Source organism: Triturus cristatus, chromosome 5_1, assembly GCF_964204655.1.
Source record: "Triturus cristatus chromosome 5_1, aTriCri1.1, whole genome shotgun sequence".
Classification (NCBI taxonomy): domain Eukaryota; kingdom Metazoa; phylum Chordata; class Amphibia; order Caudata; family Salamandridae; genus Triturus; species Triturus cristatus.
In genome coordinates, this window is record NC_140587.1 from 192198323 (window position 1) to 192270411 (window position 72089).

The window sequence follows — 72089 nt, forward strand, 5'->3', positions numbered from 1 at the left end:
ACGACCAATAAAAGTTTTCTGCAGGTTCACTTTTGACGTCATGGACCATAATGCTAATGGTAGGGCATTGTGCTATTTTAACTATGTTTCTGAGCATATCTTCACTATCTTATTCTTAATGGTACCATTGTCTATTTTGCTGGGTGACAGGCGCAATGAAAATGCTGATCTACTCCTGGGCCGTGCAAAATGCCTGCACATAACATGTATCCCACGGTCACAACTGATTCACTTCAGTACCCCAAAGCAAATGAGAAAGCCTCTAGTAATTACTTGGCTATTGTAATGCATCTTCATTAGGGGTACGCCTCCACCCATCCTGAAACCATGCACACAATGACTAAGATAGATAAGAAATCTTTACTTTTAGGCATCTGAATACAATCTATCTGGATGTGCACGAAGAGGCCCCAAAGAGGCGGGGTAGCAGCGGAGGTGACCTTAGTCCCTTTTCCAATACTGTGTGACAGGCAGATGGCACAGGACTGGCAAAAACCATTGACTATGTAAGAAAAGGACGGATATACATGGAGGCATGGCATGCTATCCTTACTACATGGGCTGTTCCGTGATACAACCTGGTGAGGTTGGGAAGTAGAAAATTTGATGCAACCGCAGAACCAGTGCTTTCTCTCCATACTCCCTGAAGATCTCTTTTTACATTTCTGCTTGATCTAGAGCTTTTTTTCATTTTCAGATTGTTCTTCTGCAATTAAAACAAGCCCTTTAATGTTGGTAAGGAAATAAATCCGTTTCCATAACATACATGGCAACATCAGCAGTATTAGACAATGCACCAATTTAAAAAGCCGAATCGGCTAGGGCATTGCCCCTTGATACATCATCATGAGGGTGGTGGTGTGCAGCACACTTTATCACTGCTACCTTTTCTGGCATTGTAGAGCATTTAAAGTTTCTGGCTGAAGTTAGGAAATCCCTCTGCATCCAAACGGGCTCAAAGTTGTGCGTTCCTCCAAATGCATACTTTGAATCTGCGTATACAGTAACACTCCATTCTTTGGCTAGTATACATGCTTGAGTGAGAGCAATACATTCTGCAACTAGTGCTGATTTCACAGTTGGTGGAAGACAATGACCCACACTTTGATATGCATAGAATAAAGCATAGCCAGCAATCAGGAAACCTTCTTCATTTGAGAGACACAATGCATTCACAAAATATCTTAAATCACAGTCAATGATTGGTACATCAGTATGAAATCTTAATTGTTAAATTAGGCCAACATCATTTGCCAAGAGTGAGCACAATACTGGAAAGGTAAAATGTTGGCTCACGGACTCAAGGCAAGATGAATATGTGGAAGAGTTTGTCATGAATCTGAGGAAGTTAAACTAGAGCTGCAAATTTGGAGGTACAACAGAGGAAAGGATTAGAGACCAGTTTGTATTGATGTGTAATAGTGAAGAATGAAAGATGAACTGCTGTTAGAAGAAGTGCTCATAGTGGCAAAGCAAGTTGAACCCATGTTGAAATTCGTGGAGGAATTTAGCATAGGAAAAGACAAGGTAAATAAAGATAGTGTGACTGAAGTGTGCGTAGTATAATGTAAGGATTCACAGAGGAAAGTTGTAATTGAATTTAGGGAAACATGTTTTCAATGTGTAGCAGTAGGTCCTAGAGCTACTGGTAAGTCATGCGCACAATGCTTGTGTGGGCAAGGGTCACTTTAGTAAATGTTGCAAGACTAAAAGGAAGAAAAGGCCCAAGAATAAGATGTCAGAAGGGTGTCAAGGCGTAGTGTTGCGAATAAAATGGGTGACTACGAGATATCCAACAGAGGTAGTAAAAATTGATGGAGCACAAATATCAATGAAATTTGACTCATGTTCACAAATTAACATAATCTCACAAGACATTGGAAAGATGTTTTTCTGAGGCGAGAGCTTTGATGGAGATGGATATCAGACCTTGACAGTATAGTGGATTCTTAATCAGGGCGATGGGATATTTTGGGGCAGTCATTGGAGTGAGAAGCAAGGTTGCACAGGGGAAGGTGGATGTGTCACATGAGGGTGATGACTTGTCAAGGTGGGTTCATCAAGGAGAATTGGGTATACGCCTCAATCCCAACATGGTCCAATAGGTTAAGGCGGAGGAGGTTAAATTGGGAGGTGACAAATTTATTAACAAATTTCAAGATTTGTTTTAGAACAAACTACGCAAACTAGTGGGATATAAACAGAGGATCAAGGTGTGAGATACAGGCATTCCTGTGGTGGCAAAAGTGAGATGCATTCCCTTGAGCATTTGTGTAAAATGGGGGTGATTTAGCCAGTGGAAGCAACAAAGTGGGTGGGGCTTTTGTTGGGCCACGTAAAGGGAATGGAGACATTCACCTGTGTGTTGATTTGTGTGGACTTAATAAGGAGGTAATAATGGAAAAGGTCCCATTGCCAAACAATTTTAAATAATTGCAACATTTACTAAAGCTAAGGTATTCGCTACACTCAATCTTGTTTCCGCTTACCATCAAATTAATCTTCATGACTCTTCACATGATTTCACGGCTTTTGTGATACCCATGGAAGTTTATCGATTTAAGAGAATGCCTTTTGGCCTGATAGTTTTTAACGGGTAATGATGATGATTTTTGAAAGTCAAGTCCAGAGTAAAACGTAATAAGCATGACATTTCGATTTTTGGCTGCACAGTTACAGAACACAATTAAAGAGTTAGAGAGGCACTGAATAGATTGCGAAAAGCTGAATTAGCATTGAAGGTAGGAAAGTGTGTGTTTGGAGGGAGTGAGGATAACTACCTGTGGTAAAAAATGTCATGCAATGGTATCTTTCTGCGTTAGGAATTGGTGAACAATAAGCCCATCAAAGAGCCATCATCCAAAGAAGAGTAGTCACTATTTCTTGGGATGGTTGAGTACTACAGCAATTTCGTAAAAGATTTTGCTGAAACACCTACGAAGTGTATCCAGTCGTACCATTTGCTCATCTGTTCCTTTTTCAGCATTTTGGAGCAAGGCAGAGAGCATACAAACCCCTCTGCCATTCTTGCTGCGGATGCCGAATGTGCTGCCGGCTCCATCTCCACCAAGCACCAATAATTTCAGTCATGTCACTCCAGCCTGAACTTGCTGCTTTAAAAACAACCAATCTGTGCCTTGCTGTCATGCTGTTTTTACGAGTACACAGAATGAGAGCAAAGCAAGAACCCAGCGGTCTAAAGAAGACTGGGGCAGCTGTGCTGCATTTTCCTCTAGCTCATTAGCAGTACAGTTCAGAAACCTATTTGCAGATGTCTGGTTGGCCACAGTAACAGACTTGCCCAACCTGACATGTGCACCAGGCTTTAGCTGTTGACTACCAATCAGCAGGATTGGCCACACCCTGCCCTACACAGACACAGGTAGACAGACAAAACACGCAGCAGCTGCAACATATTATTATGGCATTTGATGTGGCACTTTGAATTGGCAGTGGGTGGGAGTGCAACAGAGGTGGTGCGTCAAAGCCCCCACACCCTCAAATGAAGAAACCGCCACTTGCAGCCAAATAAATAAAAAATAACTAACTCATAAAAACACCAGTACTCCATATAATACCTAAGCCACTCTAATACCAGTATTCAATATAATACCCAGGAAATTACACAAGTCAAAATGAAGAAAGTCCAGTTATCAGCAAGAAACATCCATGAATTTAAATGATTTAAAATTTAGCGTTCAAGTTCACACAATCTTGCCCAAAACAAGATGACAGCCGTTGATGCAAAACAAATGCTTGAAGAACTTGGCCGGTGAATGATGGCTTCCAAAAATGTCACACGCAGAACTCACTCTGCACAATCACTGTAGTTCATAGGGAAACAATTGGATGGCAGCCCAAAGAAAGATGGCTGTCAAAAGACAGTGCAAATAGATGTTATCCCTCGAAATAAGTGCATGCACACGTAGCTCCAATTCTATGTCAAGACCGGAGGCTCCGATTATGCTTCTCATTTCTTTGCTTTATTATTATAGCAGCCAATAAAAAACGATCTTTTTTATTCCAAAACTACAAATCCCATGAATCTCATGTACCACAGTACCATAGAGACTATCACTATATATAGTCTAGCTGAAGCAAACACCTCCTCTTTCTTTGCTGCTCCGCAGCCAGTTAAGTGCCTCTCCCTTACTACTTTTCTTATGACTGTGGTGTATGGGACTTGGGGCACTGCTTACGTTGATTGCCTTTTTATGTCTATATATTTAGTTTATATTGCGCTGGAGCCGAAGCGGTTTGCCTGCTTGCTAGCGTTCGCTTGCATTGCTTCAATGTATGGTTTAGTCACTGGCGCTCCTTTGCGGTAGGGCTTCGCGCTGTCTGCTTACCGGCGAGTCGTTCGTGTGTGCAGCAACCTTGGGAGTGCTTTGGCCTCCCCGGCCGGGCGCTCGGCGCCCGTGGCCTTTTCAGAGTGGAGCGGGAGTGCATGGGGGCCTGAGGACGGCGCGTCTGTGCTCGTGCGTGACCTCTTTCTGCTTTCACGGGCGGCCATTACCGTGCATGCACGGCGGCCATTTTCCGACTGGATTTGATCGGAGTTTTCGTTTCAGAGCGGGAAACGCTCATTATTCAAAATAAAAAGCCCGTATTTTTGCCCCATTGACGCCCGATGCTTGTTTTTGGCTGAGGGCTGGATAATAATGGCATAGGCTCTGCCTAGAGAGGTTGGCACGCCCCCCCTCCACTATTTACCATCATTTTTTGAGGCTTGATTGCTGGCCTGCCTGGGGTTGTTCCTCTCCCCCTTATTTGCTCCTGCCTTCGCACCATCGTTGTGCTCTAAACGTGACAGCTTCGGCTTACACCGTGGCTGATTATTCATACGAGTAGGAGTATTTTGATTCGGAGCCTTCGGGTTTGTTTGAGCAAGACCTCGTTGAGGCCCTAGATGCTGGAGTGCAGCATTCAGTAAGCTCAGCGCTTGTGAGGGCGATTGCACCCCTTAAGTGGCATCTTAATAATTATGCGCTGCTGCAGGGTTGGCTCCCAGCCGCAAATACCCGCCCCAAGCCAACGGGTAAGAAGAATATTAATCCTCACTCAGAGGATTTTGCTCGGCTATCCAGGGCCCTAGAGAATGACTACACTTATTTGGCACAAACTGAGCAAACTGAGTCTTCCCACGAAGACAAGGGGGATTCCTCGGCTGACGGCGATTCCGATCAGGAGGAATTCGCTCAACCTGCTAAAAAGACTAGGAAGGAGCATCATGTGGAGCCCACTCCACCGCCTAAACATCTGACCTTCGACCCGACGGATATCATTCATCCAAATTCTACGGCATGGATGCCCTTGCAAGAAGTGGCGGACCATCTCTAGTCGAATCTCCGATGCCCTCTCGCCAAGGACGTCAGGGCGTGCCTCATGTCTGAGTGCCCGAGACCTGACCTGGCAGCTCGAGTGGTGGAGACCCCAGAGGTAGACCCGACCATGCTGACCTATCTTAAAAAATACTCTAAGGACCCGAAGAAGGGCATTGACGCACCTGGCGGTCATGCCAAGATAAACTTCTGGACCTTTCAGGGCCTTTGGCCAAAATCCTCGAGATGGGTCTCCAGGCAAAGGAGTCCGGGTCTCCAGTGGATCCCGACGACCTCATTGGTTGGGCGCAGCGTGCTGTGTGCCTGTTGGGCAATGCCAACTGCGCCATGTCTAGCGAAAGGAGGAGGTCTATCCTCCTGAAGCTAGACCCTAAACTGGCGGAGTTATCTTCCACGGGAGCAGGTCCAGTAGCCCAGCGTCTCCTTTTCGGGCAGCCCTTTCTGAAAGAGCTCACCAAATTCGTGGCTACTTTCAGCGGCCTGGATAAGGCACAGGAATCGCTACGACGGGCCTTCCGACGGGTTTTTGCCAGGGCCGGACGAAATCGAGGGCGGTCATTCGGCCGAGGTCATTCCCAAGGCCCCCCGCGTGGTCAGCAGCACCACAGAGGAGCATATCAGGATAACTCTTCCGTAAGCTCTAATTTCTACCCCTCCAGACGAGCGCGGAACCGCTTCCGCAGAGGCAGATTTGGTGGCAACCAGGGAAACCACCAAGATTCCGGATCAGCAGGTGAGACTTATCCTTTGTTCAGAGGTGAAGTTGGGGGGTCGCATTCAGTATTTCCTGCAAGCTTGGCAAATCCTCTCGCAGGATCCCTGAATCCTGGAAACGGTACAGGATTACAAATTGGAAATGTACAACACCCCCATCCAGCGGGCCTCTCCCCCTCCCATCCATTTTTCCCATCTTGATTAGAGTTTTATCTCGGACGAAATACAATCCCTCTTACAGAAGGGGGCAATTGTCAAGTCTCAATTCCATCCTCGAGGTTTTCTCAGCAATGTGTTCCTTGATGAGAAGAAAGAGGGCGGGTCCAGGTTGGTTCTCAACCTCAAAGAATTCAATGGCTGGATCGTTTACCGCCATTTCAAAATGGAAGGTGTCCACCTACTGCGCGACCTGTTGCAGGAAGGCGATTGGATGGTCGGGCTGGACCTGAAGGACGCCTAGTTGTCCGTGCCCATTTACGCCCCTCATCGCCGTTTTCTTCAGTTCCTCTGGCAGGGCGTCTATTACGAGTACGCGGTTCTTCCCTTCGGACTTTCGTCAGCACCATGGTGCTTCACGAAACTCCTTCGGCCAGTAATGGAGTCATTGCACTCGCGCAGGTTGAGGATGATTGTTTATCCGGACGACATCATTATCATGGCGCAATGTCCGCGTTTAGTGGCGACACATCTGGAATGGTCCATTCACCTGCTTCAAACCCTGGGTTTCATTGTGAACTCTCAGAAGTCTGTTCTGGTGCCCACGCAAGCTATAGAGTTTCTGGGCTTTCAAGTGGACTCGCAGCTGCCAACTCCTGTTGCCCGCGATCAAGATCAGAACGATGAAGAAAGAATTGAGATCGATAGTGAGCAAGCAGACTGTGTCCTTGAGATCCATAGCTCGGATAGTGGGCTTGTTGGACTCCTCGATTCAGGCCATTTTTCCAGGCCCTCTTCACTGCGTGCTCTCCAACGCTTAAAGATTTAACATCTCCGCAAAGGCCTCAGCTATGCCGAACAGGTTCCTCTTTCAGAGGAAGCGAGGTTGGAAATGTTGTGGTGGCTCGACCACATGGAGTCGTGGAATGGCAGAGCCATTTTCGGGTTCAAACCGGAGGTAGTGATCGAATCGGACACCAGTCGCTGGGGCTGGGGAGCCCGCTGCGGCCCAATCTCGACGGGGGTGCGTTGGTCTCCGGAGGAGCTTTCCCTGCATATCAATTGCCTAGAGTTGTTGGCGGGATTGTTCGCAATTCGCAGCCTCTCCCCGCAGAAGACGATTTGTTGCATTCTTCTAAGAATGGACAATATATCGGCGGTCCGGTATGTGAACAAACTTGGGGGTACACGATCTCGCATCCTGGCAGAAATTGCCAAGGATTTTTGGCATTATTGCCTTCAGTACAATCTGTCAGTAGTGGCGGAGTTCCTCCCGGGCTGGAAGAACGAAGTGGCCGATTGGCATTCCCCTTACCTACGGGACTACAGCGATTGGCGATTACACCCTCGAGTCTTCCGAATGCTGAACCTCTTATGGGGACCTTGCCAGTTGGACTTGTACACGTCACGGCTGAACAAGCAACTTCCGGATTTTTACAGCTGGCGCCCGGATCCGGAGGCTCTGGCCTCGGATGCGCTTCTTCAGACCTGGCCACCAGTCCTTTGTTATGCTTTCCCGCCATTTGTCATGATATCCAGGGTCCTGGCTCAGGCCAGATGCCAACGGAGGGAGATGGTGTTGGTTACACCGTTGTGGAGAGCCCAAGCTTGGTTCCCGATAGCCCTGGAAATGTCTTGTGCTGTACCAATTCTCCTTCCCCAGAAGTGGAACCTGTTGCTGGACCCTCTCAGACGTGAGTCCCGTGCTCTCCATGCCACTGGAATCAAGCTATCCTGGCTGAAGAGGGGTGAAGCCCTGAAACCGGTCCTAGGATGCTTTGTTTCCAGTCCAGGGAGGACCTGGCTTGGCAGTTGGGGCTGAACTGTTCCCATGAGGCACAGGGTCAAGACTGATTTGCATATGGCTGGGTTCAAACTGGTTTCAACAAGCAAGAACTGGCACCACGTAGCATAATTTTCAAGTAATCTGGACTGGGTGGAGGAAAAATAAGTTTATCAAAAACCTCCAATATCCATTAAATCATATGATATAACCCCATCCAGTTGGGTTCAAACTGGAACGGCATGGTGAGCAAAAAAATGATGGTTTTAGGCCCAGATCTCTGTACTGGGGTGAATGTATGACATTGTTCTGCATTCTGTCCATCAAATGTTGTTGTTGCCCCTCTCAAGGCCCCTCGTCCATTAGTGGATGCAGGTCAGCTACCTCTTGTAGCGTGGCGAGTTTCAGGAACAGGTGGCAGGTCCCAGGTCTTTCGACAGACGCTTCGCTTTTGTCAAGCAAGCATGGTCAGATAATACCCATAAGCGGTATTCATCAGCTTGGAACAAGTGGTGTAGCTGGTGTGGTCAACGGGACGTTCATCCCACTACAGCTAATGTCTCCATGGTCATGAATTTCCTGGCTTCTTTGGCATCATCGGGTTTTGCGTATAGGACAGTAAACAATTTCAGGTCTGCTATTTCAGCTGGGCATGCCCCGTTAGAAAGCAAGCCGGTGGGAGAACACCCTCTGGTGTGTAAATTACTAAGGGGCATTCGGATGGTCAGGCCTCCGTGTCCAAAGTACTCCTTTTTGTGGGACGTTACGGTGGTGCTTCGCGTTTTGGATCCTTGGCCACCTAACGACCAACTGTCACGGAAACAGCTTTCAGCCAAACTGGCGATGCTATTATGTCTGATCTCTTGCAAGAGAGTTTCTGATATTCGAGCTATGGATCTCGCAGGTCATCGTTTTTCCCCAGAAGGGGTGACTTTTACTATTTCCAGACGTACCAAAAGCAATTCCACTTCAGTGTCTTACCTGGCTTTTCCGGATAATCTCAATCTATGTGTGGTACAATGTGTCAAAGCATGCGAGGTGAGTACAGCTAATTTCCGTTCTGACATGCAAGGTCAACCGTTTATTGCATTGAAGAAACCCTTTCGCCCAGTGTCTTCAGCTACTTTGGCGAGGTAGGTGCGTTGGCTCATGAATGAAGCAGGCATTGATGTGTCTCAGTTCGGTGCTCATTCTGTTCGTGGCGCAATGGCGTCTAAGTCTTTTTCCTTAGGTGTAAGCCTATCCGACATCATGAACACTGTGGATTGGTCAAATGAATCTCCTTTTAAATCGTTCTATTACAAACCTATAGTAGATGTTGCATCAGTGGTGGTGGCTAAGCTTTAAACAAGCATAATCGGAGCCTCCGGTCCTGACATAGAATTAAAAATTTGCGAACATTTGTGATAAGAATTTTCAATTCTATTAAGGACAACGGAGGCGAGGATTATCCCACCCAGAATTTATGTGGTTACATAACTGTATATGTAAATCAATTTACTATGGCATTTTGACTGCATTATATTTGCTTCCCTTTTTTCTCTTTCCCCCCCCTTTTGTGGTAACATTTGAGGTTGGAACATGATTTGGGGATTACCGTTATTACGGAACTTTATCTTTGTTTCAGATTCCAGTGGCAAGTGAAAAGTGCCTTCTATTCAGGATATCGTTGCGAATGTTTTTTCCCTTCACGATGTGAAGCTCGTTCGCCTGCGTTGGACGTCAGGAACTCATTCTTCAGAGCCGAAGTTCGCCTGTTGGTTCTCGGATGTTTGGTTTACACTGACAGATGTTCGCGATCTCAGTTCAAGACGGAGTAGTTTTGTTTAAAGTATTGGACTTAACAGCTAACAGTCACGCAAAGAAAGAGGAGGTTTTTGCCTCAGCTAGACTCTATATAGTGATAGCCTCTATGGTACTGTGGTACATGAGATTCATGGGATTTGTAGTTTTGAAATAAAAAAGATGGTTTTTTTATTGGCAGCTATTCTAATAAAGCAATGAAATGAGAAGCATAATCCTCACCTCCGTTGTCCTTAATAGAATTGAAAATTCTTGTCACGAATGTTCGCAAATTTTTAACTGTCCAGGCTGTGTTAGAAGAAGCATGCGATGCGCACAGGAGGCCACTGATCAGCTGCACTTGCAGTGAGCACAGCATGAGGCGTGTGGAGCGCACACAGTCACCAATAAGTATAGTGGCAAAGCCAGAAAAGTAATAATGCATGAAGTGGCACAAAGGCAATAAAGTGACTGCACCTAACTAATCCATCATCAAGGAAATTGTTCCATTTCATTGGGTATTTGCCTGTAGCACGACCCTTCAGTATGAAATGTTGGCACAGGAGGTAAACAAAAACAAATAGGTTGTAGCTGTTTAGGTCCAAGAAGAGTTCTTCCACTCATTGCCAAAATGTGGTAAATGAGGCAGGAGAGGAGAGATCTTAAATTGGATTTCTTAAACAGAAACGCCAACAGGACACCAGTCAGCTTCTTCAATCTCTCCAACTGCCCACCTGGTCCATGTCCTCAGCATTATACGATGTAGAACACAGAACCCGGGGCACATGCTGAGGATAAAGTCTCTCAGGTCCAGCAGGCAGGAAAATAGAAACTTTCAAAAAGTGTAATTTCTAAAATAGAAATTTAAAATCCAACTTTATCATTAAGTTGGATTTTAAATTACTAATATAATGAGTACTTGAATCATTTTCTAGCTATTCCCAAACAAACTTAAAGCATTATAAGCCGTTATAATGTAACCCAGAGTTTCCTTTTGAGAGAGCCAACCCAGTTACAGTGAAAAACGAATTTGGAGGTTTTTCACTGCCAGGTCATCTAAAACATTAAACATGCATGCCTTACTCTGTAAATGCCATGCACTCTAACTTGGGGTAGTTAGAGCCTACCTTTGCGGTGACTCATAATGAATCAAAGGAAAGTAAAAGTTTTTTTGCCAAGTCAAAATGGTGGTTTAAAACTGCCTACCCAGGCTGCAGGGTAGTCCTGGGCCCATATGGCACAATGAGTGTGGCAGCCCACTAATAACATTTAATTTACAGGCCCTGTGTACATGTAGGACCATATGCTAGTGACTTATAAGTAAATTAAATGTGCAATTCGTATATGACAATTTTATCATCGTTAAAGGAAGAGCACAAGCACTTTATCACTGATTACAAAGCTTACAGTGTGCAGAGTCCTATGTCCTCCAAACACTGGCTCGGCTGAAAAAAGACTGGGAGAAAACCACACAAAAGATTGTAATTTCCAAAAATATGGTATAAAGACTGATAGCTATACAAATAGGCATACAGCAAGTAATACTAAAATACAGTATCCCAAAATGTAGGCCAATACACTTCTATGAAATAATGTGTTCTACAAATGTTTTTTTTTCACCAAACTTGAAGGCAAAATTTAAAAACGATTGGGCTTAAACTATTGTAGCCTATTTAACTAAGACCTAGATATATCAAGCATGCTAATGATACAAAGTCTAGTACATGTGACAAAAACCTTTGACTGACATAGTTGGATCTTAGGACATTTTCCCAACATGTGTCAAACCAGTACAACAATGCAGGCATCTCAGAGAATTCAATGTCACATTACAGGATATAATGGATTTGAAATAGCATCTCACAGTGTTATAGTTTCAGGTTCGTGAGCCTGATAGATGTAGCATCTTGCAAATTAGAAATAATTGAACCCTTTTGGCTCCTGATAGACTCTGTACAACTGTGACGTAATTGTTAGAGCAGAATGCATCGAGGACTGGTTTAGAATGTTAAATTCACAGTTACATGCAGACGAATAAAGACGTGTAATACTAAGCTCTGTGTTGTGGAGTAGTCATTGGTGGGTACCCAGGCTGGGGAGGATGCTACAACTAGCGACGAGGATGGGCTAAGTAACCCTAGAAACGACAGTGCTCTCCTTGCTGTGGTCCAAGCAAACTGCTTGTGAGGGGCACGTGTGTTACAGTCGAAGTACAGAGCCAACGTTTAACACAAATGGAGTCAAAGCACAACTCCAGCTGCTGTAGAAACGATGAATACAACAAAAGTATTGCAAAGAAATCTACATATCAGTGACCGAGATTCCGGTAGTCAGACCATAGATAAAGGTACCGTGCTGCTACATAAGATACAGTCATACGTAATCTGGAGTGTTAACGCTGATGGCAGAGACAACCAGGTTTTCAAAGAGCTGTTATTGCTAATCACAAATTGCAAGATAACGTTACAGTTAGAAAGTGGTGAAGACAAAGATCGCGAAAGAGATGCCAAAGAAGAAAAAAGGTTTTTACTCACCAGAACCTGAGTAAAATGAGCCAGCATGCACTCAATGCCAGGTGCTGCAGCCCAGGCAAAGCACAGCGGTTGTGCTTACCAGGCTGATGACAAGCCGATGCGACTGAAGATATCTTCGAAACTGTGGAAGGCAGAGAACATGGAGGTGAAAACTGAGGTCATCTTTACAAAAGTCATCAAGGATGATCCAGAGGCCAGCACATCTGAAGGCTTTGGAGATAGCTCACATGAACACATTCAAGATGAACAGCTGAAGGAGCTGGAGAGAGCTCCACCCTCAATGTCAGCCACTTCCAGAAATAGCTACAATTCTGCCGCTTTCCTGAAACCACCAACGCTGTTCGACAACACCAAAAAGCTGAATATTGGCAATAGATGAACTGCTTGGATAGAAACATTTGATGCTTTCATTGATGAACTTAAAGAGACTGATAACAAAAAGTATCTAAAAAATCTTGCTGGTGATGGTGTGAAAGAAGTCATAAAGAAAATGCTGCGAACTGGCGAAGTATTCACAAATCTTTAGATTAAAGAAGTACTGAATCTCAAGTTTAATCCAATGCCCAATGTTGACTACAAACGATACATCGTCAACCAAGAACATCAGAAAGTTTGTGAAACCATTGATGAATTTATGCATGTCAGATTCATTCAGATGATGAATGCTGAGAGAAACTCTTATTCTGGAGGGTGTGTTAATGGCTGCAAGAGCATAAGAGCATACTGATAGGCAAGTTTCTGACATGGAGGTCAGACGCTCCCAGAATGAATCTGTCATGAATGTGAAAAGTAAGCCAAAACAAAAGACTGAAGGACACAAAGTGATGTCTACACATAAAAAGAAGTTGTGTTTTTAGATGTGGATTTTCGTTTCCACATTAATATATATGTCACTCTTAGACAGAAATGTAAAGGCTGTGGGAAGGTGAACCATGTGACAGTTTACAGAGCAAAGAAAAAAGTAAGTTAGTCACTGCACAAAGACAAGAAGACCAGCAACGCCCAACTTTCCGAGTTCATCAAAGCCAACGACGTCCTGGGCACCCCTCAATCTGACTTCTGAAACAACCACAGCAGAGACTGCCCTCCTCGCCGCCACATCCGCACCCTGCTAGACCTAGGCGAGTCACCAGCCCTCATCCTCCTGGACCTCTCGGCAACCTTCTATACCGTCCTTCACCGCACCCTATGCACAAGACTTAGTGACGCCAGCATCCGCGAAAAAGCCCTGGAATGTATCCACTCCTTCCTCATCGGCCAAACACAGAGAGTCAGACTACCTCCGTTCCTCTTGGAACCCACAGAGATCAGATGCGGAGTGCCTCAGGGCTCCTTCCTGAGTCACACTCTTTTTAACATCTACATGGCCCCACTCGCAGCTATCGTCTGGAATCACAGACTCAACATCGTCTCCTATGCCGAAGACACCCAGCTGACTATCTCCCTCACCAACGAACCCTCATTTGCCAAGAACAACTTTCACAACAGAATGAAGGCTGTTGCCACTTGAATGAAGAACAGCTGCCTCAAACTCAATTCAGAGAATACCAAAGGCCTCATCATGGGCTCCACCCCCTCTGCCTTGGATGTCTCCTGGTGGCCCCCAGTCCTTGCAACCCCCTCACAGCAACAGACCATGCACGGAACTTCAGCAGCATCCCTCAGACCTCCATGGGCTCCCAGTCAACAAAAGAATCACCTTCAAGCTCCTCATGCATGCCTACAAACGAGGGACCTGAGTACCTCAACCACCGCCTTGCATTCCACACACTCACTAGAGATCTCTGCTCCGCCCAACTGGCCCTGGCTACTGTCACACATATCGGCATGACCACAGCCGGAGGAAGATCCTTCTCCTATCTCACCGCAAAGACCTGGAACACACTACCTCTATAACTCAGGCAATCACCGTCACTGCCTCACTTCAGAAAGGAACTCAAGACCTGGATCTTTGACTAAACCACAGCACCCTGTTGGACCAGTAGTTACCACCCCCAGCACCTTGAGACCCTTACGGCTGAGTGGTCACGCTTTACAAGACATCTGATTGATTGATTGATTGATTGATGGGTTTAACTACTTGTGAAGATAAACGTTAGTCAAAGAAAAACATGCCAAAGCACCAAAGTCATTCAAACATTGTCTGAAGATTGCACTGAAAGTAAATGGTTGTTCGATACCTTTCATTATCAACTGTGGTGCATCGATAAACATTATTCTTGAGGAGAAATACAATGAATTATCTCCATTGCCGCAACTCACACCATTTAAAACCAAAGTGCATACATGGGCTGCATCGACCCCCTTAAAAAGCCAAGGTTCATTTGTAGCGACAATGAAACATAAGAAAATGAAGGTGCACACACCCATCTATGCGCTTCAAGGCACGTCATCAAGTGCCCCTCTACTCAGTTTTAGCACAGCCCCTAATATGGGACAGATTTCTGTGAATTACAACATGGATGCTCACCACAAAATAGTAAGTCAGTTCCCTTCATAATTTCATGGTATAGGAAGTTGCATAATAATGAGGATGTCCTTCATGTTGCATATACGAATTGCTTTTAATATGCAAGAAGCTGTTGAGAAACAACTTGAATTGTTACTTAAACATGATATTATTAAGTGTTCAACTGGGCCAAATCCAGTGGTTCCACCCGTGGTCGTAGCCCCTAAAAAGGACAGCAAAGGAGCTGTACTCATATGCGTTGAGATGCATCAGGCAAACAAGGCAGCTGAACAAAAACGACATCTATGTCCACACATTGCTGACATAATAATGCAACTAAACAGCGCCAAGGTCTTATCTCGCCTTGATTTAAATAAAGGATATCATCAGTTGGAACTCAAAGAAGGTTTCAGGTATATTACAACCTTTTCTACACATATTTGTCTGTATCAATGCAAAAGACTAACTTTTGATGTGTAATCCGCTGCAGAATTGTTTCAAGATGTCATTCAACATATACAGCCTGTCATAAATGCGTTCAATTACAATGATGACGTATTGGTTTTTTAAGCTACACATAAAGAAAACGATAAAGCTCATAGACAAGCATGTTGTTTGCTTGCTGAAGTAGGTTTCACTTGCATGCAGGCAAGTGTGAGTTCAATAAGACAAAGTTAAACTTCTTTGACCATATCTTTTCAGAGGGGAGTATGACACCATATCCTGCTTAAGTACAAGCACTGTCAAATGCTGATTAAGTTGCAGGGCATATACTCTGGGTAAAACATTAACACAAACAGACATTTAGTGTGCAAACCTGTATTAAAAATCACAATGAACACTCAGGAGTTTTGTGTTCTTCTTTTGTTGTGTGTAGATTTAGATTCCGTATATAGGTTTCCCGATTTATGCCCTTATATAGGTACAATTCATATTGCCCCTATTTAGGCATAGAAAATCCAGCCCTTATTTATGCATTGTCCATGCTAACCAAATACAGGCATGGTCTCCTACATCCATTAATCCACGTCACAACGAGTTCTTGGAAAACCAGACTCTTAAGCCTTTAGGAATTTCCCTTGCTTGGATATTGATTTCTCCAAGAACTCATTTATTATGCATGAACATCTATTCCTTAGGGGTTCATTCATGATGTTCCGATGCCCGACTTTTACGTCAATACAGGCATTCCTAAACACCTTCAAGGTATAAATATACCTGCACTTGCCCTGGCAAACCACGGTTCCGATACGGTCCAGTTCGACTGCCTACTTGCGGTTCGCCACTGCGAGTTCGGAAGGAGAGCGAGTTCCCGCCTGATGCACTGACCAGACGCTGTCATCCTCCTCGCAGAGAATCCAGCTCCAGTGTTTCTGACTCCCCTTGCAGGGTGTTAGATATCGAGTCCTGGAAAGAGATTCCAACCTCACACATTCTAAGGTATAGTGCAGACTAGAACTTAGAAACTTTTGGCAATTCTTGGCAAAACTAAAACTATAGCTAGCTATACTTTAGAAAACAGCACCTACTTCTTACCTCGTACTACACTTAGGTTAGGTACACTGGAGTAGAACTACTTAGAAGCATCAGATGAGTATTCACATTTTAGCCTGTGTTATTTATGTATGTATTTTAAGAATATATGTCATAGCTACAAACCATGCTATTGCAGTATTATGTTATCTTACTGCTAACCCTGTACATATTGTACTAGGCATCCTGTCTTATGATTGTAGCAGTTCATACCTCTTGCATGAGAAATAAGACTGTTCAATAAACCCCTTTTTATTGAAACGCCTGTCTCTCTATTTCTGTGCAATTCTGTAGGAACGAAGCATGCACGATTGACTGAGTGAAACTGTTATCTATTGTTTCCACGGTTCTGAGATTGATCCGACTCCAAGGGAAGAAACAAAGTTGTCATGTTTATGCAGTTGTCAGAAACTAATCCCTTCTTGTATATTCGAGAAGTTTCTAGTGACCTCTGAGTTAGCTGACACACACAAGTAATTAAGTGTAATGTACTCGATAGAGACATACTGACCGCAGTCCTATGTCAAAACTATAGTGTATATTATTCCAATGCGCAGAGCCTATCAGGGATATAGGAACTACACTACATGGTGCCCAACGGTTTGGTAAGGCACTAATTTAACGCTAGATACTGAAGTAACTAAGCTGTGCTTTTCTCAGAGACCCCTACTCATAATACTCCATAAGACGTCTGTAGTGGGTAGGGATAATATCCGCCATAGCTGAGTAGGACAAAAATGCTATGTATTAGCTGTTTGGTTTGTTCAACAGTGTTCCAAAATATTGTGCACCTTATCTTTGTTCCCTTGAAACTTGCTCTGAAACTTTCATTAAACAATGACCGAAAACGGCACACACACCGATACTGGTGGAGCTGTACCCGACGAAGTCGCAGCAGCTTTTGATTATACAGGTTTTGATGAAACCGATGAAAATGCGAAAATCATCGCTCCAAATTTAAGGAAACCCATCACTCTAAAACTTATAAAACATGGCCTAACACCAAGAGGTGGTAGGGCAGTTTTTGTGATAGAGGCACATGAATCTCACCAGACAGAGGTATTCTATTCATGGATAGTATTCCCAGAATCAAATCCAGTAACTAAAACTTTTCACTTCTGCAAAGAAGATGAACCATCTGAGGAATATATTCCTTTCGAGGAAATTGAAATTCCACTCACAAACCAGGAGCATGATCTCTAGTTTAAAGGTGCCCTAAAACAGTACAATCACATAACCAGGCTCGGTCCACTAGGTAGACCAGGAGCAACATGGCTGATTTTAGCCGGCTTCATACCTAATCCTGACATTGAAGCAATGTCGGATAAGAAATTACTTAATCTAATACAAGAATCGATAGAATTACACAGTTAAACCACAACTGTATGAAAGTCCTAAAAAGGCCTTTACTAAAAACACTCCTACCGCTTCTAAAAAGAAGCGGGAAAATAACAAACAACATTCAAAAGAAAAAGATTCTCAATCTCGAGGTGGGTCTCCTCAAAAGGAGCCCTCTGAAAGGAGGTATAACCTCAGGAATAGGGATAATTTGAGAAAACCTGACAGGTATCAAGATACAGATAGACGTTCCTCTCGTACCTTTCAGATATCATCACAGACATCCGAAAGAAGAGGACGGTCAGAGAACAAAGATGAACGCGTTAAGTCCAAAGACGATCAACACGTTCAGAAAAACAAACCAAAACCTAAATTCTCTAAACCGAAAGTAGCAGGTCTGAAGATCAGACGTGCCGAGGATTCTGAGAACACAACTCAAGAATGGAGAATGGGCTCAGACAATGTTGGACAGCACAGCAGAAGTTACAGTAGCTCGCCAGAACCTGAAGGGGCTTCTGGAGACAGTGGACTTGAATGAGGACTTTCAAGTTGGAACGGCAGATACCAGAATTAGTTCTCTACTTAGGCTATATGAAATAACACTCCGGATGGAGGGAGCCATACCAAGAAAAGTGAAAGCACTCTTTTGGGAGCAACTTTCAAAGGGTTATGATATACTTCTAACAGAACAAGACTGGCCACCAGAATTTGTCAGGGAGTGCCCACATGACGAAGACATCATTATGCCAGCCTTCTCCAACGATGTTCCAGTACACTTAAAATATACTTATGCCAGGAAATGGGCAGTGGCCTGGCCCCAGCATTATAGAAGAATCATGTTAGGATGGGATGAGGACTCACCTAATCACAAAACCCAGTTAAAAAATCAACCAACTGCACAAAGGCAGTACCCAGTTAAGCAAGAAGCTAAAAAACAAATCAGGGAGATCTTGGATCAACTTGAATACCAAGGGGTGATTGAAACATGCACCTCATCAATGAACAACCCTTTGTTTCCTGTTTCCAAATCAGACAATACATATCATCTAGTTTTGGATTACAAACACCTAAACTCTTGTTGTAAAACGTTTACAGTGCAAAATGCACACAGTACAGCATTAAAGAATAACATTGTGCGTAAAAAGTACAAAACCACATTAGACATTTCAAATGGTTTCTTTTGTCAAAATATTGCATCTGAAAGTAGATATTTGACCGCTTTCTCAATAATGGGGACGCAGGGTCAATTTTGTCGACTCCCACAGGGGTTCAAAAACAGCCTCCAAAAAATTGGACACCACATTTTTTTCCGAGACAAGATGACTACCAATGATGATAAAAGTGGGCAGAACTGGTGAGTACCAACCAGTGAGCTCGTTTGGTGGTGCGCACGTGAGGGGTGATCTTGTCTCTTCACAATTGTTTGGAGAATTCTCTTGAACTCTTCTGAATCTTTCTGCACTTTTTACAATTTCTTTTGTATGGTGATGTAAAAAAAAGTGGTGACTGCAATCTGTAAAAGCAGTTTTAGTTTCAAATGAAGGTATAAGAATGGTTGGTGACTACCTCATTATGGAAAAGAGAGGAGTATATGACATTTACATTTTATGAATCCTCACCTCCGTTTGAAATTGTTTGGTTTTAAAAAAAAGGTGCCTTGTAAACCAGGTCTCCATGTTTACTCGATTACCCTCTTACAGACAACCAGTACCTGTCCTAGCAATCCACGGATCAAGAACAGTACTTTTGCCGCCCCTTGCTGGTAAAAAGGAGAAAAAAAATTGTGTCCATCAACCTGATCAAACCGATACTAAGCAGTAGGCCAATGTAGCAGACGCACACCTCTGGCTACAATCCAAGAGGTTCAAACTGAAAGACTCATCACCTTTGAAGATTCTGCAGTGAAAAATGAAGGACTAAGCAACAAAGCTATGGAACTTGTCCCTCTTGAGACCCAAATAACAGTTCGTCCTGATACACATGTCTACAACAAAGTAACAAGTGATCAACTGGTTCCAGCGAATTCAACGAATCCTGATGCAATTCCAACCATTGACAGAACTGCCTCTGGCTATTTCATGAACTTTGATATGTGTTCTGAGGATTCCAGCGAACCTGAAATGACACCAGCACAAAGAACTTTCAAAGAACAAGCAACAGACTTTTTTCATCTCCTGAAAAAGACTTATCTGGTTTCACCATGGATTGAACTATGGATTGTTTTGGGAATATTCTTCTTTCTACTTTGGTTAGCTCTGGTAATAACTCTTATGCTGATAAATGGAAGATATATTCAAATGGACACAGCAAGTAAAAGAGTGAACTTACTTCTCCAGCCACACTAATCATCCCATCGTGAAGCAAGAGACTTGTCAGCAGTGAACATCACAGCCGTTCCTATACCAGATGGTATAGTTTGGGACACAAATGAATATCACACACACTAGCCCTATTGTTGAACTAGGGAAGGGAACTAGAGGCACAGGGCCTAGGGACTAGCCAGCCTCCTATACGACATGTAAACACAAATGGGGCTGTCCCTAGTTGAGATTCCTACAGATTCCTACAGGGTCTCTAGAGATGCATGTCCAATGGGGGCATCTCACAAAAAGTGAAGGACTGGCCTCACACACCACCTGGTGTCATGCTTCATCATAAGCTGTCCTCACCCTCTAAAAACTCTGTTTGATAGAGGGTGGGCATACACCTGAAGACAGGGATGCACTTCTAAAACTAAGTGGTGGCCCGTGATTTAGTGAAAAGTGATCTATAAACCATTACATTTGTCAACAAACCAATTTAATCAAAGGGCAAATGTATGGTATTGAAAGAGGTGGACGGTGTAATGGGAACTCATTATCCCTTCACCGTAAGAAGAAAATGGTCGACATGTTTCTGCTTTGAGGTCCCCGAAGGGTACATAGCATTCGTCAGGACCAAAGGATGTGAAATGGGCTCCGCCTTTTTACACTCTGTATATAAAGGAACAACCACTAAGGGACCGGGGGTTGTGAGGATAAAAACTCCCTGTGTAGTGTAGTACTAAAATGTGAGAGTATCTGTAGGAAAAAGGAAACAAAAGCATAAACATACCGAAGGGGTAAGTTTAATCGTTGCAGAATTAGCTTTTCATACATCACCATACTTAAGCCGCGCATGGTGGTATCTAAGTGAAACACGTGTCATTTATACGTGTCATCACTAGAAAAACAAAAAAACATGGAATCATGGCCTGTTGTCTGTAACTCAGGCCCAAGAATGGGAGAAAAAACAACATCCATACTGTCATTTGAAAGGTGCATTCTTTCTTGGGAGCGGTGGAAATCGATCTTATGCGTCAACAAACGCTTCTTCATTCATTCAAGACATTCATACTCTTACTGTCATCTTCAGCGCTTCCAGCCCTCTCATCTATAGTCGTCCGCTTCGCCTCCCCGCCGGTGAATACTGCTGTGACGGGAGCGGGTTTTTATACTACTGTGCGCTGACTGATTGGCCGACAATTAACAGGCAATTGGTAAAACCTGCGTGAGAGCCGGTGTACAGCCGGCGAAGTGCCTGGTTGCCTGTTTTAGGGCGTGATCAAAGGGGTCAATGGCTTCCTGAGCGGGAGTGCCTATGATGTACATGTAGCTACACCGCTCTCCTCCCGTGATCGGGAGAACGTGTGGTTTGGCATGCGCGCTAGTGCAAAAGAGCGCGTGTGTCTAGCGGCTCTATCAAAAAGGCGCATGCGCATACGTGTGGTTTTATTGAACCAATATTACACGAATTCTGAAAGGTTGCTCTAAGTGGCAAAGTGTTTTAAGACAAAATTATATGTAAAATACATATATTAGTTACGAGCACACGGGTTACATAGTAAGATGCACCGCAGGGTTCTTTATGTTATTTCATTTGGTGGCTACAAGTCCAAAGACAGGACATTAGTCGCTGGTGTTTCTATGGCTATTTTAACACATGATGCCCTACTTGTGACATAGGTACATCATATGTTTGACCGAGTGGATGTCAACTATAAGACAATAGAGTGGTGTTTGTTTATGTTAAATCCTGTCTTTCTGGCATGTTCGCCTGTTTTACAAAGGAGTCTGATTCAAGTTTGAACGTTGCATTGATCTTGCTAGTAGTGATCATCATTAGGATACGATCCTGTCACTAGGTCACCCTGTCAGTTTCTAGTAATATATTTGGACTCATCGAGCTAGTTGTAGCCATGGGATTTTGTTGTTAAGCCCTGTGTCCCATGAGTCTAACCGATACACCCAGCGCTGTTCTGTGACGTGTAGTTGTCTGCTGGTGTCTGTTTTCTGCTTCTTCATCACCTTCAGGATCACCCAGTGGAGGTCTGATTCAGTATGATTTGTCTCCCAAAAATGTTTAGTCAATCTGGTGTTAGATTTTTTACACCGAATTGTGCTGCGATGTTCGTTAACCCGTGTTTTCACTTTTCTTGTCGTCATACCAATGTATTTCAGGTTGCACAGGCAGATCAGCATGTATATCACATTCTCAGTGTTGCAATTACTGAAATGTTTGAGTTTCCGGGGTTGTTTGTGCCGATATCCGCTTCTTTCGTGGTGGTGGTCAATTAGCAACACACACAATTTCCACAAGGAAAATGGCTCACTGGTTTCGGTTGGCTCCATAGGGTGGATTGGTCATCTTCCTCATGTGTGATTTTGGAGTGTACCGGGTCGTCTCTCAGGTGCAATGAAGATGGTTTAGAATGTTGAGTTCGAAGTCACACGCAGATGAATAAAGATGTGAATCCTAAGCTCCATGTGTGGCATAACCATTGGCGGGCACCCAGGGTGGGGAGGACACTACAATAAGATTATGCCCCAGTAATCCTCAGCATTAAATACTTTGATTTAAGATTCCAAATATATCTATGTTTTATACACGATGGGTGAATGCTTTTGTTCAAAATCAACCTGTGTCTATTATTCTTCTTTCTTCTTGCCCTATTGTTCCCTTATAATGTTATTTTCATTTTTTAACAGCAGAAAATTCTCATCAATGAATATGACATTAATGCTGAAGTTTCTCAAAAATAACAACATAGCCTTAGCAAATCACTGACCAGTCTTTTGGGTTCATGAGCCTTGCATTATGTGTTTGTTTCAGAGAATATGTATGGAGGTACACAGTGATTCATCTAGTGGAGTGCATCCCTCTTGTTACATTTGGTATGGTGGGCGTGTGGCCCTTAGTACACTTGTCAATATAAGCACAAACTTTTTTTTAACATAAAAAGTCATGTTATATGTGCTAAGTCCAATAGACATTTTCCCCCAATTGCTATGCTATTATGGAATTGCATTTCCAAGAGGTACTAACAATTTCGAGGAGTTCTCCTTAAATGGGAATAATAGTATGAGCCTTTGATACTATTAGTAACCCTTTTTTTTCAAAACTAAGTGTGGGTGAAATGTATTGTTTGCTTACAAATATTTGAAACATTTATTGCACTGCGCTCAAAATTGGCTTCACAATTTGTCCTTGAGAATTTTCCAACTAAGTGTAAGTTGTTGCTGCTTTTTTCCTGCAAACTTTTTTTTTCCATAATTAAACACAGAATACATTTATATTTTGCTTGAATGTTTTGGGAAATGTATCAAACTGTGCACTTTATAAAGGCTGCAAAATGTAGTTACTCCATAAATACGTTCTTGGGGATGAACTGACTAGCAAAAACCTTTTACAACAGGATTCTCCAACTAAAAGTAAGCTTTGGTGCATCTTTTAATGCAACCTCTTCGGGCCTCATAGATATGTAGTCAGACAAAGCAGCGCAAGTCACTCCATTGCCTTACCCTGCACCAAGGCGGCGTTCGATGGGCATTGCAGTGGGTTTTCCCCTGCAACCCCCATGGATTTTGACACTGCCCCAGATTTACTCAATCATGTAATCCTGGGGTAGCGCCAAAAACGTACACCTCCCCAAAGCATGCGTAAATGTAAATCCGTGAAGCGCAAACCACTCACCCTCACGCGTATCAAGGCGGTGGGGGCCGTCGTGGAAATCAAGTGAGCTATTGCCCAGAGTCACATGGTGCTGAGCTGAGCTGCTTCCGGAGCCGGGGACTGAACTTTGATCCCTGTGCTCCGAAGTCAGCTGCCCTGGCCGCTGCACCATGCCTCACCACTGACGGATAGAAATATTTTAATTTCTCCTGATTATTTTCTCTTTCCATGTGTGCTGTATTCTGCAGCACACATAGAAAAAGAAAAACATCTCTCTGGATTATTTTTGTGCAAGAAGGTGTGCCTCTGTGCATAAAAACAATTGACCATGCAAAACAGAAACCTTTGCACCAATGTGCAAGGGTGCTTGAGTTGGTGCTAGGCAGCAAATTGTGCACCAACACAGGAGGAAAGGACAGGAATACACCGTATTCCACAAAAACAGTGCATTCCTGCTCTTTCGCATTGGCGTGGGGCAACGCCGCGAGAAGCCTTGCGGCATTGCCCTACTACAATTCCCCATAAATATAGGCCCGACGGTTGCAGGTGTTTTTCTTGAAGATTACATTCACAACTTTATGAATTTTTCAAAGTTTGCAAAATTTTGAAGTAATCTTCTTTACTTTTGCAGAGAAAAATCCTCTCAACTTAGATCCATATTCATGGAAACCCGCTGAGTATATATATTATCTGAGCTGCATTAACGACCTTGGACAGCAATGTTTGAGAGGAATATGAACAAATATTTTACAGAAAATAACTCTCATATGAAAATTCTTCGGTGAATATTTACCTGAGTTTGTGGTTCTGGTGTTAGTTTCGTCTCCAAATATATACGTTTCTTCTCGCCCAGCGTATAGATAAAACATACATGTAGGTCCCGCGCCAGATTCCACCTATATGATAGCATTAGCTCGTGCATAGCATCCCTTTTATACACAGCATCTGCGAGCACTTTGCATAATCCGAGGAAAGCTCATAAATATGCAAAGGAAGTGATAAATAATACATAGAACACATAGCACATGACAAAAACAACAACAATTGAAGTACTGATGGCTCCCTGTGCTGACAAGCCGGTTATGGAACAGAAAGCAGTGGGAAATGACATAATGCGAAATCAGAGGGAAGAAACAAACGACCTGCGAAGGCTAAATGCACGCAGGGACCGAGCAGCAACAACAGGGGATAAATCAGACGCGGCGAGGCAGTGACAGGTGTGGCAACGCGGAAGAGAGAATGTAAATACAGGAATAGCAAATGAAGGTGCGGGAAGGAAATATAAATGTCAGGCGTGGAGGAGCAATGGAATCCGAAAACAATTTCAGAAATTAATAAAACAGTAGTGGGTGGGTCAGGGTAAATAAACCCTTCGGCCGCAGAAGTTCCTGCAAACTGCACCTAGCTGCTAGTAACACACGTGCAAACTGCACAGTTCCCATCCCCCAGCTCCTATGGCACAGCTAAAAAACCCAAAACAGTGCTTGAAGTTTGTGATACATGTTACTTGTTGCACTTCAGGAGCCCAGTCATTTCGAAGGAGGTGAGCCGGTGAAAGTGAGGAGTCAAGGGAGTTATCCCCCAAAAATGGGTTTTAAAAGGCCATTGAGCCAAAATGGTGCATTCTTTCTATTTCAGAATCTTTATTGGGCTTTACAGAAATTGAATCGGCCGTATTTAAGCCATATCCCAATAAAATAAAACAGACATGCTACAAAGCTTAAAACTGATATGGCAAAAGGGGAAATGAACAAAAGACCAAGCAAAACCCTAGCAAATCCGGTCTAAGCTCAAAACCTCAGACTCCAGACATCTAAGAGTACGGAGTACACTAAATGGTATGTGTTCTGTTTGAAGGCGATTACACACCCCGTTATAAATGGATATGATACCACAATGTACACACCTGTGGTATGCCAGGGCCAAAAGGAAATGGTGGTGAACAAATATGGCAACTGAAGCCCACCCCACTATTATAGGGGCGGCAGTGAGAAATAATAAATGCTAATGCTTCCCACCTGGAGAGATGTAGAGGGAAGGAGGAGGGAGCTCTTCAGGGGGGTTTATTACTGGCAAAATAGTTGTCCATCTTCTCCACAGAGGTCTGTGTTGCGGTCTCCAGGGTGATTGTCGGAGTGAAATATTGTCTGCCCCCCCTTTGAGTTCATCCATGCCTTGAAGGAGGTGGCAGTAATGTCTTTCCAATTGTTGAGCACAGATTTATAGGCCACACTTAGAAGGCTGTCTATTACTAGTCTATCATTAGGTGAAATGATCCATGGATCTAAGGATCCATTGATGAGGGAGGTAAAATCACGTTTCAAATGGTAGTCGAATAATAATGACATAAAGTCAAAAATGTTAGCCCAAAATAGGGAGACAGAGCTGCACTTGAAAAGAAGATGGGGTAAGTCACCAATTTCCTTATTACAATTCCAGCAAGTAGGTTCTTCCTTGAGGGAAAGCTTGTGGAGACGTGAGGGCGGCCAGAATGATCTGTGGAGCAGCCAGTATTTCGTTTGGGACAGTGAAGGGCAATAAAGTGAGAGACGACAGACTTCCATATCAGACTCCAGTCTTCTAGGGAAATGCTATTGGTCTCATTCTGTTTCATCTGTAGGGCAAGGTTCAGTCGAGTGGATCTGGGTTTTAAAAGGTAGTAGAATCTGGAAACTTGGTGGCCGAATTATTTGTCAAGTGAATTTATAAGTGTAGGTAAAGAGGGTTCCTTACAGAAGCCCCTGGATTTGGCTATGCAAGACTTAAGTTTACGAAAGTATTCAAAATCCTTCAAATTGTCCTGGTTTTAGATTTCTTTGAAGGAGAGTGATGAGCTCTATATTCTGAGCTGTCTTAGAAAGTGGAGGCCCTTGGTAGACCATGATTTCCAGTACAGGGGTGTACCGTGTATTTTAAATTTGGTATGGTTTCAAAGTGTAGAAAGATTAGAGTGACTTATCAGCACATTTAGAAGTTTGTCTGCGTTAATATTGCCTGTTTGGTGTTGCTGAATATATATTTTTAAAGGTGGGAAGGCTTAATTTTCGTGGATAATAATAGGATGTATATCCTCAAGGATCGCCTTTTCAACAGAAAGCCACAGAGGGGTAGACTGTAGCAACGTGGAGAACCACAAGGAGCCCTGTTTGGCTAGAAAGCTGGATTGATAGTTTATAAAAAATAGCAAGGTTCACGCCGCCCAGATAAATGGGGAGACAGAGTTTCTTAATTGTTATCCTAGGGTGTTTGTTTTACCAAATGAATTTTCCCAAGGTACTGTCTAATTTCTGACAGAAGTCCTTGGATAAAGTTAGTGAAAGCATATGATAATTGACATATAGGGGTTACCATCATCTTAATCATCTCAATAGCCCCTCCCCCGTGATAAATTTGGGGTTCCACCCATCCAGCGAATCTTTTATTTTCTGTAGTGTCTTTTTTTCATAGTGTTGTAAAGTATCTATTAAATCTCACCAAATTCTGTGCCTTAGTATTTCAGATATTGCTTTTGCCACGCCAGGCCTGGATCTTCCAGAAGGTCTATAGAACATAGCTTGTTCAGTCCCTTGAACTCAGATTTGTGTCTGTTGAGTTTGTAACCTGCTACTACGGAGTAGTTGTCAATTGTATGCATGAGCGTTTTAATAGATGGGGTCACATTACCAGTCACAATCAGGATGACGCTAGCGTAAGCCACCACTTTCACAATAGTCCTGTTAAAGGCAATGTCGGAGATCAAGGTATTGGACTAGATGCAATGGAGTAAGGGTTCCAGGGCCAAGATAAATAGGGAGGGGGAGAGCGGACAGCCCTGCCTCGTTCCCCTCTGTAGCATGAAGGGAGAAAATGTGAGCCCACCTGCAAGCACTCTAGCACAGGGGTTACTATAAAGCGTCATAATCGTTCTAACAAATCTATCTCCAAGATTTGATCTTATTAGTGTTTCTTGGAGAAATGGCCAGGAGACTCTATCAAACGCCTTTTCAGTAACTAGCGTTATCGCAACAGTGAGGTGATGGATTTGGCCCTTTCTAGGGTATGATGCAGGAGGTGTGTGTTGTCGTTAGACATACGGTTCTTCATGAAACCTACTTGGGCATGGCAATTAAGCATGGAAACTAGGTTACTAGTCTTTTAGAAAGGACTTTAGCACAAATCTTCACATCTAGATTTATTAATGAGACTGGTCTATGGTTTTTTACAAGTGTTGTGTCCTTGCCCTCTTTCGGGAGGACTACTTCATGGCTTCGAATGTGGTGCCTGAAATGGAACCAGAAATCACAAAATGATTAAATAGGTCCACATGTGTGGGAGTTAGACAGGACAAAATGTTTTGTGTAACAATTTGCATTTTGTGTTCCAGCATGTAGCAGCTGGCTCACCGCCATGCTTCCTCTCATGGCCAAACGGAAAGTGGCCATAAATTGGGGCTGACATCCTGCACCAACCCTTGGGGCTTGGCTCCGGGATGTTACATATTGCCAGGAGAAAATCTCTCTTTTCTGGGAACTGATGCCCGTATGCTCCAATCCCAAGGACATATGGGAACTTTTTTTTATCATTTATGTGTCAAAGAGACTCCTCCCCATCTCTGCCTGGAGAAACCCTCCTTGAACCCCCCCCATCCTCTTGGGTCCCAACAGCTATCTCACAATTAATCAAGGTACAATAATCAAGGTACAATATTGTTACCGACAGTCCCTGGAATTATCTACACATCAAATAGACATTCTGGGACTTTTTGCATTTCTATCCCAAGTCACTACATGTCATTGTAACATTCTTGGCTATTAGTCCGTTACTCGCCTTGTTTGAAGTACTTCAACTGGGTCACCGTATGGAACTACTGTATCCCATTAACCATCGTGATATTGTGCAATTCCTTCTCCTTTCCATTACCCTCTCTCACTCCTGGATGTTATCCTCCCTGCATCCCCTTTCTGTATCTCTCGTATGTTGCAGCAGCATTTTCAATAGAAGCCCGGGAATTGTCTTTGTATACATCTAAAACATTTTTTGGGTTTGTTTGTGTCACGTTTGTGTCACGTTTGTCTTAACTTTTCCCTTTTGGTCTTGTTTGTGTTTCAAGTAGGATGTGGAAAGAATGTAGTCTTATGGCTAGAGCGGTCGACCTCGGAGCTGGGGAACCAGGTTTGAGGCTCAGCAATGACGCTCAACATCCTGTCATTCTGGGCAAATCACTTAACCTCCCTGTGCCTAACAAAAATGAATGTGTCCTTCTGTAATGAAACTGGTGCTCATGTAAAGCGCTCTGATACCCGATGTCTCGGATCTAGTTTGCACAATATGAAATAAAAAAATAAAAATGTTAAAAAGTGAGCATTTTCCCAACGTTCTTCATCTGGCATAGTTTCAGGCTTTTAAATTTATTGATCCAGACCCCTGCTTTCTAGCTCGGTATTCTATTGTATTAATTTTTTTGGTTTGTTAGGAGGTAAAGGGTAGAGGCATCCAAAGTAGCCACATGGCGTGCTTCAAGCAACCTAATTTTGTTTTCCAACCCAGATAATTTATTACTGTGATCTTTGTTCAATTTTGGTTATATATCTATTTGAGTACCCCTAAGAGTTGCTTTGAGTGCTTCCCAAAAAGTGGAAAGTGAGACATCATTAGATTTAGTGTCTTTAATATAATTTATTATGGTTTTTTCTATAGCGTCTCTGGATAAACTATTCTCAACAGTTTCATCATTAAAACGCCAAATACCCTATCTGGTGAAAAGCCGTGCTTTATAAATCCTGATTGATTGATTGAGAGTTAAGGAGATACAAGAATGGTCGGAAATCAACCTAGGGAGGATGTCTGTTCGATCAATAAGGTGTGTGTGCTAACTTGAAACGAGAAGATAGCCAAATCTCTAATATGATTTATTCAGATTAGAGAAAAATGTATTATCTCTGGTGTCAGAATGTTGGACTCTCCAACAATCTCTTAAGTTAAATCTCAAGGATAACTTCAGGAGAGTCTTGTGGGACTTTGGTGTGTGGTTTGAGGATTTTGACTGCCTGTTCAAGGTTATGTCCAGGGTAAGATTCAAATCGCCACAAAATTACAATCAATTAATCTCCTGGAATATGACTTAGTAGCACAGTTATGGAATCCCAGAAATCGGCGTCATCTGAAGATGGACTATACACATTGAGGGTATGGAAAACCTTGTCGTTTTTGCAGAGTTTTGTGAGTATCATCCTTCTCACTGTGTCAACTTCATGGGAAACTGTGTTCAGGACTGATTTTCTGGATATCAAGGTCAACACCCCATTTCTTTTATTTGTTGCTGGAGAACGAAAAACCTTGCCTATCCAATTATTCTTTAAAGAAGCCACATATGTTGATCCTATCTTAGTTTCTTGCAATAGGCGTATATCAGCTTTGATTTTGAAGAGTTAATTCTCAATTTTATTGCATTTACCAGGATAGTTAAGACCCTTTACGTTCAGCGAGACCACTGTCAGATTTTCAGAGAGAGATAAATTAGCCATAATGCAAGAGTACATGGATGGACCGGGAGTGTATGAGCATTGAGCTGAACAAGGGTTTGAAGTGCTTTTGGAAGGACAAAGGACTGTATAGGTCTGGTGGGAGTAATACCCATGTGACCATACTCAGTAGCCATAGATGAACTAACATACTGCTTACATGAAACTGTGTGGGGACAATCAATTGGCAGCGTAAAAACAAAAGGAACCACAATGATTGGATTGCTGTGTCAGAATGCTGGTGTAAGGGAGAAAGGAATAAAAAACAAAGAACTAATACAACATAGGCAATAAAAAAGGACCAATCCTAAAAAAAACTAAAATACCACCTGTCCCTCCATACCTCCCTAGGCACCCAACCCACCCCTAGCAATGACTGCAGGAGCAATAACAACAAGGCAACAGTCCAACGGGTGCAGAGTCGATGGCAAAGTTCTGATGCACTTGTGATCCTAAAGTAAAGTAGTAATGAGAACACTCATTACAGGTGTCTAAACTTCTCTCATGACATATACAAGCATCTGTCAGGACTGATGCCCAGTGTCTTTGGAAATAGGGATGTATATACCCATTTAGCTACATGGCTAATATATATAATCAATGTGAACGTATATTAGTGTAACAAGTGTAAAACACCATATCTTATAGGTATAACAACTCAAGAACAGGAAGATAACTTAACTAGAGTAGCCACTAGTGTAACCTGCCATACCCTAGACCATATATTGCATTAGGCAGCAACGTCCAAACTAGGGACCATAACCTAGGCTGTAACCGTAAAACAACAGCCCTATATGTGGTACTGTGTTATAGGAAAACATATCATGAAGTAAGCCTGTGCCACATACAGTTGGTAGAACACAATCACCAGACATAACATCATAAGAGTTATAAGGTGGACTTATCTGCCATTGAAAGAAAGGTAATCACTATTCTGGGACATATGGACATCGGGTAGCACACAAACACTAAGGGGCTCATTACAATGTCATGCAGAAAGCTTCTGCCCGACACGGACTCAGAATCGGGACCGACTTGCGGGTGTCGGTTCCGACTTCCGAATTACTATGTGACCGAACACTGTTCAGTTGCAGTCCCATTGTTCCCTATGGTAGCTCGTGTTACGCCCGAAAACCGGCCGTAACACAGGCTCCTATGAGAAAATGGGGTGTGTGCGGAAAACCCTACACCCTTTTGCAGGCACCCCATGGTGCCTGCCACACAGTGCAGGGCTTTGCAGGGATGTCCCTTAGGTACCCCCTCGGCCATCAACCATAGGCTGTGGGGGTTAGGGGACCCTGCCAGGGGCCCCCAAAGTCACGTTCCGACAGCCTTTCAGTGTCGGACAAACCGACGTGGTAAGGTTGTTGGAAAATTACATCGTAATCCCGTGGGCGGAAATGCTGTCCATAGGGGTGTATGATATGGTTCCAACCGACACGGATACTCTGCGAGTCGCTCGGAACCGATTCGAATTGACCGAACAGTTTCAATTCCGACCGCGAACATCGTAATGGGGCAGTCGGAATTTAAACGGAAGGGCTCCGACGCGGTTCAAGAGTTTCCAACTTTCAGAAGGAGGCTTTCCACCCGACATCGTGCTCAGTCCCTAAGTGTTCCTAGTTGCCAACTTTGAACTTTTTCTCTTGTTGGTGGTGGTGTGCTGAGTCTCCATGCCTTGTATATCTCTTCAGTCTAAGAAGGTCAAAATGTCCTCATAGTTGACAAAAATAGGTTGTTTCCCATCAGTGAAAACCCCACATTTTTCTGGGCTAGTAAAGGAGATCTGGAGGTTCAAACACTAGGTCAAAGTGACAGAAAGCTTTTTCTTGTCTTCAGTCAACTTTGAGTAAACTTGTGATATATATATATATATATATTTTTTTTTTTTCCCAGTTCAAATAATGTGGTTGGTACACATATAGCTCAGAATCATCTCTGTGTTTCGGAAATTCAATGGCCTACAGACAACCTGTCTTGTGATGAACTTGTTTGTCAGTTTGAATGATGGGACCCGGTGTACACGTTGTAGTTCATATTCTTTAATAAAGGACTGAACAGTGACTTGTGGCAGCCACCATTTCAGAAAGGAGATACCTGAGTCATCTGAGTCAAAAATCGGACTCTGCCATTTTCGTTAAGATCATATCAATAGTACTGTTTATGTCAGATTTCCTCTTAATTGGTGAGCCGGGGATGGTGCTTCAGCTTTGGTACATTTGAAGCTCAATTTATTGTCTTTTTCAGACATGACCAGACCGCTAATGCTTTGTTCATGCACTTAGAATCAATCAGTTTTATTACGTGATACTCATCCAAAGTACACAGCTCAACAACCTACAACCATCGGCCGGCAGAGTGAAACGGGATGGTCAGTACACAGTGGTCAGGTCTACAGCCCGGAGGGCGACCCCGCAAGAAAATGGTTTAGTGTAGAACAGACCTGCAGGGCAACTGCTCATATATCACTTTTATAAAAACTGGAAACAAGACAAATAGACAAACCCCCAAGCCCCCCAAAATCCCCACCCTCTCCGCATCAGCCTAGAACCTCCAAGCCTAATCCCCCTGAGGTCAACAGTCCTAGTCAGGGAGGAGTCAAACTGCCCCAGTGGCCCCTGCCGGTTCCAAAGGAATAAGCTGAAGAATTTGTAAATATTTTGGGCATGTGACTTCCCTCAATTCCTTTGACAGAAGCTGCAAGAAAGGACCCCAGAGCTTTGCATATTCTGACCCCTTCCCATCAACGCTGAGCGATAGGCGCTCCATCGCGAGAAAGTGCCAGACTCTCCGTATCCAATCCCTCGAGCCCGGTGCAATCGGAGAGCCCCACTGCGCCAGAAGAACCTGCCGCAAGCAACGCTAACGCAAGTTGTCTGCCCACTCAACGAGCGCAAGGGAAAGGACCTGGAATGAGGAAGACCCAACAGCGTGTGAGCAGGATCCCGGGGGAACGTGATCTGGAACGCCTCATCAAGGTCATCCAGAATCGCCGCCCAATACCACACCAGCTTCGGGCAGCGCCACAGCAAATGGACTAGGGTGCCAGGATGACCACACCCCCGCCAGCAGAGGCCTTACTTAGTGTTGTCCCAAGACTGAATACGCGCTGGAGTATAGCACCAATAAGCCGCCACCTTATAAGCAGATTCCGCTGTGTCAGACGCTCTATGATGGGCGCGGTAGAAAATATGCCCCCATTCCTTGCGCGTCAGAGGGCGCCCCAACTCAGTCTCCCACCTAACCTGCGCCTTCGACCGCTGCTGCTTAGGACGCGCCATTATCATTGCGTACAATTCCGATATGAGTTTCCCGTCATCTTTCTTACAAACCAACCAGCGCTCAAAAGTGGTCAGGGGACGCGACATCTAGGAGAAATTAGAAGGTTGGGTCACCCAGTGTGCCAATTGCGAATAATGGAAGGTGTCAGACTGCGGCAAGTCAAAATAGTCTTTGCGCAGTTGGATCATGACATCCAAATCAAAGAGGGTGCCCACTCTCTTACACCCCTCCTCCCTCCTTCGCTGAAAGACAGGAGATGCACATCCCGGCGGAAAGTCAGGGTTGTCCACTATAGGGGTCATAGGGAATGGAAACGTGGTCCAACGATATAGCGACTTGGTAGTTCGATCCACCAGTAGGTTGTAGTTGAGGGTGAAAGTTTTCGCGATGGAAGAGGTCAACCGGATACCGAGATAGGGAATGTCAGAATGCACCCACTGGAAGTCAAAGTCACGCTGCAGGTCGCGAACCTCTTCCTCGCGGATAGAGAGATTAAGAATCTGTGATTTTGAAAAATTCACTTTAAACCCTGCCACTGTTCCAAAATCATGAAGCTCCCTCGCCAAGTACCACAGGGTGGTGTGAGGGTGGATAAGTGAAAGAATAACATCGTCCGCATACAGGCTAATTTTGTGTATGTCGGCACCAAACTTAATGCCCTCAACATCCGGATTCGATCGTATGCGCTGGGCAAAGGGCTCCATATAGAGGGCGAATAGTAGCGGGGACAGGGGGCACCCCTGCCTCTCCCCCCTGGAGATCGGGAAGAGGGAAGACCTACACCCATTCACTCTCACCAATGCCTTAGGGGCTGCGTAAAGACATTGCACCCAGCTTATAAAATTCTCACCGAGCCCCAGGTAGTCCCAGTCCACTCGATCAAAGGCCTTCTCGGTGTCGATGGAAAGCAGACAAGCCTGAGCCCGAAACCGATGAACCAGGTCAATGAGATGGAGAATGCGCTTGGTGTTGTCCCCACCCTGTCGTGTAGGAATAAAGCCTGATTGATCCGGGTCTATGATACAATCCATCAGAGGGCTAACACGTGCCGCCAGGATTCTCGCAAATAACTTCGCATCTATATTTAAGAGGGAAATTGGCCGATACGAGCCACAATCCTTCGGATCCTTCCCGGGCTTAAGGATGACCGTAATCGCGGCCTCCGACATGGAGGGTGTTACTTCCCCAGTATCCAGGAAAGAGTTGAAAAGACGCGTTAAAAGCGGAGCCAGCTCAAAGCAAAAGGTTTTAATAAACAGAGCGGAAAAGCCATCCGGCCCAGGCGATTTAGCTATCTTGAGACGGGCTATCGCAGATATGACTTCCTCAATGCGAATAGCGGACCCCAACGCGTCGGCCGAGGATGCAAACAACGGCGTAATACAGCAGGATACAAGATAATCTTCCCTCCCCACTGGTCCAGACACCTCCCTGCTATACAAGCGCTGATAGAAATGGCGGAAAGAATCCACAATAAGGGCGTCAGTGATATGCTCAACTGCTTGGGAGTCCCTAATGGACTGAGTCGCTGTCCGCTGTGTGCACGCTCGCAACCTATGGGCTATCAGCCGCCCCCCCTTTATCCCCACACAGGTAAAATTTATGGCGCAAGCCAGAAGAGCATGCTCGGCCCTATCGATGTCTAAGTGCTTCAGCATGCGCCGCTTCGTTTCAAGCTCCCTCCACACCCTAGGAGCACCCGTTCTTTTGTGGACAGACTCTAAAGCGCCCACCTCCTTCTCCAGCTCTGCTCGTTTAGCTTTACGCAAATGCGTGAACGCGGCAGTCAGCGCGATTAATTCTCCCCGCACTACCAGCTTTAGGGCCTCCCAGACAGCTGCTAAAGACGTACTCCCTTGGACATTATCTGCCAGGTAAGCAATGATAGTGTCCCGTATACGAGTAACTACTGATTCCGAGTGCAGCAAAGAATCGCGCAGACGCCAACCGGGAGGTGGGGGCCTCGTACCATGAGAGTTGAGCTGCACCGATATGAGGGCATGGTCGGAGAGCGAGCGGGGGGTGATAGTCGTGTCAGATAAGCAGGGCAAAAGGGATGTGGAGGCGAAGAAATGGTCGAGGTGGGCATAGGTTTTGTGCGCAGCTGAATAGTAAGTATAATCTCACTCAGTGGGGTGTTGAACGCACCAGACATCATGCAAACCGCCATCACTCCTCCATTGCTTCCCCCCCCTGTGAGAGGGCGCCTGTATGATGAGTCCACTGCTCAGACCTATCCATACACGGATCCATCACCACGTTCAGGTCCCCACCCACCAAAATCAGGGCGTCTGGGGAAGCCAGAGTCTCAGAAAAAGCCATCCTCAGGAAGGGTGCCTGATGCTCGTTCGGGGCATACAACGACCCTATAGTGAAGTGCGTATCCCCCCACTGCACACGGACCGCAAGGAATCTCGCCTTAATCTCGACAACCTGGGAGAGAACTTTACACTGAGTGTGCGTGCTAAAAAGGATTGCAACCCCATGCTTTTTAGCCGCGCCTGAAGACCACAACTGTAGAGGGAAGCGCTTGTCTCTCAAGTGCCCTTAGAAAGGTGATGAGTCTCCTGCAGCAGACACACATCACCCCCGAGCTCTCCAGGAGGGATAGGATAGCGGAGCGCTTAACAGGACTATTCAAGCCCCTAACATTCAGGCTCACCACCTTTAGGCTCCTATCTATAGAAGTCGGGGAGGGAAAAGCCGTGACCTAGTCACAGAACACCAGAGCGATAAGGTGGGCAAGAGGGCATTGACCCCGTGCCATACATCTCCCAAACCCAAAGGAGAACTGATGCGGAGCCCCAAAACATTCCCAAAAGCAACCCGCCCCTCAAACAAACCCCCCCCAACCCATAGGACACAACAAATACAGAAAATACAGATTTAAAAAAACGGGACACAGGAGCCCCGTAAAGGGACAACAGTCTGTCACAAAGATCAAACGATGAGGGGAACATGACACCATGGAAAATTACACCGCTCACTGATGGCGATATACATCCAACCCCCAAGGGGCAGTTGATGGTAAGAACGCTCAACCAAGGTCATCTCTCCTCCGGTGCCGAGAAAGAGCCCACCTGATGCCAGCCACGCGTAGCTCATGGCACGCTGTTGTTGTCTGTCACCTGTGCCACTGATGTGACAGCCGCCTCCCTCTCCATGAGACTAGTGGACACGTTGGGCCTCGAAGACTGAGGGGAGCTCCCAACCCACTGCCAGCCATCCGAGCGCCTGCGCTGCCGCGGGGGAGCACCAGCCACCCCAGACGGAGAAGAGGGCCGGTCCTGCCCCAGGACTTCGTAAGCGGCATCCAAAGAAGGAAGCTGTAGGAGTTTGCCCTGGTATTTGAAGATAAGACGAAACGGGTGACCCCACGAATAAGGGATGCCTTTCTCATGGAGGAGACTAGTGATGGGCTTAAACTCCCTACGTTTAACCAGGGTGGAAGCAGCTAAGTCCTGAAAGAGTGTTGGCTGGTGACCCCGAAATTGCACAGGGTTGAGATCTCGGGCCTTCCGAAGGATTTGCTCCTTAAGCTGGAAATCATGCACGCACACCAAAATGTCCGGCGGGGGAGCTTTAGCACCCCTCGGCAAGCCAACACGGTGCACACGATCCATCTGGATTTCCCGCTCTTCCCCCTCCCCCAAGATCTGCCTGAGGAGCTGGTGAACATTCTCGCGGAAGTCGTCCCCTTCTCCTTTCCATGGCACAGCCCGGATTCTGATATTATTCCGTCGAGAACGGTTTTCCAGGTCCTCGACGTGGGCTTGCAGATCAAGGTTTTGCTCTGGGAGGCGAATGACATCCTGCTGGAGCTGATGCATATCATCCTCGCGCCCCAAATCGTGCTCCTCCACAGTAGCAACACGCTCCCCAAGGGCGTCCACGTCGCGCCGCACCTCACGGAGATCGGAGGAGAGCTGGGAGCGAAGCTCCAGAATATCTTCCTTAATGGCTGAGAATAAGTCAGCATAAAAGCCTTAGTGGCCGGCTGATCACTATCCTCAGACTGCGGCGAATGTGGGCCCGATTGGGAGGAGGAAGGGCCCGTTGATTTCTGCAACGCGTCCTTTAGGGTCTTATCTCGCCTATGTTTGGTGGACAACATGGCAGTCAAGTGAAGCACCCACGAAGTCACCAGTCCAGCAGAGCCTGTAAACCAGGAGGGAGGGGGACAGCGCTATGCCACCTCCGAAGCCCACTCCCCAGCACACAGCAGAGCCACCACCACCACACCGACCGTCGACACACGGCCCGAGCCCCACCTCCACGAGGACAGCCACACCCCTGCAGCCGCAGGCCAGAGGGCACCACCCCCGCATCAAGAACGGGACACCCCTGCACTGCAGGCCCCAGGAGACTCCACCGACGGCCTCTCACACTTCTCTGCACGCAGGCAGGTGCCGCCCACCGACTCACAGGCCGAGAGCAGGCCCCCGGAGGCCAACAACGCTGGCCCTCACGCCCAAAGCCACCACCAGGTCCAGCTAATGTCCAGGCAGGGGAGGGGAGCGCACATTCTCAGCCCGTGCCCCAATGCGGCCACATAAAAAGGGGGGGCACGGACCGTTCCACTCAGCAATATTCTGAGAGGCCCTGCAGCGAGGCCCCACGCGCGCTCCACAGTCGTGCAGCCCACCGTCCGCCGAAGCGCAGACCGAGAAGTTCCACCCTGTGGCGCGCACTCCCCCACTCAGCAGCACTCACCGCCAAATCGCCGCCAGGACTCCACTGTCTGCCGGTGCATCAAGCCGAGAGGCCGCAAGGCCGGAAGTCGCTGGGCCAGGTCCTCCAGAAATGGAAATGGCGGCCAAGGAGCAGGCCGCACCGCCGTCCCTGCGCCGACTCCAAGCCAACCAAGAGTCGAGCCCCAGTCTACGCTGTCATCGCCACCACAATGCCTCTGGACGCCCCCGTTGCCGCCAACGCCTCTCCCAACCGCCGATCGCAGCAGGCGATCCGAGCCAGCAAGGCCGCCGGGCCGCAGCAAGGCCGGGGCCGGATGGTCCCGTGGAACCTACAGATCGCCGTCCCTCACCAAAAATAGGACAGCCGGAGTTACGGGGCAAGCCGCACACTCAGCGGGGCACCACGGCAGGCTCAGATGGGCATCAGGGGGCCAGATAATTAAAGCGAAAGTCGGGCGGCGCTGGAGAGACAGAGAAACGTGTCTCACTCCGCCGCCATCTTGGCCACGCCCCCCTGTTCATGCACTTTAGAGGTCTATGGGTGCGGCAGAAAATGGGAACAAGATTGTGAGGTGGTGATAGTAGTAATAAGAACTGTTCTGGTGTGATCAGTGTGCTGCCAGTGTCGATATCACCCCTAATGGGTGTTACATAGCGCATGTTTGACGCGTGCTTTCACATATTTCCAATGTTGTAACCAGGATCCACAAGGCCTTCTGCTCATGAGGGATTACAGCGAAGGGAGAGTGATTGAAATATTGCTTGTTCCACAAGTGCGCACTTATGAGGGCACAGGAAGGAGCGGATGTACACAATGGACCTTCAGTAAAAGTGTGATTGCGACTTCATCTCACCTTATTGGCAACCTTGCAGCACAGCAAAGATGTTACAGGGCCCCAGAACAGTGGTCGTCCATTGAAAGCTGGCAAGATTTTAGAAAATCCATCTGTGAAGTGGTGGGACAGAAGTAACCACTGCAGGTACCCACAAGTGATCTTATTATGGTAGTATTCCTGTAATCACTATGCTCATTGCTCATCATGAGGGAAGAAATCCCCCAAAAACATTATACCACATTGCACCATTTTAAGGAAAGGTAGGGTGCAGCGGGTACCTTCCCTGAGGTAGACGACTCTTTTTCTTCACCACCACCACATCGAGTCACTCTCAACCAGAGTGGCCATTTTGTTGGTCTGTGCACCGCGGTCTCTGCTAAACTTATTTCACCTTATCTGATGTGCAGGCTTGTTCGTCTGTTGTGAGCAGGTTTGAAAACATGCCCTCAGTGTTCCCCTACAATCACATGGCAATGGCATCTCATTCAGAGTCACAGAGACCATTGAAAATCTGGTCTGCATTCTGCGTAAATGGGAGCGGCAAGATTAGGCTGCCATCCACCTTGCTGTCCAAGCCCCACCCCCAAAATGGTGCATTCTAATGCACCTTTTTTCTTAATATATTTACCACTTCAACAAAAGGCAGGTGGAGGAGATTATTGTGGATATCCGTTGGTATTTCAGGTGCAGAAACTACTCACTTACAACCAACACCTCAAACACCATGGTTACTCGTTCCAGCTATCATCCGCACAGACCATCAAGCTTCTCCGACCACTCAGCACCAACTGAGTATTGACCAGCTGGCCACTATTGATATTACTCACCCCACATAAAAAATAGCATGCTGGACCTCATCTGTTTTCCCATGACAAACTAACCTATCACCCAAAACTTGTTACCATGACGGGTGATGCTGCCATCACTTTTTGGGCCAGATGTACGACTGTTTTTAGCAGTCGTAAACGGAAAATCGGGCCGTTTGCACTGCTAAAAGGGTTGTAGCATGTACACACCTTATTTTGCGAGTCAGTAACCTATTACCGACTCGCAAATTAGGGTTTGTGAGTTGCTATTAAGAAGGGGTGTGCCAAGGACATCCTTCCTAGTAACAAGTCGCAAGGTGATATACGAGTGTTTTGGAGTACCACCAATTTCAAATTGGTGGTAAGCCAGTCGCAAACAGGAAGGGGTCCCCAGGGGACCCTTTCCTCTATGTGTTTGGCCATGGACCACTGCCTGACCTTACAAAATAAAAAGAAAACTTTTCATTTTTTTCTTATAAATGCATCCTGTTTTTCTATAATGAAAATGGGCTGCATTTGAAAAAAAGGTGCTTTATTTAAAAAGAAAAAACAGGCATGGAGGTCTGCTGTCCACAGCAGCCCACCATCCTTGTGATTGTAGCTCATTCCCAAAAGTTCGCAAATTGGGACCTGACTTATGAATATTGATGAGGCAGGTCATTTGCTACCCCATTGGGAATTGCTAAATGTGTCTGAGACACATCAGTACATTCCATTTTGCAAGCCGTAAATTAGAAGTTTTAAATAAATCGCAATTTGCGACCCGCAAAACGAAATGGTAGTACATCTGGCCCTGTATGTACTCCACACATCTCCCACTAACCAAGCTCAAACAAGTACAGCAAAAAGTGTTTTTAACACTTCACAACAAATGCATGTCACAGGCACCCAGTAATACTTGCAGTAATTTCTAACACCTGCACAGAATTAAGCATACTCTCATGAAGCCTACCTTGTTGCTTAGTGAACCCTAAGCCCTAAGCAATATAATACAATAAGGAGCATGTTGACAGCAACTGCACCAACAGGAAAGAATGATTCATTAACAAATGACAGGCATGAGAATTTTTTGCTTTTCCTGCAGGCAAATCATCACACTTATCAAGGTCACCTACTACAACAGCAGTATGAGTAACGCTCTCAACAGAGCAAGATGCTCCACACACCACACCCCATCTCAGATCAGAAATGCACAGTAGTCAAAGACTTCTTCATAGACAAGACCTTCAAATACAACCAAAACCATACAACTATAACCTACCCCAAAATCACCATGACAACATCAGCCTGCATTTCTTCCAGAAGGATTATCTTCACCTCCCTCCCAGATGACAATCTGGCCTAATTTCTTCAAATCTTGAAGGCCACATCAACATCATACAGAGACAATATAATCCCATCACTGATAATGAAAAAGATGAATCAACTGAACAAGTGGCATAAAGTTAAATACCCAGTGTGGCCTTACGCTACCTACACCTGGGATGCACAACATGGCAACAGGACAGACAAACCGCACAATACTGCACACAATGCTGCAGTGGTAATATGTCAGACTAAACAATGGTATGCCTACTTTTGACATCAAATAAGTCAACTGTAAAGTGTGCCTTGAAGCTTACAAGCCTCAGTTGCACAGTGATCAGAAATGAAACATATAAAGTATGTTAATCTACGTTTCTGTAATAACATGAACATCAAAGTGCTATTATTACATTTCCATTGATACAGCTATGCTGTTTGTGGAAAGCCTTTTTATATATGTATATTGGTAGAAATGTAATTCTTATGTTTTTTGACCAATTATTTAAAATCAAATTCAGCAGTGTAACTAGATTTTTAATCCAAGCCTCACAAAAATAATTGCAAAATGTTCTGCTAAATTCTACCTTTACATGTACACGAATCAAAACTAGTCTGTCTCTCTAAGATTCCCCTTTTGTGATCTGCAGTTAGATCTCCCCTTTACCAAGAGCAGGTGCAGAAAGTGATGTAATTACATTAGATGATTAGTTTTTTGCTCAAAAGCCCCTGCTGAAGGCTCAACATTGGCAGGAAAAGAAAACATAATTACAAGAACTGGAGTTGATCTCCAAAAGGACCACCCTAACCTAGCCCCTAAGCCTTCTGTCACTGTCACACACACACATCATAGGAAGACACAAAGGGGAAGGCCTTTGTAGAGAGCCTTCTCACAGGCAAACTGGTGCTTCACCTCCGGGGGAGGGGGGGAGGATTTGGGGGACAACAGATAGGTGAGCAATTTGAAATTGCTTCTCATTAATGGCAGGTGCATTTTAACAGAGACCAAACAGGGAAGCCGACCTGAACCTATCTTCCACCACTTTAGAAAAATCATACTATCATACTATCTGACATTATTCCTACCAAAACAAAAAAAGTGTTGAAAAAGAATGGCAAGACACAGCATAGGAATTCTGCAGGACTATATTTAGCATCATTACCAATCAGTGCTTTGTTACCCTTAGAAACTGAGTGTCTCCCCACCTTGAAATCAAAATGCTGCTGAAATCTGGGAAATTGAAAGAGAGTACAGATGGCATTTTCATGTTATTCACGGAATGACTGAGGGAAACATAATTCATCTTGAATTTCCAGAGCTGACGGACATTTCCGTGTCTAGGGAAGCTGACCACCTTGTTTTCAACCAAAAGAAGTGGATTGAGAGCATCTTGTAAGAAGACCCAACAGGCCAGTTGGAAAGGACTTTGTGTGGAGCCATTCTTGGAGAACGTGGTGAAGGAGCCTGCTTCAAACTGTTATGGGGAACTTTGAGATTGACTAGGGAGATGATATTCTGCTTTTTGTCATTATAAGGTGCCAAAGCTACCCACCATCCATGTGATGAAGGGGAACTCAAGATGGGCACAATTTCCTGGTTTCTACTGCTGTGGGCTTTTTAACTTGAAACCCGGGACTCCTGTGGGATCACAGACATCAGGCATCCAGCTTTGTGGAAATAGTCCCACATTTTGCTTCCAGCCTTGTTCCACTGAGAAATGTCTCACTTCAAAAACATGACTAAACCCAGTAGACAGCATGCCATCGGGGGACAAAGCTGTACAGTGAACAGAGTGGCAAAGTAGGAAACTGCATTTTTCAATGATGTGCAATTTTTAGACAGACTTGAAGGCTTCAGTGATACTAAGAAAATTATGTGTCTGATATATGTGGTCAAAAAAAGCTGCACTGGCGGATTTTGAGTTCTATCTCACAGTCTTATTGAAAAGTTAAAACTGCTGCTCTAAGTAACCGACTCAGCCTTACTCTCATCAGCTTTACTCTTACTCCGTAATGGTTCTCACAATGACTAACTTAGACTTTTCAAATCCTTATTGTATCCCATTGACACTGTTTACATTACTTTTATACTTGATATCACCTGATCCTTTAACCTATTTCTTTAATTTTGGTAATGTTTTAATCCTTTCATTTTATTGCTTATTACTAAATTGGTCTGTGCTTTGTATCTTTTTACATTTTTTAACTTTAATGTAGTTTTTGTACTGGTAATTTTCAATGCATGTGTCTAACATTGTGTATGGAATATTGAATTTAAATGTTTATCTTCTGTAGTTTCAAGTTGTAAGTTTATTTACAAAGATTTAGACTTCTATTGAGATCAACAATATTAAAATTAAATAGTATTAAATATAAATCCAGAGCTTAATACCATACATTTGTAGATCATAAAAAATAGTCTGCCAAAAATATTTTTAAAACTTAAATAGATTAAAACAAACATCTTCATTTTTGGAGACACTATAAACATCAAAAATTCAACAGATATTTATGTGTTATAGTTAAAAGACAAAGGTTATAAAAAAAACCTTTGTGGTTCTACAGGTGCTGGACAGATAATGATGGCATGTCATAAATCTTGCATTTTTCGGTGACTTAAAGCGCAGGTACAGGATTCTCATGTCTGATCTACTGATTACCAGTAAAATCCTTAAAAGGGATTATATCTAACCTCAGCAAAATGATTACTCTTCTAGTATTATGCACTACTGATAGAGATAGATACAGGTGAAGCTCCTTGAAGAATATTTCATAGGAAAAGGATTTATATGATTGAAGATGATTGCAATGCTCAACATCCAGATTAAAACAATAATCTTGTTATATAGCATTTCTCAAAAACAATCACAAATGGTCTGAAGACCATGATTGGATCCATTAATTTCCACCATCTAGGATATCTAAAGCGATTTGGAGATTTCATCTAAATGTGTTAATTCTTGAAGGAGCTATAAAGGTTTCATGATTTAGCATCTCTCTCAATGTTTCCTTTGAAGCATGTAACAAACAGTCAGCCCAAAATACAATTTTTTCAATAGGTACTTGATAAACCGGGTTAGCTTGATTTATGGTACAAAATTTCCTCATGATGTTACCCTCATAGGCATTCATAAGAGATCAATTCTTTATTGGAATATATTCTAAAGCATAACTTAAAGTAGGAGGGATTTTCACATTGTAGACTTTCAATGGGTGTATAATACACCTTTTACCCATGGATTTATATAAACTTTATCAGTGCCCCTGCAGGAGCCATTGTCTTTCCGCCCATTCGATTAAAGTGCTGATTATTTTTTAAATCCTGTGAAAGGATTCTACCAGGATAGATACAGGTCTTCCCACCTTCAATTTATCTTCACCTATTTAGCATGCAAAGGGTTTATACCGTTTCCTACCTTTTAATGCTAATATCTTCATTTTGGATATGTTTAAAAGAATGCTTTTCAGCTTACTCGTGTAGCATTTTCACTAAGTGTGGCTGATATTGACCCGTTCTTGGTGAGAAATGAATTATTTGAGAACAAGCAACCAAAAAAGAACCTAATATACAACCCTGTTTCAGGCCATTTTCAGTTTTTATCTTGTGTGCAATGTATTTGTTCCCTCCCATTAAGACTATGCACAATGTCGAGTTGTGTAATGAAATTATTACCTTTACCAGATTGGAGGGATACCTAGCTTTGAGAGTTTCTTCTACAGAATTAACCTGTCTACCTAGCCAAAGTCCATCAAAAGGTCAATAAAGGCAGCATAGACTGAGACTTGGACTCTATATTTTCTGAGATGGCAGAGCCAGAGAACTGTATGCAAAGGAAAATAGGAGCCCTGCCATGATACTGGCTATGTGGACAATAGTACCCCAGTCCCATTCTGTTCCACTCTAAGCAAGCCTCTAGTTCGTCTACTGCTTTCATTGCCCTGCACCTTAACTTTCCTCAGTGGTAAAATTCCTAATCAGGAATCCAGCCTTGTTCAAGCCTGGGGAGTGAGAACCATGTTGCCAAAATGGAGGTACCTTTCAAAAGAGACTGTTCACTAATCAGAAGACAGCGCTACAGAACATGCCTAGTTGATGCCTTCCTGTGTCTTTTCAGGAAATGCTCAATGCATTTTTGGACTTCCAAGAACCAGATCATCGCGTCGTCACTTAAGGGCAATCGAAGAAAAAAATTAAAACCTCTTTCTTTGTCATTTTCAGAAAGCCTACACTCCCTCCAGTATTTACTTTGTTTCAGTATTTATTTGTTTATTCATTTATTTAACCCCTTCCCCGCTCATGACGGAACCGCTCCGTCATGAGCCACGGTTGCCGTGTGCTCATGACGGAGCGGTTCCGTCATGCCACGACCGTTGGCTGCCGTGCCGCCCACGCGGCGCTGTTTCCCCGCCTGTGCGGGGGGACAGCGCAACTGGGCGGAGTCATGATGGAACCGCTCCGTCATGAGCACAGCTCAACCGTGGCTCCTGACGGAGTGGCTCCGTCATGAGCACAGCGCCACCGCGCTGCCCCCCCGCTCCCCCCAGCGCTGCGGCGGAATTCCCGCCGCAGCGAAGGGGTTAAATATGTTTGAAGGACTAGTTTGTGCTGAAGGCATAGGCATTTTTGAAAATTAGAAAGGGTTTGTGAGAAATGCTAGCTGCTTTCACAACACAGGTTGAGTAGCGGGCTGTTATCACCTGATAGTTTCTTAATTATGGTTCTCCTTGATGTATGTTTTTCACATTTTAAGGCACTTTCCGATGAGGAAGTGGAGGGCAGAAGGGGTTAACCCCATGAGCTTTAAGAAAGGAAGGAAAAGTCACTGATGAGAACAAATTCCTAACTGTCAGTTCCCGAGTAGAGAAAATTTGATTGGACACATCCTCAGTACAACTTCAGTTTCAAATTCAGTTGTGTTGAGTAGAAAATTAAACTATTGGAGAAATAAAGTAGGTTTAGACTAGAGGTGTGTGAAATTGCTAGGAAGGTTTTTCTCTCATGAACTTGAAGTAATTCTGGCGGATGTTATGACTACTGCTCATTGCAAAGTTTTCTGCAAGAGAGTTTTCATTGTGAATTATGGAGTTTTGCAAGCCTTTTAAGTTGTTTATAAAAAAAGACCTTTAATATTCAACCACTTTCCGGGTTAAGACAGTAACAGTTAAGTCAAAAAAAAAACACATCCGTAGTCAGTCCCAATGAACACTCACAAGGGGGGGGCATGGCCAAAATGGCGACAGAGTGAGACGTGTTTCACGAATGTTCGGGCCACGGATGATCGCATTATAGGTCGAGAGAGGGACACCGCTATACTGAAATTATCATTTGGCAATACAAACCCCCGCCGTGGACCCATGACGTGAAGCCATTTTAAACTTCACAAAATATGGGCCTTTGGACAGCCCTGAAGCCCACACTGGTAAAACCGTGAGTTTTACTGCACATATTAACTCCTCAGGTTAGAGTACGCCTTAGCGAGCGTATACCGCCGGGGATTTACAGTCCTGATGAAAGCTTAGCGCAATAGCAATCATAATCAGAAACATGTCGACCACTATTTCACTTAGGTATTAAATTGGACGGGTCTGGTTTACCTAACTAGCCAGCGCACGCCCGTCTCACTTGTTTTTAATGATTGGAGTTGTTTGCCACCATTAAAATTAATCTTGGACAAAACCTTCCATCTTTTAACTTGCACTACCCCTTGCACTGACACTTTCCCACAACAAAATCCTGCTCCGCTGTAATTCAGGCGTCGAAGCACACCAGGGAGGGCACTCGGTATCCCTGGTGGGAACGCAATGATGAAGCATGTCACCAACTAGGTTGGTGAGTGAGGGTTCTTTTAAAAAGCAGAGGTTTTTTCCTTGCACAATTTTTTATTCTTGAGCACTTTTTCTCTGGAATTGTTTGTCACGCTTTTGTTGATGTCAAGTATAAAATGTTATAAACAAACTCCCCATTCCGTCCTATGGGGGCAAGTAGCCTTGCAATAGTGAAAAACGAAATGAGCAGTAATTCGCTATGGGGACATGCTACACACATTAGAGCATGCCCTACCTTTCACATACAATGCACCCTGCCCACAGGGGTACCTTGGGACTACATTAGGGGTGACTAACATGCAAGAAAAGGGAAGGTTAGGGACTGGCAAGTGTGTGCACTTGCCTAGTCGACATGGCAGTTCCAGACTGCACACAAGCTCTGCAATGGCAGGCCTGAGTTACATTTTACAGGCTGCTTCTGTGGGTGGCACAATCAGGGCTGCAGGCCCACTAGCAGGATTTGATTTATAGGCCCTGGGCACATATGGTGCACTGTACTAGGGACTGACTAGTAAATCAAATATGCCAATCATGGAATCACTAATACATAACAACAATTTACAAAGGGAGCACTTGCACTTTGGCACTGAACAGCAGTGGCAAAGTGCCCAAAGCATCTAGACCAGCAGAACAGAGTACAACACACAGCACACACACAGGAGGAAAAAGCAAAGAATGCAGAGGAGACCCACGCCAATGGTGCCAGGTCTAACACTAAGCAATAGGGCTTTTTATACCATGGGCATCAACTTTTTTGACGTTCCGGTGGCGCAATGTGCCAGGCCACATAACGCTTCTTTATGTGGATTTTCATTGCCTTATAAAAATGTGCCCCTTTCACGCAGAAAATCGTGTGAAAGGGGCATTCCATGGGTGTTGCAGTGGGTTTTCCCACGCATTATGCGCCGGTGCTGGGGAAAAATACTGGAATGCGCCATATCACATAGATACAGCGCATTCCTGCCCTTTTGTTTTGATGTAGGGCAGCGCAGCAAGATTCCTTGCAGCGCCGCCCTACGTCAAAACCTCATAAAGGAGGCCCATCTCTTTAGACCACTAAGGCCCTCCATATGAGTGATAATTCCGATTTGCAAACCCCTTATTTCAGCAGTTTTGCTGTTAGGTTTGTAAGTTATGCTGGTTTTATTGTACCCAGTAGTCAATGGATGGGATAAGATTTGCATTCCTGCTGGCTGTCTGCAGGGAAAGCATACTCAACAATTACTGGCACCTGCTGTAAATACTGGGACACGTGAATCCACCAAAGAGCTCCCTGTTATTCTCCATTAGTGAGGAGAATCTCTAAATCGGTTCTATTTATTGCGCCCAGTGAATCCTGACCATTGTGGCTTCAGAATTACTCTTTCAATAAACATTGCACCCTTCTCCGGGCCATCCATAATGAAGGGCTAAGCTATGCTTTTCTCATTACATTGAAGTCATCCAGCTGTCATCATGACCTCCTGCTGAGGCAACAAACAAAAACCTCAACATTCTGCGGGCTAAAAAGCGCAGCTACGTTTTATTCCACACCTCTTAGAAGCAGCAGAGGAGATTGACAGGTCTGGAAGAGTTAACATCCCCAAGAACCCGGAGCCCTCGGCCATTAAACTGTCTGTCTGGAGAACGCAATGTTGCGGAACAGATTCCCCATCAAACATATGTACGCACAGCGGTACAGCACTCAACAATAAATTCTGTCTTTCATTTCTATGCTAACATCCCCGGCTGACAGCATAACCACCTGCGTTCATTCCAAGCTCGGCGGCGCTGGCATGGCTGTGAGGAGGCCGTAAATTGCCGATAAGGTGATCATTTCGCCCGACCCTGCGTGACAGGGAAAGGGCCCATTTCAGAGATTCAATAGGTCGAATCACTTCCAGCTCTCGAGAGAAATCTGAGTTATTGCATCACTGAGCTGAGCAATATTTTATTCATTCCCTTTAAAGTGAGTTTTTCTGTTGAAAGCGCCCAGTGCGGCTGAATAAAAATGAAAAAAAAAGTCATCGAATCGCCTGCTTACGGGGCGAGACTGAGGTAAGGGAAGTGCAATTCGAAGTCATGTCTCGGGTGCTTGACAGTCTCTTCGGCTGGGAAAATGCGGGTAACGATTAGATATGAAACCACATGGCACGCAGTGATTGAGCGCAGCATTTCTGATGTCTCTCTCCCTTCCTGCTGTCTGTTTTTGTGACACCAGCCAATCAGCCAGCCGTTGACATCTATTGCGTATGGGGAGCAAGACCGGAAGTGTTGTGACGTTGGTATCACTACAAGCTCCTTCACAGTATTAACTCCTAATGTGCCCCTGACACAGTACCTTTCCTAGGTAGTGATGGGTGTTATGAGTTAAGGCAAATTTGGGATCACTTAAGTGTTACAATAGGTGAAAACTGGAAAGAATAGATATTGGGTCACATCCGGTTTCTACACTGTGATTCGTTCACAAAGGCATATTTACACTTAGGTGTAAGTTTACAATTTTGGGGTTATTCAGAAACTACAAGTTTAATTTACTAATAGAAATGTTATACCTGTGGAGACTCCGCAACCTGGGTGGAGAACTCAGCACAGAAAAGGATGGGGTGGGGGCTATCTTTTAATGCGCAGTGGCTTCGCTATGAGTGCATAGTCTGTGCAGTTGTAAAAGTAATTTGTGAATACGGAAAAAATAGTTAACTTACTCAAAAGTTAACTGTACCTTTTGTGGGTACAGGACACAGCCTATTCAGATGTAAGTGTCAGATCCCTCTCCCCCTTTCAACCCAGTAAGGCTATCAGAATGCAGATGAATGCAGAAAAGTATTCTGTCACACCCACCCTTTCTGTGTTTGTGGCGGTCTAGAGGGAATGCACAAAATATAACTGTCAGCAAGCCCCGTTGTGTATTGGAGACAGGATGCAGGCACACAGAGCTAAGTTAAATGCACAGAAATGCCCATTCTAATAGTGCCACGCAAACAAATGATGGACGGAATGCTGAATAAATCATACACTCAACCCCAATCAAGAGATCTGGGTTAAGTCCATCGTTCTTTTGCTCACCATGCCACTCTAGTTTAGACCCAGCCATATGCAAATCAGTCTTGGCCCTGTGCCTCATGGGAACAGTCCAGACCAAACTGCCAAGCCAGGTCCTCCATGGACTGGAAACAAGCATCCTGGGACCGGTTTCTGGCTATTACCCTTCATCAGCCAGGCTAGCTTGTATCCAGTGGCACAGTGAGCAAGGGACCCACGTCTGGGCATACCCATCCCACTTAGGGTGAAAAGTGCTACGCAAACCAATGATGGACGGAATGCCGAATAAATCATACACTCGCCCCCAGTTAAGAGATCTGGGTTAAATCCATCATTCTTTTTTCCACCATGCCACCCCAGTTTAGACCCAGCCATATGCAAATCAGTCTTGACCGTGTGCCTCATGGGAATAGTCGAGACCGAACTGCCAAGCCAGGTCCTCCCTGGACCGGAAACGAGCTGGGTCCATATTGGAATGTCATGGTGAGCAAAAAAATGATGGATTTAGGCACATATCTCTGTACTGGGGTGAATGTATGACATTGTTCTGCTTTCTGTTCATCAATTGTTCTTTTTGCACTTTCTAAAAGTGGCATTTCTAAAATAGTAATGTCAAGTTCAACTTTACCACCAAAGAAGATTTATAATTACCGTTCCAAAGATATCAAACATGATTTAGCTTCTCATTTCTAATCAGGAATTACAGCATAAAAGTGTTTATACCTTTTATTTACACAGGGCCCTGCCCTTAGGGCTACGTAGGCCCTACCTTACGGGTGACTTATGTGTATTAAAAAGGGATTTTAAGGCTTGGCAAGTGGTGTTAAATGCCAAGTTGAAGTGGCAGTAAACTGAACACACAGCCATTGCAATGGAAGGTCCTTGTGTGGGTGCTGCAGGCCCACTCGTAGCATTTAGGTTACAGGCCCTGGGTATATGGTATATCACTTTACAAGGGACATATGAGTAAACTCAATATGTCAATCAGGTGTATACCAGTGTCACCGTGTTTAGAGGAGAAACACATGCACTTTAGCACTGGTTAGCAGTGGTTAAGATCTCAGAGTTCTTAGGCCAACAAAAAGATACAGCAAAAAGCGGAGGTAAACAGGCAAAAATTTGGGGGAAGACCACCCTAAGGGCGACAGGTCTAACACGGCCCTTCGCTGAGATTATGACATCTAGCCACAGCCAAGATTACCTTCATTATCTAGAGTAGATTTCAAACGCGGGCTTTTAATAGAAAGAGCAGTGGCAGCCTAGGACCCTTAAAAGAATGGGGCCTAGGTCAAATGGCTGTAGCTGCGCCTCCCTTCTGACGGCCCTTCTTGTATCTCAATCAATCACCTATTAAACTTTATTTGGTTTCATGTCAAACCATAAAAGTATAATATAAGAGCAATTAGGCAGATTCATTAATCAACACATTACCGGGGCCAAAAGTTGTCAGAACTCCACTAAACACCAAATTTTGCTATATTTTACTACTTAACAGGCAGTCACAAGTACAGTTATCTTTCAGGCACTCTAGTCATGATTTGAATGGTGCCGCAAGTGCAGTGGCATCGGGCCAAAAAGTTGTTTGAACTCCTCTAAACACCTAATATTGCTATATTTTACTACTAAACAAGCAGACTCCATTGCAGTTACCTTGCAACTGAAAGGGGCTTGGTTTAATGGTTCAGTAGATGTACTGGAACAGGGGCCAAAAGTTGTCATAACTTCACTAAACACCAAATATTGCTATGTTTTACTACTAAACAGGCAGCCACAAGTGCGGTTATCTTGCAGACAACAGGGTCATGATTTGAAGGGTGCAAGGGGTGCAGTGTCACCAGGCCCAACAGATGTCAGAACTCCTCTAAATACATAATATTGCTATATTTGACTGCTAAACAGGCAGCCACAAGTCCGTTTTTTTCCCTCAGAGTTTTATATAGCACAAACTTGACCCAAAGGTATCAGGTATCAGAGCGCTTTACATGAGCACTAGTTGCGTTACACAAGGACACATTCATGAATGGTGTAGCAGGTGCAGTTGCACTGGGGCCAAAAGCTCTGGGGACCCCACTAAACCCAGAGTATTGCTAAATTTGACTGCTAAACTAGACAGTCACAAATGCCTTTATCTAGCAGGCACTAGGGAAATGATTGCAGTGATGCAGCAGGTGCAATGACACCGGGGCCCAAAGCTCTTGTTGCAGGGATTCTGCTCATGCACAGAACTATGGGCAGGAAACCAGGACCTCAGTGAATTGCGGTGTACCAAAAACTCGCCTCAGTACCCAGAACCCCTATCCGACTAGCATCAGTGTCTCATTAGCTCTTCATATCATCTCGAAGCTACCAATGATTAGACAACCCAGAACATGCAACTTAGAGTACTCTCAGGAATGGTGGGAATCAGAAATACCTGTTCGTTATTATTCTCTTATCAGTCCACAACAAGAGTAATCAGAGACACAGTAAAGTTTAAAACGTTTATTTTATAAACTACGTGTCCTAAGATGCAGTACTTTGGCTAACATAAGCAGACAAATGATTAAAAACAAAACCATCAGCATTGTTACAATACCATAGAAAATATTCAAGCATCCGGTTACGAAGATGGAGCAGCCGGGACAGGCTGTCGTGAGACACAAATTGTGCAGCCATTGCGCAGTAAGCAGAACAACAGCAGCACACCAGCCGTGAGGGCGAGAATCAATGGGAGCCCGCCAAAGACGCTGGAAAAAATAGAATGAAAAAATGCCGGTATCACACCAAAGATAGTTTGGAAGGAGGTCACGAGGCCGGAGCCCACAACTTTGAAAAAATGCGCTAAGCCAGTTGTTGACAAGGCATTAAATATAGTGTGAATCAGAGCACCGAAATGAAGGGGGAGATCAGTATTTAAAAGCGCATGCACCTCGGTGCGGGTGTTTGCTTCGTGAAGGACAAATGTTTCCCGGGAGGAAGTCAGAGCGACTTCTTTTTGAGACAATAGAGCCCTTATTCAGCTCATCTTGTTGAACTCTGCTTTCAAGTTTGGGATGGAAGGCCAGATGGAGACATCCAGCCGCACATGTGGGGTTGGGAAAAGAAGTTTTTACAGCAGACTACGCGTTGTGATACAGTCACAATGTAGGGAATTCCCACTAGCATCCCGCAGCAAGACTCGTTATTTAAAAGCAAATACCTACCGTTAGCTAACAACGTAAAAGAGGGCGTGATAGCTGGCACTGGAATCCCTTTCAGGACGCAAGCTAAATTCTTGAACGTTGCATGCGCCATGCAATTGGATGTGCCTACAAACTACTGAGTGATCTGGTGTGGAAGTGCATTCTTCACCTTTCAAATAAACGTCTTTACCTTCTCTCATGCACCTGTATGTAAATGAGAGTGACCAAACTTCATACAGGAAAGCAGTACCCAACGGTTCATATCTGCCTAGGGCAAAATGTTTCATGCACGAACTGAACTTAAACAAAGGAAATGGTAATGTGATTAACCCGTGGATAAGCCACACAGCGGAGTTCAATTCGGCCACAGAGAAAGGCAAAGGTTCTAACTTTTCAATATGCAGTAATTAATATGTTGCATCTTTCATGGACATGAACTGTTGTTTCGCAGTCAAATTAAATGGAAGGAATAAAGACGATGTATTCATGTAGTCCCAGGGAACTTTCCCAGCCTTCAATGTTTGTAAAGTCCATGCAAACTGCATTATCGAACGCAATTGATTTTGACCATGATATAACACAGACAGATCATCCTGCACAATATCCACAACAGATGAAACAATATTATCAAATGTGTAAATTCTGGAAGAAAGGGTGTTAATGCTATTATCAATAACAGCTAGTACATTTTCCAAATTGGCATGATCAATGGCTCTCAATCTGGAAGCAGCTTCAATTTGCGATAATTTCCAAACCTCGTTATAAACAGCATAAATCCACCTTTTGGACCTGTCACCCACAGGACCCATAACAAAATCATTCAAATCTATCTTGTCATGTAATTTTGATAAATGAAGTTTAACAGATGCCAAGGTGGAATGTTGCAGCCAGTTCTGACATAATTTCCCTATAGAGTAGGTAGTAACTGAATGAGAAGATTTAAAGTGAGGGTCCACTCGAACCTTGGTATACCCAGGTTGTAGACCCAGAAATCGATGTTGACAGGAGTCGAAGCTCTTCTGCCATATCAACCATCCTTCACGATCTAAATCGGAAATGTTGAAGGATGTATTAGTAATGTACAACTGCAACTCTTCAAGGGACAGATCTGTATGATTATTCCAATTAAGATAAGCACCCAGATCAGGAACAGAGGGGGAATTCATCTTTTTAGTAGTAGCCAATCCAAAACAGGTGGTTTGAAAAATAGTAGAATTCAAAAATAACATGTAGTTTGGGATAAGGCAAGCGCGATGCAGAGCTTCAGTCCCTTGCACCTGCCATTTCTTAAAACCCCAAACAGATTTAAGATCAATAGTATCTTTCCGCAGCCCATAACCCCCGATAGCCAATCCATCCATAAAGGACTTGGAGTACAATAATTTAGTGTGGGTCAGCCTAACTTTCGAAGCTGAATCTCCCGTCACTTTAAAATAAAAGGCCTCAGGCTTAGAAACACTGAAATCAGTACAATATGTAAATTTGTTCACTAATGTGCTGGAGCTGCCTTCCATTGGTGCCGGACAATGTTCCCATTGCGTATAATTTACAAAATTTCTAAAGGTATTGGCTTTATGTAGGAAATGATTGCCATAATGGTAGCAAAATAGTTCCCCATAATTAGCAGTGTCTAAATACAAATCTTCAGCATCAAAGGCAGCATAATATTTTAAATCAGAAAATAGTGCCTCTATGGCCTGAACGTCCCAATCATCAGAGCGGATGTTTTGTTTCACAACATCACCCATAGAAACACGAAGTACATTTTGGACATTAATAACCTCTGTGGGTCCATGAATTTGAAATTTTACAGCATCCCACACAATCCCATGCAACACAGGCCAGGCAGTAATATTCACAAAAGTCTGGTCCTTTTTCATGATGTGTGATGAGGAGTGGGGGGCCAAAGTTCCATCAATTAGTCTAATTGTAGATATTTCGTTGAGATAGTGACCATTGACAAGACAGAAAAATACCACCACAAATCCAATGGACATAAACAAAAAAATACTTATGAGCATCAGCCAAGCATAAGTCCAAGGGGGAATTAAAAAATGTCTTTTAAACCAAACAGCAAAAATAGAAATTTTCGATGGGGCATTCGAAGTCATAGAGTTAGTGTCAAATGAAAAACGTGACTGGTCAACTGCAGTTGATTGTAAACCAGGCAACAACACATCTGTGGGATAAGCATACTCAGTATCTTCAGGTGGACCACCCGCTGGTGGAGGCAACAAAGGATTAGTAACTGTATGCATCTCAATGGCAATATCAGGCCTGGTGATAGAAGCCGGACACAAAACAGAATTTCTCAGCATCGCTGGACAAGAGACCGCTGGAGTCATACTAAGAAGAATCGGCCACTCGCTATAGTTTGACATTGTCAATGGAGATGTACCTGTTATCCTTGCGACCAGGAAGTGGAGGTAAAAAGACTGTTCTTGTACCCTGCACGCCAATCACTGGCACTGGTGCACGATAAGAGGGGCCGAACTCCTTCTTGTTCTCCACCTTCTCTCGGACCAGGTCACCAACTCGAGGTAGCCAGCCGATAACCGGGATCTGAAGTGCAGTATCAGTTGTGGAGGGCAAGTGTTCCTTTGCAAGACTGTCTCTGGTCTCTTGTAGATTCTGTAATACAGCACAGTGATCATCTATGTCAAAGGGTGCGGCTGACGCCGCCATATCTAGACCATCAAGGTCCGGGACAAACATTTTTATGCCAAAGAGCATTTCGTATGGGGTCCGCCCACCCAGAGACCTTCTAGGGAGATTATTAAGTGCGCGTTGTACGTTATACAGATGGGCTAACCAGTTCCTGCCCGTGCCTAAAACTACAGCTGTCAGGGATTGCTTTAAGTCATGGTTCATTCGTTCCACAACACTATTGCTCTCAGGCCGGTACGGAGATGAAAATTTGACTTGGACCCCCATAGATCTCATGGCTTCTTTGTACGCCTTAGAGGCGAACGCAGGACCTTGGTTAGAATGAAGGGTACCACATGCAAAAATTCCCACAAAGACACGCAAATCCCTGATGACAGTTCGAGCATCAGCACTCCTTTGTGGCCACACCCAAAGAAAACGTGTGCACGAATCCACTGCAACTAAGATGTACTTGTACGCAGTATCAGAGGAGAAAGGACCGCAGTGATCTAGATAAACACACCCAAGTGATTTATTAGATATGTACAACTGAGTTTGTGGTGGGCGCGCAGCAGTCGAAGGTTTTATCTGCTGGCAAATGTCACAATCAAGAACATAAGTACGAGTCTGTTTATACAATCCGTGCCACCAGTAACATTGTTGTAAGAGAGTAACTGTAGCTGAAACGCCGGCATGGGCAGAGGCCATACCTTCGTGAGCCGCTGTTATCAAGGAAGGTCTGCAGTCCTCGTTGGAAATCAATCTGTCACCAACGTCGTTAATTCTCACATAGGGGACTTTATCAGGACTTAAATGATAAGAGTACCGAGAAGGGAAACCTCTAGGGTAATTACCTCCCTTCTCTGTTGCAGCAATAGCTGCCAAGATGTGATCATCAATCTTACTTTTGGATCTTGTAACTGCTGCTACTGGATATGTTGCCACTGCTGTTTTCGCTGCTTCGTCAGCGAAGCTGTTCCCGACAGCGTGGACACCAACTCACTGATGCCCAAGAGTGTGAATTACATTCACGAGAGGCAGATTCTGTTTAAGTTCTGCTAACCGAACCCAAAGCATTTTATGCTTGATTGTGCTACCTTTGGAATCGTGATATTCATTCTGAGACCAAAAGAATAAATTGTCATTAAAAGACTGAACACAGTAAAACGAGTCACTCACTATAAGAGTAGTAACACGAGGATCAGCAAACTCCAGTGCAAGCACTAGAGCACGTAGCTCCGCAAATTGTGCGGTACAATCACCCAATGACTGCGTATGCACGACATCAGACTTGAATTCACCATTCACGAAAGTACCAGCTACAATTGCGCAGGCGGCTGAATAAGCATGCTTCGAATCCGTCGCCGGTTGCGCCGAACCGTCAGTGTAAATGACACAATGTTAATCTTCAAGCGGGCGCAAACACAGAGGAGCTGGATGAACAAATTCATACTGCAAGTACTCCTGAGTCTGTAATGAGGCATCAAAGATATAGGTGACATCCGGTGATGTCAAGGAAGTGGCCCATTGTTTCCAACATGGATGCACAGCTTTAGAATTAGGTACACTGGCCTTCGTCACTGCCTCTAGAGCAGGATACGTTGTGACAACCAACATGCGTTTCCCTTGTGACAGTGCTCGCTCTTTAAGAATCGCCATCTGCACTGCAGTCAAAACTTTTTCGACCGTGGAAAAACGCATTTCAACCGAAGTGTACAGGTGTGATTTGTAAGCAATGGGGACTGTGTCGCCCTCATTGAACGTTAAGTACGTGAAACCCACTGCGCCAGGCACAATGCTTATCACCAGGTTAGTGTGGTTATCACTAACCCTAGGCGTCGTGCTCCGCTTCGCCCACGGAGTGCACGTAGCGCTGCCTGCTTCGCCATTTATGAAGTAGGCGAAGCAGGTAGTGCTACGCACACACCTCAGCGAAGCAGAGCTGCCCGCCACCTCGTGAGAAATGCGCATGCGCTGGCGTCCGCGCATGCGCATTTGCGTGAAGAAGTTACCATCAGCAAGAAGAGGGAGCCCCGGGACGCTGCGCTTAAGGTAAGAGGTTTATATTTACTTTTAAACGTATTTTAATTATTTTAAAATTAGGGCGGGCGGGAGGCGGGCAGCGCGTAGTGGGGCTACGCAGAGCGCACAAGTGTGCGTAGATTTTGCCACACTACGCGCTGCTCCACGTAGCCCCTCTACACCCACTACGCCCACCTTTGGTTATCACGTGTCAGTAAGTATTTCGAAGCAAGAAGATCAGCCTGCAAAGATTGCAAGATAGCCGAATGCTCTGGCAGCCAGCTCGACTTGGAAAAAGTAGGTTGTACCAAGGCATATAACGGCTTGATACGCTGGGCATAATCGGGAATGTAAGTACGCCCGAAATTTAAAAAACCCAGCAAAGATTGTAGTCATCTGTGAGATAGATATCGTCAACATACGAATAAGCATCAGGGTCAATGCTCTCTAACAGAGAGACTACACGTGCGGCAAAGACGCCAGGGCTGTTTTTATAGCCCATGGCCAATCTCTTAAACTGTTTTTGTTTGCCGCCAGAAGTAAACGCTGTCCACTGACTACTAATAGAGGACAGATTATGGCTGAAAAAGCCATTGGATATGTCAAGTGTGGTCTTAAACTGTTTTCTCACGAGACTATCAACGAGGGCGGAACTGTGGGTATTCTGTACAGCACAAGTCCGACAATTAGAGTTCAAATGCCGGTAATCCAAAACTATGCGGTACGACCCATCAGGTTTAGTTACAGTGAATAGAGGATTATTCATTGGTGACACACAGGTTTCAATAACACCTTGATATTCCAATTGCTCAAGGATTTCTGCGACGTGAGATCTAGCTTCGCGGCAAATGGGATATTGGGGCTGCTGCTGGGGCATAGACCTTAAAGGAATCTCATGGCTTGGCGACAATTTATCCCACCCAACCTGAGTACGGTACAGAGCTGGAGCAAACACCTGGGCCCACTCTTCTGCAAATCTTTGAGCGTGATCCTTTGGCACTGTGTGCGCGAAGGACGGGAGGATTACCTCCTCCCCTCTGGGAGCAGCCAAAATTAAAGCTGGGGGCCAGTCCGCCTCTGCTAATAGAATATCATATGTAGAGGTCAGATTATCCCAAAATATCCCTTGTAGCATACGTTGTATATCACCTTCAATCAAAAGGACTATGTCATATAGTCTGTCAGGGGGAGCCACTCTAGTATCTGCAGTTTCTACAGTAATGAACGTGTCGGTTGCTGTCGCCTCCAGATATGGGCGCAGTGCTTGCCGCACTACTGTAACCTCCGCTGCGCTGTCGAGCAGCGTTAGTGCCCATGTCAGGTTCCAAAGCTGTGTTCTCACTATCTGTGGCATACCTCGCTGTTAGCGCAGCAACCTTTTCTTTTGAAACTGTGGACGTTGACGTGCAAATTCGTCCTGCTTGCTCTTACCGTCAGGCTGACGGGGTTGCTCACGTCCTTGTTGGGCATCCCGACCTTTGCCACGTTCTCCGCCACCGGACTGTGAGGCCGGTGTTTCCTGTGAAGAACGAGGAGAACATTGTTCAGTAACCTGTCAGGTGACCTAATCCTAGGACGATCGCGCAAATCACATGTGCGTTCACTAGACGCCTGTATCAGTGGCGCAGGATGAGACCCCTGTTTCTGTTGCTGCTTTCCTTGTTTCTTAGTTCTCCAATTCTGTTTAGAAAAAGTTGGACGATCGTCTTTGACAGACGAACTCGCCTTAGTTTGCTGTTGTACATCTGGAATGACAATAGTAGGCTTAATCCCCAAACTACTGCGGCCAATATTTCTATAAGCCTCCGCAATCATTTTAGGCAACTCTCAGGGTTTATTGAGTTCGTCAACGAGGGCTAAACCATTTGCTACTTGAAAGTGAACCGCATCTCCCTTGAGGTTACCAAGGATGAGAGTGGCAACTACGTCGAACACACTGACAAGCCTCATTTCCAATTCGACCGCCGCCTCCGGACCGTGTTGATCTTGAACACGTTTGATGACGGAGGGAAGCACGGCCATAGATGGGGTGCTGAAGCACTTCGAGTAGACCGCTGCAAAAATTTTACCCCAGTTGTCACAATCGACCACCTCTGGGACTAAGACTTTCTGCAAACTAATGGTGAGTACCCTGTTTTTCTCCACAGGAGTAGAGTGCGGAAATACTGCTTCCAGCTGGTCAATAAGGTATATTGTCCTTATTCTGGGGGCGCTTGCCCATTACCGAATTAACCATGACGGGACTAATGACAATCCCGGCCGGGCCAGCTGGCTGCCCCGCAACAACAGGTGCCCCCACCTGGACGTTGCGTGAAACGTATTGCACTAAAGCCTGATGTACTGTAATCAGGGCTGTATGGAGGACACGTAACTCATCCACCGTAGCATTCAAATAACGAGGATGAGGTGTAAATCCGGCCAGTACCGGCCAAGTGGCCCCTGGAATTGACAAAGGGCCCAAACGAACCGGTGTAACCGTATGGGGAAAGGCGCCATTAAACTAAATGCGGTGCTGCCTAGCCGAAATAGGAATTCCCTGCGTCCTGTATGGCGTATAATTCGCTGGGACCCGCGTGGGAGTATAGGAGTGAAATGTACTGTCATCCGCATTCACCGCCGGCATAGTAACCCAAGAGTAAAACAACTCGTAGGGATATGATGCATCGGCACTCACTACAAAAATAACAGCCATCCCATCGTCTTGTACCCCGAACTGCATCAAATGATGCCGGAGAGGTGCTCGGTTATGCGCCGCAATATCGACCGCAGCCATAAGGACACAGAGAAGAAAAACAATCTATATTATAGTAGGGTTCAAAAATATAAAAACATTTTTAATGTACAAGCTTGACTGAACCTATTGAACTAATAGGTAGGTTAAAACCGTCACTCCCGCTATCCGGAAACAAGAGTGAGGGTGTTGTGGACTAATATAAGCACTACTAAGGCGTCTCAAATCGTAAGACCAAATGTTAGTTGCGCCATGTTGCAGGGATTCTGCTCATGCACAGAACTATGCGCAGGAAACCAGGTCCTCAGTGAATTGCGGTGTACCAAAAACTCGCCTCAGTACCCAGAACCCCTATCCGACTAGCATCAGTGTCTCATTCGCTCTTCATATCATCTCGAAGCTACCAATGATTAGACAACCCGGAACATGCAACTTAGAGTACTCTTAGGAATGGTGGGAATCAGAAATACCTGTTCGTTATTATTCTCATATCAGTCCACAACAAGAGTAATCAGAGACACAGTAAAGTTTAAAACGTTTATTTTATAAACTACGTGTCCTAAGATGCAGTACTTTGGCTAACATAAGCAGACAAATGATTAAAAACAAAACCATCAGCATTGTTACAATACCATAGAAAATGAAGGGAGAAATCATATTACAAATGATAGTGGAATACAACCACCCTCCCTTCGCTAGCAAGCTAGCATTATTAAACTAATAGAAGGTCTCTAGGTTTGAATGGGGAACCCCATACCGTAAATATCAGCTTAGGTGAATCACATCACAGGATCAGCTTTGCTCTTTGCCTGGAAAAGTTCTTCTCCAGAATGTGTGTCTAATGCATGCAAACTGCAATATTAAAGGCGCTAGAGTTTCAAATATTTGCAGCTGTGTACGTGTTATGGCTAGAGCGTGGGCTGATCAACATGGATTCAAAAGCATACATTGTTTGTTGGCCCTGACTGTTTCTGCACACAATGTTCAGACCAAGGTCGCGGTGCACGTCTAGGGATGTGAACAACAGACCGTTCTCATGTGAAGAAAAGGCAGGCAAGCAGTTTTCATATAATAACATCGATCTGCAGTGTTGTGTGCAAAAGCAGCAAAAGTGGCAAGATGGCGTTTCTAACTTCTAAGACGCTTATGCTAACATAGCAATGTGTGCATCTAAAACTCCGTCTCCACTACACTCTAAGAACCCCTCCAAACACCAAATACTGTAATATTTTACTACTAAACAGAAGTTGCAAGTGTGGTTACCTTGTAGGACCTAGGGTCATGATCTCAATGGTGCTGCAGGTGCAGTGGTACCGGTTCCACGAGTTGTCAGAACTCCTCTACACACGTAATATTTCTATTATATTATATCAATTAATTCTATTATTTCCCTCTTCTATTTCATTTTTCAAAATGTTGCTATTACTTACCCACACTATACTGCTAGTGACCGCACAATATATTGCCTTTTTGTACATAAACAAGTCATAACACTTTAACAGACTTTTTTAAACACACTTTATATTGTACAACTACTTCACAAGCTACAACTTACAACAAAAAACAGCTTATTATTAATCACATAGGTGAAACCTAATCCATTTACCCATGCTAGTCATAAATGGGGATAATTAGGAATTCCGACCATGAGACCAGCTGTCCCATAGTACATACTGCCTTCAAAATGTTGATTAAGACAAGGCCTCCAAACTCAATATTAGCTTTAAAAGAGTCCTACGGGATACCATCAGGGCTTAGGGCTTTTGCACTGGGGCTTCTCATGGGCCTGAAAATTGACCATAAAGGGACTGAGGTTTGTGATAACCAAAATGAATGTTGTTATGCTCACCTTCCCTCTGTCTGTAAAAGCATGTCCAAATGCTGCATGGGAGTGCTAACCTAATTAGAAAACACAAAATTGCATTTAAAAACAAATGATTTAACATATCCCAATAACCGTCATGGATGAAGCGAGTCTGACCATTTTCTTCTGTGTCCAGGTAGCCACATACTTTTGTAGCCAGTGAAGAGCACAGATTTCCATAGAAAATGTGTTTCCTGGGCACTCTTGAAACTAAAGCGGCGATAAGGGCCTTGATAATATGCCCTAGAGAATTCTAACAGAACCCCAAGTTTGTGATCCTTCACACCAGAACCCAGGCTTCTATTGTAATTCTCTAGGGCATATTATCAAGCCCTTTATCGCCGCTGTAGTGGCAGTTTCCTGCCGCTAAAGTGGCAATAATGTTATCATCGTTCTTGATAATATGGCCCACAGTCTTTTTAGATCTTTATCCAGCCTTTGTAATATTGCAATTTTCTCTGACTTAAAGATATTGTTATTAAAGTTTACTAAGATCAGACATGTGCCCCTTGACCTCTCTAACATTAGGATTTGAAATGGGGTTCACACTAGGCCTGAGCGGTAAATTCCGTTCCGCTCGCGGAATTTAGTTAATTTTGCAGGATTTTTTGCTTGTTCGCGTTTACCCCCCGAGCATGCAAACAGCGTTCACAAACAGGAAAAAAGCATCGCCAACAAGCAATTCCACATGTTTGCGGAATTTCTGCGTGCTCACGGAGATTTTTTTTACCATTTCGCGGAGCTTTGCGTAGCGCGACTATGCAAAGTCCGCCCACCCCTAGTTCACAAAAGATATTGAAGCAGCCTCCTGGTACCAGGGTGGAGATATGTATTGATAAGCCACCTTTATCTCTGCCACAAACAGACTGTGTTTATTGCGGATGCAATGTAGTATAGCCATTGATATGCCGGCATTCAGTGATGAATGTTTCTTGGAAACAGGGTATCGCTTATCCTGCTATAAAGGTCATCAATTTTTATTTTTTATTTTCCCTTTAAGCCCCGCCACATTCCAAAATAAAAGACTATTTTCATTGCAAGCAATATCCATGACACCCCCATTGTTTTTGTTCCAGCTGAACCCTATTTACAGCATGCTCTGTATGCATATCACTGACACTAAATGACTCAGTGAGACCCCCTCCTCTTGGGCAATGGAGCCCCCCTACTTCTGGGAATTGGAGACCCCCTCCTCCAGGGCAATCGTGGAGGCTAAAGAGGGCGCGGTCAGGCAAACATTGAAACAGTCAGACATCTGACTGGCTGTCACGTGATCAGAGGAAGCGCTGCCATTTAAAAAGTTATCACAGAGTCATTCTTGAACTACTAAGACCCTCAGAAGGAGAAAATGATTCTCAAATGATATATTCAACCTTTCCTGGTGATAAGTGTGGACATCTATCATGTTTAGATAGCTAACACTCAGAGCTTTTTTATTGAAGTTTATATTTAAAAAAACAAAGACTAATGGGATGGGTGTGGTTTGGAGTGGGAGTGAAACTGTGGACCTCAGCCCCAGCAGCGATCTCGCTACCAAACTTGGTGATCTGAAGTTTATTACAACACAATCACCTTCGCAAGTTTTTTCCCCTTTGACCAACCACTTTAACCTGCATGTCAAAATAATATTATTAAAAAGTTTGTTGGTATGTCCAACCTTTTCTCATAATCAGTGGCTCGCCTTATTCTTCAGATATGCCGAGATCTCTCTCTCTCCCCCTCTCTGTGCCTGTTCAAGCACAAGAACCAAAAAGGTTAATCAGATCCCAAACATAATGGTGGTGTCGGAGGGTAAATCCAGGATATTCTGCTGGCAGGGAGTTTTAAGAGGTGCGTTTTCCCCTGGTGTCTTGAGAAATTGCAGTCATGTTCTCTGCTCTCCTTTGTCTCTTTTGCAGAAATTTAGATTTCTGCAGGATGCCTGGAGGGGGTCCCTTTGTCCGTAGATGTCAATTTCAAGTGAGTCACCCCAATCATAGGGAACCTACCAAGATGTTATCTTGGGGGTGGGGCATTAGTAGTGTGATATCTTCAATAGTAGCTAGACAGTTCGCCACATTATCTTCTACCCCTAAGCGAATGCTTAAATTATTCAATTTCCCTCTCACCCAAACCTCCGGAGCTGTGAGCAATGAATGGCTGTAGTAGTCTCTTGAAGGGACACTCGTTCTTTTTATCTGGGCCCTCATCTTTGTTTCCATCCTAGCTGCTGTTTGTGGCCCTTGGATTGGCATTTAGAACAAGCGCTAGGTAAACTGATTGCTTCTTTCTTTTTCCTTTTTGGTGGAGGAAGATTATCGGGGGGGGCGGAGGTGGCCAAAATAGTTAAAGGGTGACTGGAAACAAAGGGGTTGCCTTGATTTCTTCTCTTTAGTTCTGTGGGTTTATCTCCTGTCCCTTAGGACAGGGTCCTTCAAAGTCGGTCCTGGAGGGGCGGATCCATGCCAGATTTTTCAGATAACTACATTTATCTAAATGGGGATGTGACAAAAGTCTGGCATGGAGCTGGCTCTCCAAGACCAACTTTGGAGAACCCTGGTCTAGGCCAATGCCCTACTCTGCCCTGTATTCACCACCCCCTGAAGTTCGTTAACAGTACGCAGAGTTGCCTCGAGTCTGTCCTCAGCGCTGCTAGTCTCCCTACTGATGAATCCCAAGGTGCTGCAAAGAAAATTACCTGAAGTATTCAGATGGGTTGTAGACTTTCTTGCAGAAGGGGTTGTAAGTTTCCTTTTTCCCATCTGAGAAGCCCGAATGGAGTGCCGAGAGGTGTGGCCCAGCCTCTTCTAGGTGCAGACCAATCAATCAATTAGGGAATTGTAAGCGCACTACTCACCCGTGAGGGTCTCAAGGCCCTGAGGGGAGGGGGGGGGTACGCAGATCTGTTTAGCTGAAGAGCCAGGTCTTGAGGGTCTTCCTGAAGGTGTTCAGGGAGGAGGTGTGTCTGATGTCTGCCAGTAGCTCATTCCAGGTCTTGGCTGCAATGTGAGAGAAGGATCTTCCGCCTGCTCTGGCTCTGTGGATGCGGGGAGTTTCTGCCAGTGCGGGGTTGGAAGATCGGAGGTTTCTTTTGGGTACGTGGAAGTTGATTCTGTCATTGAGGTATTTGGGTCCATTGTTGTGTAGGCATTTATAGGCATGAGTGAGGATTTTGAAAGTGACTCTTTTCTCCACGGGGAGCCAATGAAGACTTCGTAGGTGTTGGCTGATGTGTTCATGTCGGGGGATGCCAAGGACGAGTCTAGTGGCGGGTTCTGTATTGTCTGGAGTTTGCGGAGTAGGGACTTGTTGATGCCGGCGTAGAGTCTGTTTCCACTTGAAGGTCTTGCGGAGGATGCGGAGGGTGTTGAAGCAGCTGAAGGTAACAGCGTTGACCTGTCGGTTCATGGTGAGTGATGAGTCGAGTACAATGCCAAGGTTCTTGGCGTGGTCTGAGGGGGTAGGTGGGCTTCCGAGGGCGGTCGGCCACCAGGTACTGTCCCATGCAGAAGGGGTGGTAACGAGGACGAGGACTTCTGTCTTCTTGGCATTGAGTTTCAGGCAGCTGTTGGTCATCCAGACTGTGACATCTTGCTTTCCTTTTTGGAATTTGAGTTTGGCAGTGGTGGGGTCTTTGGTGAGGGAGAGGATGAGCTGGGTGTCGTCGGCGTGGGATACGAGGTTGAGGTCGTGTTGTCGGACGATGGCTGCAAGGGGGCCATGTAGATGTTGAAGAGGGTAGGGCTCAGGGATGAACCCTGTGGGACTCCGCAGGTGATTTTCGTGGGGTCGGAGAGGAAGGGTGGGAGTCTGATCCTTTGGCTTCTTCCTGTGAAGAATGATCGGTTCCAGTCCAGGGTTGATCCTTGTATGCCTGCGTTGTGTAGTCTGGCGGCTAGTGTGCAGTGGAAGACAGTGTTGAAGGCTGCTGATAGGTCAAGTAGGATGAGGGCTGCTGAGTGGCCTTGGTCCAGGAGGGTGCGGATGCCACCTGTGGCATCGAGTAGGGCTGTCTCTGTGCTGTGGTTGCTTCGGAATCCGGATTGGGACGGGTCGAGGATGGTGTTCTCTTCAATGAATCGTGTCAGTTTCCTGTTGACTGTTTTCTTTGCAACTTTGGCTGTTAAGGGGAGGAGCAAGATGGGCCGATAGTTTTTGAGGTCCGTGGGGTCAGCTGTGGGCTTCTTGAGCAGGGGTCTGACTTCTGCGTGCTTCCAGTCGTCTGGGAAGGTGCCTGTTTTGAAGGTGATGTTGATGGTGCGTTGTTGTTCGGGTGCGATGGCGGCCATGGCGCTGTGGTAGATGTGAAGGGGGCAGGGGTCGGTGGGGGCCCCAGAGTGAATGTTTTTCATGGTCGAGGCAATGTCTTCGGCCGTGATCGGTGTCCAGTTGGAGATGGTGGGCTGGCTGGTGTTTCTCGGGGAGGGGGGCCATCTGTGGCACCTGGTGCATGGTCGATGAAGTTGTCGTAGAGGTTTTTGATCTTGAGCTGGAAATAGGTTCCAAGCTTGTCGCAGAGGTCTTGGGATGGGGTGATGTCTGTGGCTTCGCTGCATGGGTTGGAGAATTCTTGAATGACACTGAAAAGTTCTTTGGAGTTGGTGGAGTTGGCCAGGATTTTGTTGTGGATGAAGTTCCTCTTGGTGGCTCTGATCTGGTTGTGCTAGTCCGTCATGGCGTCCTTGTAGGTGGTGTGGTTTTTGTTTGTGGTTGGTGTTTCTCCAGTTCTTCTCCAGGCGTCTGCAGGTGTGTCTGGCTTCTTGGAGAGTGGTGGTGGTGAACCAGGAGGCTTTCCTGGGGCGTTGTCTGTCAGGGTTGCGTAGCAGGGCAAGCTCGTCTGCGCAGTTGGAGATTCAGGTGTGGAGTTCTCTGTCTGTGTTGTTTGCGTCGGGTGCCAGGTGTGGTTGTCTCAGGTGAGGGTAGAGTTAAGTTGCTCATCGGTAACCTTGCCTCAGTTTCTTCATGGTGGGCGTGGGACTGGTTTGGGTGCTTTGGGTTTGTTGATGGCGAAGTGTACGCAGTGGTGGTCGGTCCATGGCGGCTGCGTTGTGTGGCTGAATTGGGTGCTGTTTCCTGCCGCGAAAATGGGGTCGAGGGTGTGTCCTGCACTGTGGGTCGGTGTTTTGACGAGTTGTTTAAGTCCGATGCTGGCGAGGTTGTCACGAAGGATAGTGGAGTTGGGGCCACTGGGGTTGTCGAGGTGGAAGTTCAGGTCTCCAATGAGTATGTAGTTTGTTGAGACAATGGCGTGGGGTGCGATGAAGTCTGTGACGGTGGTGGCGAAGGGTGTTCCGGGGCCGGGGGTCTGTAGACGAGGGTTCCTCGGAGTGTGGCTTTGGGGGTGGACCGAATCTGGAAGTGCAGGTGTTCGGCGAAGGGGAAGGTTTTGCTGGAGGTGGTGAGGTGAAGGGTGCTCTGATGGCGAGGCTCCTTCCTAGATGGTTTGGGTGGTCTTTCCTCTGGAACTTGTATCCGTCTGGGATGGCAGTGCTGATGTCGGGGGGAGGATGCGTTGGTCCAGGTCTCTGTGAAGAAGGCGATGTCGGGCGAGAGAGAGTCGAGTAGGATCCAGATTTCCATGGCGTGTTTGTGTACGGTGCAGACGGTCCTCTCTTGGCCTGGTCTTCGCCCGGTCCGTGCCTGGGCACGTGCTTCATGTAGCCAGAGCGACGTGGAGCATTAATGCACCTTATAGGATAGGCTACTGAAAGATCCCGCCTCCACCAGAGCAGGGGCTGTTTGAGTCCAGGAAACTACATTGTCCAGTAGACAATGTAGTTTCCTGGACTCAAACAGCCCCTCCAAGAGTCTAGACTCCTGTATCTCATTATGCGTCAGCAACTCCACTGTAAGTCTGAGCAAGTCTAATGCCAACTTTACTCTAACTACTACTGACCCTCTAACTCTAACTGCTAACAAATTTAAACGCAAAAACCTCCACACTTGCCTTTTTATGCAGATTGATTGGTGCTCTTTAGGAACTATGCCTAGAGGTGGGAATGTAAGTGAGTGTGAAACATTCTTTTTCAGATCTGCTTTGCTGAATATGCATGTAATTTCTTCTCAAAATAAAAAGAAACAGGATCACAACTATTTTGTTATTTTTGTTTCCTCAGATTTCTTATTACGGTTTTCAAAGGATGTGGCCTAACGGCTAGAACGGTCGACCTCAAAGCTGGGGAACCGGGTTCCAGTCTCGGCAGGGAGGCTCACCATCCTGGGATTCTGGGCGAATTACTTAATCCCCATGCCTAACAAAAATAAATGTCTTTACCACTGGTGCTTATATAAAGCCTCTGATATTCTTCGGGTTGAGTTTGCGCTATATAAAACTCCTAAACAAAAATACATTGTTGCCATCTTCCCTTGGTCAGAGAAGCCCATAAATAAACATTAGAAGGAAAAGTACCCTAAAAGACACAGTGATGATGCACTGTCCTATTGTCAGCAGAACATGGGGTGCTCATGACCCTCAAACAAATAGCAATGACCTGCTCTGAACATTGTGGGTTATAAATGCAGGAGTACAGGGACAAGGTGTTGATACTCACTGAGGGCACACTGCACTGCTACCAGATTATGTTTCCCTGTGTAGTAGGTAGGTGAGCCGCACACGTTTGATAAGCTGCTCTAGTATAAAGCTCAAAATATTTTGTAAGGTTGGAAACCTCCAGCCGATGGCAATAGATGTAAACTAGGGTTCTTTAAAAAAGTGTGCTCCTTAAATATTCACCATAAAAGGATTGCACACCCCAATACGTTATTAGGTGCCAGTCCATCTAGAGTATTTACAGGTCTTATATGTAGATCAACATGCTGACATTAGGGCTGGACTGGCCACTGCCACTCTGAAATGTTCTAGTTGGGCAGGAGGGGAGGGTGATGCCTTCAGAGCAGGATGAGCTGCCATGACGCCACCTTACCCCCATAGCTGCAGTCGGGTTGCTTACTCCAGCAGCGTAGGACTTGTTTGAGCCAGGGCTGATTCTGTTTTTTTTTCCAGTCCTGATTCACTTTAGAGTCACAGTTTCATTAGTATGAGTAATTGCATTGCATCTGGAACTTCTTGATACACCGTGTGTTCTTTCTTTAATGTTTATGTATCAGCCAGCACGTTTCGTCCATTGGACTTCATCACGGCTGAATTTGAATACAACACTATTTGAATCCCTTTCAATAACAAACACATTTGAAATCAAAATTAAAACAAAGGAGGCACCACTTTGGTCAATTTTAATTCTAATTTAACTTTTTACTTATAGGTATTCTAAAAGTGTTAAAAATGTGTGCAGTTCAGCCCTGAGGAAATCCAGTGCACAAAATATGTGTTGCGGGTATATTAATATTAACAAAAAAACAACACTGTGTATTCGAGAGCTCAGGATGTAAGGTTAAATATTCACAGCAACGAAACTGTGGGCATATCAACAACAACCGGCGATAATTATCGCTAAGCGCACTTAGCGCTAGGATAATTATCGCCGGCTAGCATGGATTTTTATCGCTGAGATAGCGTGCTATTAGCAACGCTTATCTCAAAAGCAATAAAAATCCTAGCGCTAGCTGCCTAACATGAGATTATCGCTGGAAACCCAGCGATAATCTCACAAAATGTGGCTTTAGCTTGTTGATAGGTCCTCACAAACTTAGCCATGATATCCACCCTCTATAGGATATCATGGCTAAGTCAGTCCTGAAGCAGGCGTAAGGAAAGTAGTGATAACAGGGGTTATCGCTACTTTTCTTGCCGCTATGCTTCATTGCGTGGGGCTTGATGATAGGAGAAATGTCGCTTAGCGACATTTCTCCTGTCATGTTAGGTCAGGAACGGCCACTTTGCATCTCATTAGAGATGCAAAGCTGGGCGTTAAGATTTCGTGCGCTAATGCAAGGTTTCACGCGCTAGCGTGACCTTGCTAATTAGGCGATAAAATTATCGCCGCTTATCGACCGAAAACAGCCGCAAAAACGGCGATAATTTTCTTTCGCCTCGTTGCTGATATGCCCTTATGTTTCTTATATTGTTACTGATCTATGTAAACGTTTTTCAAAGACTCATGTATCGAAGAAGGAAGTAAACATAAGACGGGTGGTGGATTGAAGCAGACCTTGCCGCATGGAACCTGTGCAGCAACCCCTTCCTCCCTCTGAGTGAATGGCTGGCATTAAGGATGTAAACTTGTGACGTTTGGAGGCGTGCAGCCCTTTATGTCAAATGCCTTGGAGATCTGTTGACACACTGTCACCACACACCCCACTCTGTGCCTGTTTGTAGTCATCGTTTGCATTGTGGCAGGTTGCAAGTTGGGCACCGTGAGGAGTTGACCAGATCTAAATGGATGAAGGTGTGTCTATCTTACGGATTCCGCTCAAAAGGATTATGTCTGCATGGACAATGATGTCCTATGGTCAGGTCTGCTGATGTGTGCAACAGACTGTCTGAATCTGAAACCCCCACGCTTGTGCACGTGTGTGTGTGTGCACATGCCTGCCAGGCCCGATGGTAAATTATTGAGAATGAGCATAATGTTGCTATTTGTGAATTCTCAATTTCAGGTTTTAATCCACTTTCATACTGTTGGTGAAAAATGACGCAATATGGACTATGGTACTTTGTGGTTCTTGAGGACAGTTCTTTGCTTGGATCACTAATATGTGCAGATAAGACATTGTTGAATGCACCAACACTGTTCTGTGGAAATCACTTCCCACTGTCCTTTGCTGCAGGTTCATCTCCAGCATTGTGAAATGGCGACATAGTGTTTTCTACGTTGTTGCACTGCCTGATGTTGTCATGTCACTCCATGTATCCTCCTTGTGTGATGAAAGTCTGAGATGCTTATGCAGGGATTCAAACTTGTGACTTGCAGGTCTCTCTTACACACACACACACATGTCTACACGAACATGCACACAAACGCACAAGCTATCAGTGAGAACTTAGCACGCTGAGACATCTTGCCTGCATACGTTTGCATAGTATGTATGCATGTTTAGCGCATACTCACTGGACCCATGATGTGTGTATGTGCCAGGGCCGTCATCCATTTCCCTGCAAAGCATGTATAATTGACTGTACCATTTTTAAGATCTTAATTAAAGCATACCATGTTTTTGGTTTACTTCCATTTTAACCATTGTAATAATTATTCAATAACCTGAAAAATTGTTTTATACCAGTGATGGGTATGTTATGTCTTTGTTAGTAATGAGGAGAGCACAGTTTCCTGTGATTGTATTTTTAGTCAAGTTTTAGTTGGCTTTTTTGATGCTCAAATAGATGTATTTTAGCATGCCTGGTATAATTTAATCGTAGATCAAAACATAGAACCCCTTTTCTGCTTTCGTGTCCCTATGCACAGAAACCTCAATGGAGAATCTGAAGTTAAACTTGAGAGAGATGGTGGGTCAAGGTTCCAACCGGGAGAAGCATGGATTCTTTTTTCAACCAAAAAAACGACTCCAAAAATAAAAACATATATTTAGTTAAGATGTAACATGATTTAAGCGTGATAGAGTCTGATTGTGGTCTCTGTCATGCACTGCATTATTTCGACTGAGTAATAACATTACAATAAATATGGTAAGTAAAAGTCACAGCTTGGCGATGAGAAGAGGGTCTTGCTAGTTCACTCAGAAGTAAATGGAATCTATATATATATTTTTAAATGTTTACTACGAAATTGATTACTCACGGCCGACAGCTTTTTACACAGCCGTCAAAGCCAAGGAGTTTACTCCCAAAGTGGTGCATTGATCCGTCCCCAAGCCTCCAGACACATGAAAGGGTTTGTCGTCTAGACACGCTGGAGACAACT